Genomic DNA, 60948 nt, shown 5'->3' on the forward strand with positions numbered 1-60948 from the left:
GATTGCACCACCTTCAAAATCTCTACTGCGAGCATCCTCTTCTCTGGGTGGCTTAGGAACTCCTATTGGTCCATCTTTTGTCCACTAGTTTGCAGACTCTACCAGATCTTCATCCTCAGGGCCTCTAGTCTACCAGTGCTGTTCTGCTTCCTATCTGCTGCTCGTCTGCTCGTATCCTCACTCCCATTTTTACCCAGTGATTGGGAAATCATTGCTGTCACTTTTGCTACACACTGATATCCGTCTTGTCCCTCTCCCTGTGTTGTGTCTAACTTTCAAAGCCACAACACATCTAACATTGTCTAGACGTGCCCTTGCCCCATGTGGAGACCACACCTGAGCATTTGAATGGGGTGAGAGAAAAATACACACATTTCCCAACTGGTCGCATCATAAATTTATGAACACACACCTCAGGTGGGTCCTAGCACCGCTGGCAAAATCTATAACTTGTCTTATTTGTGTTGCCCTCCCATGCTTCAGGAGGACTATTTCCTAGTTCTTCTCCTGATTCAAACTTCTGTGACTCTCAGCTGTTCACACTGCTCATACTTCACTGAGGAAATAGAAACAATCAGAAGAGAACTGCCTTATCCTCTGGCCATTCAATCTATCCACTGACCTGTGTCTGAATCCATACATCAGGCTTTTCTCCCATGAAAATAAGAGAGCCATCCTCATCTATCTTAAGTCTCTTTACCTTGAACACTGACCCCATCCCCTTTCCTTTCCTTACTCAAGAGTGTTGCTGTTGCCATGATCCTTCGCTCTCTTTTGGACCATTAAAATTCCCCTTCCTATTGCGTTGTTCCAATGAACATATAAACATAATAGAGTAATTTTCTCTCATCTCTTTCATAACAAAACTCTTTGAAAAAATTATCTCTATGCACTCTCTCCAATTTTTCATTTTCCATTCTTCTGAATATCCTGTGGCAGACTTTGATCCTTATTTCACTGAAGTTATTCTTGTCAAGGGTAACAATACCTCCTGTTCCAAAATCCAGTGGTTCAACCTTGGTTCTCTTTTTGTCTTAACAGGGGTAGAAATTTCAGTCCTCTTTATACTTGATTTAAGTAGAAGTAGAAATTTCAGTCCTCTTTACACTTATCCAACTGGTGGATAAACTCTAAGGTGCCACCTCTCTTGATATGGTATTTGTGCTCTTATATATCCCCTCTTGAGTATGGGTCTGACCTGTGCTTGCTTCTGACCAATAGAATGTGGCAAAGGTGATGGGGTGTCACTTTCATGATTACATTACATCATATATGATTTTTATCTTACTAGCAGATTCTCTCTAGAGGGCTCATAGCCTAGCTGGCTTTGGGGAAGTGGCAACGTGAGAAGGCCAACATGGCTAGGTACTGAGGGCCAACAAGAAGCTGATGGCCAATGAGAGGTTGGGGCCTTCAGTCCTATAATAGCAAGTTAATTAAATGTGCCAACAACTTGAGTGAACTTGGAGGAAGACTCTTTGCCAGTTGTGTCTCCAGATGAGAACGCAGCCCAGCTAACACCTGCCTTCAGCCTTGTGATCCCTGTAAGCAGCTAAGTCATGCATGAACACTTGACCCACAGAAACCAGGAGACAATAAATTTATGTTACTTTAAGCCATTTTAAGCTTGTGGTAATTTGCTACACATCGATAGAAAACCAATGCAACTACTCGTCTTTTATATACAGTTGTTGCTGTATTTTTTTTTTCCACAATGGCATCTTATATTAGATTTTTTAAAAGTCTCAGATACAGTTTGTTTGCATGTTAAACAGGTGACATTCTGTGCCTTCATATGGCAAATGATAACCACAAAACCTTGGGTCTAAGTGAGGAGTTATAGGAGAACCTAGAGGTTCTCACACTTGCTACCAAGTGTAACCTTGAACAAATAAATTTGTCTCTCTGGGGCTGATTTCCCATGTGTTGAATGAATGGGTTGCAGCAGACCATCTCAAAGAAACTCTGAGACTCTGAGGTGTGATATATGATGATTCTGTGGCTGACCTAGGACCCGCTCAGTCATCATTGGAAGGAGGATGATAGCTGAAGCAGGATAAAGGACTCACAGAGCTGGAAGATTTAGGAGATGAAATTCCTTCCTCTATCCAATGAGAAGCTGAAGCCCAGACTGAAAAGGAATTGCTAGTCAATGCCAGAGCTGGCCTCGGCCTTTTCCTTTGGGCTGCTATGTCGGGGCTTGTTCAGTGGCAGCAGGAGGCCCTTCTCTCTTCTAAGGGCCTCCTAGGCCCTTTGTTAGCATTGTGAGGTAAACTCAAGGTCTGCCCGTCCTGCAGATGGGCTTGAGGGTTTGCTCCAGATCTCTTAAAGTGCCTGGGCCCAATCCTGGGAATATTCCTCATCCAACAGTGCTTTCTCCTGCCTTATTCCAGGGGGACTACCAGTTGGCCCTGTCTTGTGCCAAGGAAGCTATTGGCTGAATAAAAGGTTAGGGGAGTGTCTGTGGGTGAGGTGGAATCTGTAAGCAGGTAAGTGTTGGGGGGCTACAGCTTTGGAGAACCTGAGCCCAGTTAAGTTCTTGGAGGTTTATCCCAACACAATCTTTTTATTTATTTATTTTTTAAGATTTTATTTATTTATTTGACAGACAGAGATCACTAGTAGGTAGAGAGGCAGGCAGGGTGGGGAGGGAAGCAGGCTCCCTGCTGAGCAGAGAGCCTGATGTGGGGCTCTGTCCTGGGACCCTGGGATCATGACCTGAGCTGAAGGCAGAGGTTTTAACCCACTGAGCCACCCAGGTGCCCCCCAACACAATCTTTTTAAAAAAATTAATACTTAAAATAATGCCCAGGGTTAAACTATTATTTTTTTAACCAAAGGATTTATAATAAAAAAGTAGAGTCTCCTTATCTAACCTTCTCCATGCGAGTCCCTCTTTCTGGGGTTAAACTTCTTTAAATCAGTTTTTCTATTCCAGTTCTTTCATACAATAAACTTTAATGATATTTTTAAACTTATCAGTATGATGTTAGATGAAAATTTATACCTGTTTTAGTTATTACTTATCTTTGTAACTTAAAATCACATAACCATAAATATAAATTTATTGTAAATTATAAATATTTGTATCCGTTTCCTTTTGCTGTTACAACAAATTACCACAAACACCATGGATTAAAACAACACAAACTTATTCTCATACAGTTCTGGAGGTCAGAGGTCCTAAAATCAAGATGTTGGCAAGGTATTCTTTCTGGAGGCTATAGGAAGAAGAATCGGCTTCCTTGTTTTCCCAGCTTCTAGAAGCCTTTCGTGTTCCTTGCATGGAATTCCTTCCTCTGTCTCCAAAGGCAGTAGAATAGCATCTTCTCTAGTCTCTGATCCCCCTACCTCCCTCCTTTAAGAACGCTTGTAATTACATTAGATCCACCCAGACAATCCAGGATAATCTCCTCACCTCCACATCCTTAATTTAATCCCATCTGCAAAGTCCTTTTTTGCTATCCAAGGCAATATATCCTCAGGTTGTGGAGATTAGGATGTGGACATGTCTGGGGACCATTATTCTGCCTCCTCCACTATACATCCCAGATTCCCTGGAACAGTCCCACTAAATGCCTACTGTCCTGATGCAAATATTAATAATAATAAAAGCCTCTTTCATTCTCAAAAGTGTCTCCATTTCACATGATATGAACACCCTACTTAACCAGGGTTTCTCAACCTTTTTTATATTATAACACACGTAGAAAATGATAGCATTTTATAGATCCTCAGGATAAAAGAACAAGCCTGCTTATGGCTAGAGGAAACTCTCAGGAGCTCCAGCAGCCTTAAGATCTGCCTGGCTGCTTCGAGGGGCACGAGGATCCATATCTCAGCACCCCTATATCCAATTTATGGTACTCATTGGCCAGTGCACACCATTGGGAAAGTCTTCCTTACACTAAACAGTATGTTTAAAGTTTGTTCTTGTGATGCCCTCCTGTTGAGCAGCATTTGGTTCCAATGAGTATAGTTGGGTCTCATGCACATGACTGATGCTCCCGCTGATTAATTCAGGTTGTCAGACTGATGTGCTCCTTGCCATCTTTTCACGAATGCCTCCCAGTTCTGTGCCTGCAGAATCTGCTGTCCCTCACATGCTCTCCCGTGCATCAGAGTGCTGGCATTGGTGGCAAAGCAGTCTTCCTGGGGTCACAGGAGAGGCTTTTGAAGAGCTCACACAAATCTTCTCTGGGACTCCAGAGTGTGTAAGACTCTTAGCTTTGTGACATATTTTTCTTCTTTAAACATACTTTGTTACCATAAACATATTAGGGGTAAACATCTTATCATCATTACTGCCTTTCAGATCATTGAAAACACACTTACACACACACACACACACACACACACACACCAGCTTGGCCAAGAGGCACATTACAGTGTGTCAATCAGACACCAGCACTTTTCATATGTACTTGAGCTGATACTTGTTTTCTTAGCAGGGTCCTTGTTTTAATTGCTGCTTTTTATTTCCACTCTGTTCCTCATTTACTGTACAGTATGCACTCTCCATAGTCCTCAGCATGTCATGTCATGATGGTGTTTGGCCTTTATTATAGGAATTTTGTCTCTTCCAACATCCATACCAAATTAAGGATTTAAAAATTAATTTTCAGCATTTGTGCCACTTAACATATCCTTGAATTTTACTAGCTTCAGAATATTTTAAATTATACTGATGATGAGTGGTTATACCACAGCTAATAATTACCCACATCACCCACAGAGGTTCCTTGTGACCTGTGGCATTTCTCTGGATTCTCACAGAAGTGGGTGGGGACTTCTGTGTCCCAACCAAAGTGGCCACTGTGTGGCAGTAATAGTGTAACACAATTCACAGCTTCCTTGGGAGTATCAGTCTGGCTATTATGAGATACTTTGTGAAATGTTAGATTTGAGTGGGATTCTACTGTTATAAATTCTGGGTACAAAGTGGAACTTTACTATTATTTTTATATACAGCCATCTTAAATTCATGTCATTCAGATATGTATACAGACTGTGTTGTGTATATGCACCCTGTTTTATTTTTTCTTAACAAAATGTGATCATTTTCTGTTATGTTGTTACTCTTGTGTGAGGTGGGGGCCCAGGGCTTGGAGGCTGGAGTGAAGAGACCCATGATGTGTGTGTGACTCTGGGTGCACCTTTCCTCCTCTCTGGGGCTCAGTTTCTCCAGCAAAGGACCCCTAGCGGCCTGTCCTTGCCACTGTCTTCCTGGTCTAGGAGAAGGCAGCTCCATTCTTCCTGTGGCTCAGGCCAAAGTATTTGTCTCCCCTCTCTCATACTTCATTTCCTATCCATCAACACTGGACATTTCTAATCTGCCATAAAAATATATTCAGAAACTGACCACTTCTCACCACCTTCACTGTGGTTATTCTTGTCCAATCATCGCACTCTTATTCTAGATTACAGCAACTGCCTCCTGACTGGTCTACCCTTTTTGCCCTTGCCCATATCAACCCAATAGACGGGCATCCTTCTAAACCCAAGTCAGATCACAGCATTCCTCTGCTCATACTCCTCTAATATCTTACCATCTCACTCAGAGTAAAAGCACACAGAGTAAAAAACTCACAGAGGTCTACAATGTTTGCACCCAGTTGTTCTTGCTCTGACCTAATTTACTCCTTTTCCCGTAGCAGACTCTGCTATGGCCACACTGACCTCCTTGTATTTACTTAATTCCAGTATAGTTAATGTACACTGAATATAGTATTAATCTTGGGGGTATAGCATAGCAATTCAACACTTTCATACATGAGCCAGTGCTCATCATGGTAAGTGTATTCTTAATTCCCTTCACCTATTTCACACATCACCACACCTGCCATCCCTCTGGTAACTATCAGTTTGTTCTCTATAGTTAGGAATCTGTTTCCTGGTTTGTCTCTCTTTTTTTCTTTGTTCATTTGTTTTGTTTCTTAAATTGCACATATGAGTGAAATCATCATATGGTATCTTTCTCTGGCTTATTTCACTTAGCATTATATCCTCTAGATCCATCCATGTTGCCACAAATGGCAAGTTTTCATTCCTTTTCATGGTTGACTAATATTACTATATATATATTAATATTATATATATATATATACACACACACATATATATATCTCACACCTTCTTTATCCATTTATCTATATCAATGGACACTTGGGCTGCTACCACAGTTTGGCTATTGAAAATTATGTTGTAACAAACATAGGGCTGCACATGTCTTTTCAAATTAGTGTTTTTGTATTCTTTGTGTAAATACCCAGTAGTGGAATGACTAGATCATACAGTAATTCTTTTTTTTAAATTGTATTTATTTATTTGACAGACAGAGATCACAAGTAGGCAGAGAGGCAGGCAGAGAGAGAGAGGCGGGTAAGCAGCTTCCTCACCAAGCAGAGAGCCCAATGTGGGGCTCAATCCCAGGACCCCAGGACCATGACCTGAGCCAAAGGTAGAGGCTTAACCCACTGAGCCACTCAGGTACCCCATCATATGGTAATTCTATTTTTAATTTTTGAGAAGACTTTCCACAATAGATGCACCAGTTTGCAGTCCCACCAACAGCACATGGGAGTTCCACTTTCTCCACATCTTCACCAATAGTTGTTTCTTGTGTTTTTGGTTTTAGCCATTCTGACCAGTGTGAGGTGATATCTCATTTGTTGTTTTGACTTGTATTTCCCTGATGATGATTGATGTTGAGCATCTTTTCATGTGTCTGGGACTATCTGTATGTCTTCTTTGGAGATTTGTCTGTTCATGCTTTCTGCCCATTTTTAAATTGGATTTTTTAAAGAGGTATTGAGTTGATAAGTTCTTCAGATATTTCAGATACTAGCCCCTTAATGAACGTATCATTTGCAATTATCTTCCCCCATTCAATAGATTGTCTTTTAGGGTTTTTTTTTTTAAAGATTTTATTTATTTATTTGACAGACAGAGATCACAAGTAGGTAGAGAGGCAGGCAGAGAGAGAGGGGGAAGCAGGCTCCCTGCTGAGCAGAGAGCCCGATGCGGGGCTCGATCCCAGGACCCTGAGATCATGACCCAAGCCGAAGGCAGAGGCTTTAACCCACTGAACCACCCAGGTGCCCCGGTTGCCTTTTAGTTTTGATTGTTTCCTTTGTTGTGCAGAAATTTTTCCTTTGGATGTAGTCCCAACAGTGTATTTTTTGCTTTTTTTTTCTCTCACCTCAGTAGACATAACTAGAAAAATATTGCTACAGAGAATGTCAGAAAGTACTGCCTGTGTTCTCTTCTAGGATTTTTATGGTTTCAGGTCTCACATTTAGATCTTTAATCCAGTTTGCATTTATTTTTGTGTATGGTATAAGAAAGTGGTCTAGTTTCATTCTTTTGCTTGTAGCTGTCCAGTTTTCCCAGCACCATTTGTTGAAGACTCTCTTTTCCCCATTGGATATTCTTGCCTCCTTTGTCATAGATTAGTTGACCATATAATCTTGGGTTTATTTCTGGGCTCTTTATTCTGTCCCATCAGTCTATGCATCTAATTTTGTGCCAGTGCCAACTGTCTTGATTACTTGAAGACTGGGATTGTACTACCTCCAGTCTTGTTCTTCCTTTTTAAAATCATTCTGGCTATTTGAGGTCTTTGTGATTCCATACAAATTTTAAGATTTTAATATTTTTTGTTCTAGTTCTGTGAAAAATATTGCCGGTATTTTAATAGGAACAAATAACAGCATTTGTTCTTCCAATCCATGAGCATGGAATGGTTTTCTGTTTGTTTGTGTCATCTTTACTTTCTTTCACCAATGTTTTATAGTTTTCAGAGTACAGGTCTTGGTACCTGTAATAAACATAACCTCCTTAGTTATGTTTATTCCTAGGTATTTTATTCTTTTTCGTGCAATCGTAAATGGGATTATTTTCTTAATTTCTCTTTTTGCTACTTCATTATTAATGTGTAGAAATGCAACAGATCTCTGTATATTGATTTTGTGTCCTGTGACCTTACTGAATTCATTTATCAGTTCTAGTAGTTTTTCGGTGGAGTCTTTAGGGTTTTCTATATATACTATCATGCACACTGACCTCCTTTTAATTTTTCAAATAGGCTAGGCACAGTCCCTCCTGGGGCTTTAGCCCATGTTATTGCCTCTGCCTAGAATGCTTTTCTCAAATGCACAGGGCTGGTTCCTCACCTACTTTAGGACTTTGTTTAGATACTGCCTCTCAGTGGTATCTTCCCTAACTATTTAAAGAGACTGCAATCCCTTTTCTCTGCCTCCAGACTCCCTCTCCCACGTTCCTGATTTTTCTCCATAGCAGGTACACCTGCTGACACAATATGTATATTATTTGTTTGGGTTGTCTATTCCCCCTCACTAAAATGTAAGCTTCACAGGGGCAGAATTTTTGTCTGTTTTGTCCACTGTTCTATTTCCAGTGCCCAGCACATAGATAATAAGTATTTATCAATGAAAAAACACAAATTTCCTTATTCTTATCTTCTTTTTTTTTTAAGATTTTATTTATTTATTTGACAGAGAGAAATCACAAGTAGATGGAGAGGCAGGCAGAGAGAGAGAGAGAGGGAAGCAGACTCCCTGCTGAGCAGGGAGCCCGATGCGGGACTCGATCCCAGGACCCTGAGATCATGACCTGAGCCGAAGGCAGCGGCTTAACCCACTGAACCACCCAGGTGTCCCTCCTTATTCTTATCTTCTTACTCTTCCATATGATTCTTCATTTTTTATTACATTTTTAACTTCCAAGAGCTGCTTTTCCCCCTCAGAGTATTTTTTAAAAGCAATATTTTTGTTGCTGTTCTTATGTCATGATTGCAACATCTTATCTCTCTGAGGGTATTTGTTTGTGCACTTGTTTTTTGCACAGTCTCTTCCAAAATGCATCATGGGTTTGCACATTGGATTACTCTTTCATCTTAACAGTCTTGGATCTTGGATGTCTGATAATCTCATATACATTCTTTTAAAGATTTTATTTATTTGACAGACAGAGATCACAAGTAGGCAGAGAGGCAGGCAGAGAGAGGGGAGGGGAAGAAGCAGGTTCCCTGCTGAGCAGAGAGCATGATGCGGGGCTGGATCCCAGGATCTGGGGATCATGATCTGAGCCAAAAGCAGAGGCTTTAACCCACTGAGCCACCCAGGCACCCCCTCATTAACATTTAAAAATAAACCTTAAGGAGTTCAGTTTATCTACAATCAAGTTAACGTATCTAATTAGCCAGGTAATGGCTTTTGACAAATGTAAAAACCCACAGAACCAGCTTCTCAATCAATATATAGAACATTAGCATCATTCCAGAAAGTTTTCTCTGTCCCCTTGTAATCCCCAACCCACACATCCCAAGCAGTTATTGTTCAGCTTTCTGTCAATGGACTCAATTTTGCTCATTCTCTAAATATTTATAAATCAAGTCATATATTATGCAGTTTTTTGTGTCTGGTTTCTTCCATTTGCCATAATGAGATTCATCCACATTTTTGCATATATCAATGGTTCCTTTCTACTCTATATGACATGGTTTGTCTATCAATTCACCTATTGATAAGTATGTGGGTTGTTACTAGTCTAGCTTTATTGAACTGTCTGCTATGAAATTACAATTCTGTGTGGACAACAGCTTGAACAAAAGTGAGGCAAGCCAAGAAGCCTAGGTCACAAAATTTAGGAGGCACTCACGCTTGGGTTCAGGTAAGTTGCCAACCCTGTACCTGTAAAACCCTGAAAGTGAGTGTCTCCTTAAATTTCTCACTTGCACTTTGCTTGCCTCACCCTAGTCCAGAACTTGCTGTGGATAAACATTTTGATTTTTCTTGGGTAGATAACTAGGAGTGGAATTGCTGGATCACAGGAGAGTTGTCAGTTTAACTTCATTAAAAAGGTAACTGTCAAAACAGTTTTCCAAAGTGGTTGCATCATTATACACTCCCATCAACAACTGATGAGACTTGAGTTGCTCTACAGCCTAACCAACAAGTGTATTTCCAGTTTTCTGTTCTGTTGCCACAGACCAATGTGGCTCATCCTGTGACTCTTGTTGTCATACTCATCTTCTTGGCTTCCCTAATCCAACCCAGATTCAGAAGAGCTTTTGCTGAACTCTTTCTGTGCCCATGGTTGCAAACAAAAGAAATAACAGCTATACAGCTCTAAGTGAACTCTCTTCATCTTCAGGCAAAATGTTTTCACTGATGCATTTCTGAGATCTGCCCCCACTGGGGCCATTTATTTCTCTTTAAATTTCTTTTCCATTGTCCTTCATAGCTTCTATCTGATCTCAGCTGCTTTTGTTAGCCTTTACATGTATTTTGGTACCTGTGGATTCTATCTTCTACCTTTCCTGAAAATAGAGTTTTCAAAGTTTTTCCTTTTTGCTTTTGCATTGTTTTCTACAAGAGTCAAAGTACTTATAAATGTATCCATATTGAACAGGAAATCTTTATTTGTATTTCTGAAGAAACTGTGGAAGCAGAGGTGGATTTATATAGTCGGAAGGAGATATAATTTTGTTAATTTCTAATTAGGACTGCATAATGATAGGGTTGATAGAATCTTAACAGTATCTGAAAATGATGCGACCTATTTTTCAAGGGCATCTCTAGTGAGAGTGTGGTGGCCAGGTACAAGAAAGAATCCTTATTATGTCAATGCACCCCAAGAGCAAACTGGGGAAGGCAAATTCCCACTGCCATCAGTAATTCCAACAGGGAGTTCTGTGGTTCTCATGAGATCTGCTTTTCTTGACTAAGACATTAGAAAGAGCTGTAGAATCAATGAGATTTAAGGCCTGGAGGTGACATGGACTCAGAAGCATTCCAAGCACAGTTCCTGGCACTGAGCAATGAACTGGTGGGTTATTGCAGGGATGGAATGAACTCACTGCCCTTCCTATTTTAAACTGAGCATGAATCTGCATTCTTCTCTCTTTCCCTGGTGAAATGAACCAACGGGTACCATCGGTTATAGAACATATAAAGATTTTAAATGGACATATATAAAGTAATGTGTGCATATGAAGTAATTTAGACAGTATAGACAGTGAAGAGCAGAAGTCTTAAGCAAAACCGTAAGTACTGCTATTCACGATTCTATGTTTTAATACCACAAATCTCTGTATGTCTCTCTCTACAAATAATTCTATAAATATATAATACAGGATATGGAGAATAATACATGCTGGTAACTGTGTAATTCTTTGGAGAAGAGAGTGAATTTGGAAGAAGGGAATTTTTCACTGTTTATATATTTATATATTGTCTAACATTTCTAAGAATATACTCATGTATTATATAATTTTAACTGACTATCTTAACAGCTTCATGGAGGTATAACCGACATACAATAAATTGCACATATTTTAAAATTTTTTATTTCTTTTTAAACTGTACGTACTGAATGTGTATAATTTGATAATTTAAATCTATATTCACTTGTGAAACCATCACCACTATCAAGGTAGTGAAAATATTTGTCACCTGGCAAGTTTCCTTATGACCTTTCATAATCTCTCCTCTCCTGACCTCCCCACCTACTCCCAGGCAACCACTGATGTGTTTTCTGTCACTGACGATTATTTAACATCTTCTAAAATAGGAAATAAATGGAATATGTTTTCTGACTTCTTTTACTCAGCACAATTGTTTTAAGACTTATCCATTTTGTAGCCGTATCAGTAGTTTATTCTTTTTTGTGTGTGAATAATTACATAATTTTTATTTTATTTATTTATTTTTTAGTTACATAATTTTTAAAGGGAGAATTCAGGGCAAAGGAGGCAAGAGAAAGCTAGATAACACATACGCCTCAAACATCCTGAAATGTTGCCATCCATTTAAAAATGTTACTTAAGTGTTTAAATATACTGAAAAGATAACGTTGTCTTACCTCACACAGTCCCATTTCCATGAGCAACCACAAATGGGTTTGTGTAAGCTTCGAAAAACCTGACTAGGTGATTTTTTTTTTAAAGATGTCTTTTTTTGTATTATAAAAGCGACACATGCTCCCCGCGACGTGGTAAGGAAAACGCCGCGTGTGTAGACAGGAGCCCAGGGCTCAGGGGACAGAGCTCAAGGGACTCGCCGGCCTCGCTCCGAGCTCAGCGCCCCGCCCCGCCCCGTTGTCCCAGGCCCCAGGCCCCCCGAGCACCGCCCTGCCTGCAATGACAACAACTGGTCGCCAGGTGGTGCTGCGGCGCCGGGTTCCGGAGCTTCGTGACAGAAGGGGAGCTACAGCCAGCGGGGACACGTGACCCGGGGCTCCGGCTGGGGCTCCGGCGTCACGTGACGCGGCCCGGAAGCCGCGAGCCCCGGCAGCTAAGGGGGATGGCAGGGGCTCCGCGCTGAGGCCAGGACAGGTGGGCTGCACCGAAGCGGGAGCCGGAGCCGGAGCTCGAGCGGTGAGTCTTCTCGCTGACCGGCCGGGGCTGCCGGCGAGTCACTGTCTCAGGCGGGACCCACGTCGCCTTCCTCGGGGGCGCAGCGGATGCTCGGGGTCAGGCACTGACCGACTTGGGGTGCGGGTCCGAGTCTCCCCGGCTTCCCACCCTCAGCCATGATAAGATGCGGGCACCCCTCCCGGGATGAGGCGAGCACTGTCTGGCGGCACTGTCTCCCTTGACCTCCCCTTGCCGTTTGACAGGTGGGGAAACTGAGGTAGCGAGCTGGGAAGGGTCAGCCAGACGACGAGCCAGGGCTTCTTCCACGCTTCCCAAAGGGGCCCCGTCGCCTCGGGCAGGTCACGCGCCCTCTGTGAGAACCCTGCTTGGGGGACTTGCGATGGTGGGTCTTCGGGTCATAGAGCTCCAGACCTGGGACCCCCTCCCCCCCGCCGGTGCAGCCCCCTTCTAGGACAGTTGGGGAAATCGAGGCTCGGGGCTTGCCTAAGGTCACACAGTGAGTGAGTGGCAGCCCTGCGACTAGAATCCAAGTCTCCCCAGGTTCCAGCTGCGGCTTGCTTTTCAGCACACCGCCTCCTGCAGACAGCTTGACGTGTGAACGGCACCCTCTCCCGTCCTCTCCTCTTCTGGCGCTCCCTTTTTTTTTAGCTCTGCATTCTCCATCCCCGGATTGGCTTGGTTCTGGGTGTGGTTCCCTGTTTCAGTGTTCACGATTTTTTCTGCAGCCTCATCATTCTGTAGGTTTTGCTTCCAACGTCCTGCTATTTTGTGTAAATGGTGCCGAAATACGAAATAGGAATTGGAGTAAGCTCCTGGGTGGGTAGGTGGCTCCCAGCAGGGGTTGTGGAGAGCCCTGGGGTTAACCTGAAGAATGTAAAGCCCCGGCTTTAGTTTTTCTGTAGCTTGCTTGTCTCCTTTGGAGAATGTTGGCTATTTGGATGCAACCATTGGAGGTTTGCTGAAATGAGATAGTGTCGTGGTGTGATGGAAAGAACCAAGACTGGGGAATTGGGAGATACTGTTCTAACTCTGACACTTGCTTTGCAACCTTGGGTGACTCCCATCCTGGAATACAGTGATGGAGTTGAATCCCTAAGGACCTCTTCTGCTCTGACATTCTGTACCTTTAGCTCTGTTTGTCTTCTAATCCGAGCGGGTTTTCCCCTGGGTACATTACTGTCGCCTTGTGACAAGGGTTAATCCAGTTGTCCAGGAAGCAGTCTCCCTACTCCACTCATTTCTAGGTTACCATGAGATCCCCCTCTTTCTTTATCTCTGTATTAAGTCCAATCTAAATGTTGGCAGCTGAGAATGATTTCGACTGTCTTTAATCACTTTAAACATGATCAAGGCCTTCTTTGACTCTTGTCGAGAGCCTTGTCCACAGTAATTAACTTGTACGTTGAGAGTATGTTTTCTTTAAAGATGTGGAGGAAGTAAAGAGGACACAAAGCAATGGTCTTTTCCTCGGAGTTTGAGACGGTGGGGTAGAGGCTGTGTGAAGAAGAGGCTGCTGTGATGCCGCTATTAAGCCTCTCTTCCTTTGCTTTCTGAGTGTGTCATTTATAATGGCCTGCTATTGAGTCCTTATTTTCCCTTTAAACCATATAGCTTTTCATTCAGCCTCATCTCTCTGCAGCTGGAGTGCTCAGAGCTGGCTTTGTCTATTTTAAAGGCAGATTCCATTTCTTCTGCAATATTCCAGAGACTACAATGAAGACCAATGCATGCAAGTGCCAAAAGGGAAGTGGCTTTGGGTGAACTTAAGAACTTTCAAAGAATAAGAGCTCTTTCATGTTTCAGCACAGAGCATGGAGGTCCCTGTCACTGAAGATAATTGTCACTGGGCAATTACTTTTGGGAATGCTATAGATTATGTTATTGTGTTGGGTAGAGCTTTGGACTAGGTAAAATTTGAGGTTTTCTTCTAACTCAGGGGTACTGTGAAACTCTGGGAGGGTTTCTTTTTTTAATTTATATATTTAACAGACAGACATCACAAGTAGGCAGAAAGAGAGGAAGGGAAGCAGGCTCCCTGCCGAGCAGAGAGTCCGATGTGGGGCTCCATCCCAGGACCCTGAGAACATGACCTGAGCTGAAGGCAGAGGCTTCAACCCACTGAGCCACCCAGGCGCCGCCTGGGAGGGACTTTTTAGCATGAAGAATGTGAAGTAGAGTGGGTGTCCACTTCTATGACTGCCTTACTTTTCCCCTTGCCTCAGACAATTACTTTCTCTTGCGTTAAGTACTCTTGTTTTTTAATTTAATTTTATTTTTTAAATTTCTCTTCCCCCAGGGAGTGTCTGAATTCTTTAAATGCTTGCTATCTCTTCCAAGGTCAGATGCTGAAGAGTCCTTATGCTATGAATGATACATTTCTTCTTTCCACCCTAACCTGAAAGCAGGGTTCTAGAACTAGGCTGAGTGAATGGACTTTGGTTTCTGCTTTGGCTGGCCTAGCTCTGATAACCCCTTCCAGAAGTGTGTGACTGACTGACCACCAACACCTAGGCTAGCTTTTCTCTTTGCCCACAGAGGAAACTCACGCTGAGTCCTTTTACCTCAACCCAAGCCTTGCAGAAATCCTGAGCCTCTCTCCTTAAGCAAGGCCTTACTGGATCTAAGCAAACAAAGCTAGCTCTGTTTTATAGGTGTGGGGTCTCATGGATGAGACATTCTTAATGTGCCAGAATAGGAACCACATGATGTTGCATTTGGTCCCATCTTTTCTTTGATCTCCCAAACATTTCTCTTAGAAGCCTCGACACCCAGGACCAGCTCTCAATAGTAGGAAATATTCTCTAGTAGGAAATATTCCTTTGTGCTTCCCTATTCCGTGAAGTCAGGAATCTGTCTGTGTTACTGCGATGCTCATGGCACATAGATCACCATTTCCAAGACGAGCTGGCTCTGCTCTCCAGAGTGATGAAAAGGAGAACTGCAGAACTGCAAGTTTGCACAGTGAACTTTCTGACTTCCTGCTCTTAAAATTCTGTATAGTGATAATTGCATCTAGCTCTGAACTCATGTACTTTTTATTATGCAGAATTCCCCCTGCATGCCTAATCTTGCCCCTGTTTTGTTCCAAAGGAGATTGCAAGGAGGATAGATAATTTATGGTGTGATAGAAAAATGGACTGAATGTGGTATGTTGTATTCTAATCCCATGTCTTTAACTGGCTGGGGCCTTGCTTTTCTCACCTTTGAATGAGAAGCTGGGGCGTTAGGTCTTCTGTAAGTCATGCCTAGTCCTGACATTTAGTGGTTTTTATGTTTGTGTGTAAAAAGTGAGTGTGTTTGTCTCATCAGCCCCTCCTGGGCAGAGCCTGCTGAAGTCAGCAGCTGCTTTGCGGCTGCCCTCTCACCAGAATCTTTTAGGCAGGAATCAAATTATGAAATGTACTTCTGTGGTAGGTGAAATGGAGTTTCATCTGATTCCCTTTAAAAACAAATCACATGGAAGTTAGAAATTTTCATTTTCCTCCGTGTAGACCCCACATAGCAACACAGTCTGTTTCCTTGTTTATGATTTTGAAATTCCAGCAGTATAGAAGAGAAAAATGCATCTAAAGAATTTGCTGATTCTTAGGGTTCCAAAGTCTAACCCAGTGTAATTGTTTCAGAAAAATGGGTAGCACTTGTAGTCTGCAAATATCACCAATCCGTGAACTCTGTTAGGAAATGAGGCCTGGGGTGTGCCTATCATAAGATCATATATATTTTTCTAGTGCCTAGTATAAATCCACCTGTAATCAAGATCATTTAGGAAGATGGTTAAAAATAAAAATGCTCAGGTTGAATCAGATTGGGCCGAGAAATCTGTTTGGTTTTTTTAAAGCCATTTTATTGACATATAATTCACATGGCATGGCATACAGTTCAACCATTTAAAGTGTACAATTCAGAGGCTTTTAGTATATTCACAGAATTGTGCAGCTGTCACCACAATCAATTCTGGAGCCTTCCCACCTCCCCAAAAGAAACTGTTCCTTAGGTGTCCCCTGCTAATTCCTCTTAACTCCATACCCCAAGCCTTAGGCAACTACTACTCTGTTTTCTGCTCTAGACTTTCATATGAACAAAAGTATATCGTATATGGTGCTCTATGACTGACTTTTTTCAATTAAAATAATGTTTTCCAGGTTCACCCATGTAGTCACATGTATCAGTATTTAATTTTTTTTAATTTATTTTTTATTTATTTTCAGCATAACAGTATTCATTATTTTTGCACCACACCCAGTGCTCCATGCAATCCGTGCCCTCTATAATACCCACCACCTGGTACCCCGACCTCCCACCCCCTGCCCCTTCAAACCCCTCAGATTGTTTTTCAGAGTCCAGAGTCTCTCATGGTTCACCTCCCCTTCCAATTTCCCCCAACTCCCTTTTCCTCTCTAACTCCCCATGTCCTCCATGCTATTTGTTATGCTCCACAAATAACTGAAACCATATGATAATTGACTTTCTCTGCTTGACTTATTTCACTCAGCATAATCTTTTCCAGTCCCGTCCATGTTGCTATAAAAGTTGGGTATTCATCCTTTCTGATGGAGGCATAATACTCCATAGTGTATATGGACCACATCTTCCTTATCCATTCGTCCGTTGAAGGGCATCTTGGTTCTTTACACAGTTTGGCGACCGTGGCCATTGCTGCTATAAACACTGGGGTACAGATGGCCCTTCTTTTCACTACATCTGTATCTTTGGGGTAAATATCCAGTAGTGCAATGGCAGGGTCATAGGGAAGTTCTATTTTTAATTTCTTGAGGAATCTCCACACTGTTCTCCAAAGAGGCTGCACCAACTTGCAGTCCCACCAACAGTGTAAGAGGGTTCCCCTTTCTCCACATCCCCTCCAACACATGTTGTTTCCTGTCTTGCTAATTTTGGCCATTCTAACTGGTGTAAGGTATACCTCAATGTGGTTTTAATTTGAATCTCCCTGAGGGCTAGTGATGATGAACATTTTTTCATGTGTCTGACAGCCATTTGTATGTCTTCATTGGAGAAGTGTCTGTTCATATCTTCTGCCCATTTTTTATTGATAAATAATATTATATCAATATACCACGTTTCATTTATCCATTCATCAGGTTTATTTCCACATTTTGGCGCTTAGGGATAATGCTGCTGTGAACATTTGTGTACCAGGTTTTTGTGAGGACATACATTTTCATTTTAGGACATACCTAGGAGTAGAATTGCTGGGTCATATGGTAACTGTGTTTTGAGTAATTGCAAGACTGTTGTCCAAAGTGGCTGTACCATTTTACATTCCCACCAACTGTCTTAGAGGGCTCTCATTTCTCCACAGCTTCACCAAAATTTTTTATTATCTATCTTTGATTTTAGCCATCTTGGTGGGTATGAAGTGGTCTTTGGTTCACATTTTCCTGATGGCCAGTGATATTGAATATCTTTTCATGTGGTTATTGGCCATTTTCACATCTTTGGCAATATGACTCTCCAGGTGCTTTGCCTATTTTTTAATTGGATTGACTTTTTATTATTGAGTTATAATAGTCCTTTGTATTTTCTAGATATAAGTCTCTTATCAGAAATATGATTTGCAGAAATTTTCTCCCATTATTTGTGTTTCTTTTCACTTCCTTGGTGTTGTTTGAGACACAAACATTTTTAATTTCAATAATGTCTAATTTACCTGGGTTCCCCCCTGGTTTTTTTTTTTGGCTTGTGCTTTTGTTGTCATATCTAATTATCTAATCTGAGGTCATGAAGATTTATGCTTATGTTTTCTTCTAAGACTTCTATGGTTTAACTCCTGTGTTTAGGTCTTTGATCTGTTATGAGTTAATTTTTGCCTATGGTTTGAGATAGAGTTCTAACTTCATTCTTTGAATGTGAATATCCAGTAGTCCCAGCATGATTTGTTGAAAAGATGGTTCTTTTCCCATTGAATTATCTTGGCACTCTTGTCAAAAATCAGTTGACCAGAGATGTGAGTGTTTATTTTTGGACTCTCAATTCTATTCCATTTATCTATATATCTATCTTTATGCCAGTACCTTATTATCTTGATTACTGTAGCTTTGTGCTAAGTTTTGAAATTGGGAAGTCCTCCAACTTTGTTCTTCTTTTTTAAAATTATTTTGGCTAATCTGAGCCTCTTGAATTTCCACGCGAATTTTAGAATCTGACAGTTTCTTGCCAGTTTCTGAAAAGGCAACTGGGATTTTGTTAGGCATTCAGCTGAAACTATAGGTCAGTTTGGAGAATGTTGCCATCTTAACAACATTCAGTCTTCTAATCCTTGAACATTGGGGTGTTTTTTCAACTTTTTAGGCTCTTAATTTCTTTCAACAATATATTGTAGTTTTCATGTACAAGCCTTCCACATTCTTGGCTTAAATTTATTCCTAAGAATTTTATTCTTTTTTGATGGTATTGTAAAGAGACAGTTTCTCAATTTAATTTTCAGATTGTTCATTGGAAATTCATAGAAACACAACTGGTTTTTGTATTTTGACTTTGTATCTTACAACTCTGCCGAATTTACTAATTCTCCTAGCTTTAGTAGATAACTTTTTATGTGTTTACAAGTCACCCTTTAAAGTATTGTTTAGTTTTTGGTGATGAAGCTAAGTAATACTTCAGTACTGCCTCTCCCTCCCTCTATTCCTTTGTCCTCCCCTGACCTTCCCATATGCCCCCAAAGATAGATGATAGATAGATAGATAGATAGATAGATATGGATTCTCTTTCCTTTGTTGGAATGGAAACCAATCAGTAAGCTCTTAGATGGTAATTTGTTGAGAATGTTTTATGTATTTTCAAAAGTGAGTAAATATGAGGCTGATAGGTGGATGAAAGATGCTCAGTTTTTATTTTGCTGAAAATTAAAGAAATGTAAAATTAAACAAGTACAAGGAGCCACCGTCTGTTTAAAAGAACAAAAATTAAAATGAGAAAAACCAACATTGGCAGAGTTATGAAGAGACAGTCATGTCCATATATTGTTAGTGACACTATAGGTTAGTTCAGCCATTTGTATGTTAAGAACCATAAAAATGAACTTATTAACCTAGTTCTATGCCAAAGATATGTCTCAAAAATTAAAAATTGTATGAATTCTTATTAGCTGTGCTATAATAGATTTTAAAAAAGAAAGCATAAACCTCAAATCCAACGATTAGGAACTAGTGAAGCAAATTATTATATCAACATAATGATGGACCATTATGTTGCAACTAAACATTATTAGTGTGTGTACTGTACAGATTCAAGGAAGAGTAGATATGAAATAAGTGGGAAAACCCTTAAAATAATGAGAATATTGATAACAAAAAATGGGTTATGTAAGAAATTTTTTAAAATGTTAAGTTTATACAAATAGCTGATATTTCAGTACAATTATGGTTGAATGTATACTTGAAGAAAAAAATATTTTTCCACTGAACAAAAAGTTTCTTACTTTGTAGTGGTTCACCCTTATAGGTCTAAATTCATTAGGAAAATTTTAACTTTGTGTTGATGGACCACACATAATATATAAACTTTTTTTCTTTGTCCTTAAGAACCTGAAGGACAAGCTTGTCCTGAATTTTCACATATCATGCCCCTCATGTTAACAGTTAGCAGGTGCTATTAAAATCTCCCACAGGGCAGGAATCACAATTGCACAAGAGATTTGGAAACCAGGTTTCATCAAAGGGAGCCCAGGGCAAGGTAGCGTGGCCTTGGAGGCCAACACTCAGTGGGGACAGCTAGAGAGCAAGGGAAGGCACCCTTGGTTGCAGAAAGAGCCCCAGAAGGAACTCCAGGAGGGACTACACCCACCCTCTATCGTGCTTAGATCCCTACTTCACAGCTCTGAGAAAGGCCTTCTGCTTGCGGTTTCCTAGGGATGGGGAACACGTTGTCTCCCAGAGCCGTCTGTTCCATTAGGTAACTCCTTTTGATAAAGATTTTTCCTTATGTCTAGCCAAAGACCTGCCTCCCTCTGCTTTCCACCTACTGATCCTATTTCTGACTCATCTTTGCCATCTCACAGGACAAGTCTTATCCATAGGACAGCTTTTTTTTTTTTTTTAAATTTCTTTTCAGTGTTTCAGAATTCATTGTTTATGCACCACACCCAGTGCTCCATGAAATATGTGCCCTCCTTAATACCCACCACCAGGCTCACCCAACCCCCCCACCCCCTCCCCTCCAAAACCCTCAGTTTGTTTTTCAGAGTCCACAGTATCTCATGGTTCGTCTCCCCCTCCAGTTTCCCCCAACTATCCTCTCCATCTCCCCATGTCCTCCGTGTTATTCCTTATGCTCCACAAGTAAGTGAAACCATGTGATAATTGACTTTCTCTGCTTGATTTATTTCACTCAGCATAATCTCTTCCAGTCCCATCCATGTTGATACAAAAGTTGGGTATTCATGCTTTCTGATGGAGGCATAATACTCCATAGTATATATGAATCCTTGTCTTCTTTACCCATTTGTCTGTTGAGGGGCATCTTGATTCTTTCCGCAGTTTGGCGACTGTGGCCATTGCTGCTATGAACATTGAGGTACAGATGGCCTTTCTTTTCACTATATCTGTATCTTTGGGGTAAATACCCAGTAGTGCAATTGCGCGGTCATAGGGAAGCTCTATTTTTAATTTATTAAGGAATCTCCACACTGTTTTCCAAAGTGGCTGCACTAACTTGCATTCACACCAACAGTGCATAGGACAGCTTTTATTTTATTTTATTTTTTAAAGATTTTATTTATTATTTGACAGAGAGAGATCACAAGTAGGCAGAGAAGCACGCAGAGAGAGAGAGAGGGAAGTAGGCTCCCCACTAAGCAGAGAGCCCGCTGCAGGGCTTGATCCCAGGACCCTGAGATCATGACCTGAGCTCAAGGCAGAGGCTTAACCCACTCAGCCATCGAGGCGGCCCATAGGAAAGCTTTTAAAAGCATTTTTTATACCTGCCAAGTTGCCAGCTCTCCAGGTTGGATGCTTCTCGTCATCCCTCCTCAGGCTGGTGCTGAGCCCTGGCTATGCCACAGTTTATTATTCCCTTAATAGTATGCTGCCTGGAACAGAATATAATGCACAGCAAAACAATGGTGCTGTCATTTACCTTCCCTTCTCATCCTTGTGCAACCTAGACTTAGCTGACTTGGCATCTGTTATTAAATTATTGACTTCTGTCGAGCTTATCATCAGCTAAAACTCATAAGTGCGTTATTTTCTTCTTTTTAACATCCATACAGTTGCCAAGCCACATCTGCCACATCCTGCAATTGTTTCTCATACTTTGGATCTACAGATTTTAGCTTCTATTTGAGCAGTTTCTTAGCAATATTCTGCTGGGGGCAACTTTAGTTTTTATATACAACATAAATAAGCTTCTTTACAGTATTTGGAATAAACTGAGCATCTGGGCCAAGTAAGCGATGGAGTTGTTTCTTGGTTGTTGGGGAGGGGTGGGGAAATTTGTCAGTCCCTGTGTCCTGTCCCTTCTCCCTCAGTAATATGCAGGATTCACCTGGAAGGCTATATTCCTCAGACACTTTGGTGTGTTAGAAAAGACTAGAAATTGGCTGTTGTTTGCATAGATGATTACATTGGTTGATTCCTGGAATATTAGCACTAGAGAGATGCTGAGGGGTCTTTCAGTTCATTGCCCTGTACCCCCTTGCTGCACATTTGGGGTAAATAAAGAGAATTGTTCCATGCTACTAAGAGAACTGGTGATGCAGTCAGCCTCAGAACCCAGGCCTTCTGACATACATACATAGATACTGACATATTAGCTTTGCTTGGATAACGGCTTTCAACTCCTCCTATTAAGATACGTTATAGATACCCCCACACACACACCGAGCCCTCTTATGAGTTTAACTGCCCCAGAGCTAGTTGACTTCTTCGAGTCCTTCCAGAATGCAAGTAAATGATGCCCTGTTAGATATTTAGCAAAGTCACTTTGAGCTGCTTGCAGTTATGGCTTATTGCAAGGTAAGAATCCTGGGGTCAGGGGAGGAGGGTTACTGGTGACCTCCTAAGAATACAGGATGGGCCAGAGGTCATGGTGGAGAGAGAGAGGAAGTCATCTGTGGCTCCAGAACCTGGTGGGGAATCTGAGCAGAATTGGATCATTTGGAGGGGATTTTTTTTGAATGCAACAAGGTTCTTTTTCTAATGCATGCAGGAGAAAAATAAGATGCAGTCAGGACTATTCAGGTTCTCATCCTCTGAGAGCTTGACTCCTGGGGAAGGTGAACCTGGATACAATATATCTGTTGTTCAGTGTTCAAAGAAATCAGCTGGAAGGAGGGGATAGTTACTCCCAACCAAAGGAAACAGGGAAGGCTTCCTGGAAGCACCTGTCTGCATCTTCCCCCACCCAATCCATGCAATGCCTCACCTTTGCTCTGTCCAGGTGTGTGGTGGCAAATTTAGAAATTTATGAGTGGGGCACTGAGAAGGTTGGGAGACAGAAGCCAAGTGTGAGCTCAGCCCGCCCATGTGTACTTTGCACTTTTCCCATTTCCCTTGGTATCAGGCACTGTCACTGAACTTAATTCATAGTGCAGCTATCACTGAGCTGCTGTGACAATGGCTGCTTCTGCCCCAGAGCCCACCGCAGGCTTGGAGCTAAAGGCCCCAGCTGCTGGAGGTCTTAGCAGTGACCCTGTCCCCTCAGCTACCATGTCCACGCAGAGACTTCGGAATGAGGACTACCATGACTACAGCTCCACGGACGTGAGCCCAGAGGAGAGCCCATCCGAAGGCCTAAACAATTTCTCTTCCCAGGGCTCCTACCAGCGATTTGGGGAAAGCAACAGCACAACGTAAGTAGCTGTTTCTTCTTCTGTCCTGGGTGTGATTCATGTTTTTACATTCTGTGTTGGTAACATAGTCTCCCTTAGAGGTATTCTTGCTCCCCCATTTTATCAATTCCCCATTTTACAGGAAGGAAGATATAAAGAGATTGGGTGAGTAACAGCTCTAAGATTTGAGTTCCTTGCTCACCAGTCTTTCCATCTGCATCTGTTTTACATTCTTTGCTCCTTTCAGCTGTGTTGGTCCCAGAAGGCTGGTGCTGAACTTAAGAGAAACTTCTAGAGAGACCATTCTCTTAATTCAGAACCATGGGTCATCTGTGCTAGAACCTCAAATACTCTAGGCTCAATTGGAAGCTTCATTTGCAGAGTCTCGCCCAAACTTCTGCCCCATCACCAGTCAGTCAGTTCATTTGACTGAAGAAATGATAGGAGGGAGGAAGGAATAATTTCTCCTGCCCTTAAAAACTTTGAGTTTGAAGAGTGCTTGGGTGGCTCAGTCAATTAAGCCTCGAGCTCTTGATTTTGGTTCCAGGTCAGGATCTCAGTGTTGTGAGATCGAGTCTCACGTTGGGCTCCACACTGGTCGTGGAGCCTGCTTATGATTCTCTCTTTTCCTCTCCCTCTCCCCTCACCACTCTCTCTCTTTCCTCCCTATCTCTTAAAAAAAAAAAAAAAATCAAGGGGTTGAGAAAAAGAGGTCTGCCTAGCATTGTTTAGGCATGTTAGCTCTGGCGAATCTTTCTTATCTCTAGAAACTGAATTCCATCTATGACTCATCTGGGTGGAGTTTGGCCCTCTCTGGGCCTTAGTTTCCCCAAATGTAAGAGAAAATTGAGGACCCCACTGTGAAGCTGTGCTGACTGCTATTCACCCACTTGAATTAGAAGATTCAGAGGAGGGTTTTCTACCCCACTGAGTTCTCTAACTCAATCCTGAATCAACAGACCCCTGATATTTTCTCTAGAGCCCAACATTCTACCTTTTTTTGGCTCTTCTGTTTATTCCTCAAGCTTAGCTATTACCCTTTCTGTGTTCCTTTGTGGGATGGATGTGACTTATCAAGGGAATCCTTTATGTACTAGACTTAAAACGCGTGACTGCCCAAGCAAACTATCAAAGATTCTCTTGGAGGTCATTACTGGGGAAGCTCCCTCTGGCTACAGTGTCTCTTGGAGAAGGACATTTTCTCTTGTAAACAGGGATAGAATGACAGGATGTGGTCTGTCCACATAAGCACTAGCTGATTTTTGCTCCTAAAGATACAGTCTCTATAGCCTATTTCTCATGTGGCATGCATTTGTGGATTCCCCCATTTGCTTGCAGTGTTGGCTGATGGGAAAGGTTGCATAGAAGACAACTGGAAGCAGTGAGGACCATCTTTCCCCTGTTTTCCTAACCTGTCCACTCAGTTGGCTTCCTCCAAGCAGGAGGAGCTCCAGATGCAGCCAGTGGCATGTGAGAGCTTCCCTTCAAAAGTCACACTCATTGTGAAATGCTTCTTCCGAGCTTCTCTCTCTATAGTTTTCCTTCCAGTTTTTGCTCCTTCTTGTTCTCACCCATCAGCTTGTCTGTGCAATGCTTGCCATATGGTTTCTAGATTTTCATTTTTAAAGGGACCTCTCTAAAGTTCAAAACCAACCACTAGCAACTTCAGGATGGTAGTTCACAGGTTTTGTGTGTATTGAAAGTAATGTGTGCCTGTTAACTATCCTGATTACCTTTTTTTCACATTGGGTTATGACTAATGGTCAACCTAAAATTATTTCTCCTTGCTTGTTAGAAATTGAGAAAATCAGGAGATACCTTCCTTGGGCTTTTATTGGCATGTTTTCCAGGATATGATTTGTTGTGAGGGCCCATCCTGCCCTGATACTGTGATAGATGGAAAGGAAAGCCCATCTGTAAATGATGTTAGGTATCACAAGTGACCTAGGGAAAGTACTCCCTTGGACATGGAGAGTTGGCTGAGTGCTTGCCTGGGGCCCAGATCCACATAAGCGTTTATGTGTAGGAAATGTGCCAGGTATGCTTAAGGTGTAAGCTGATTCAGGTGACGTGTTAGCTCTTGCAAATCTCTGATATGGCAGAGTGTTAGAGACAAGTTTTTGAGCTGGATTCCTTGTCTCCTATGCCTTGCCCCACCCTGTTATCTAGTTTGCCAAGGAGCAGAGAACGCAGAACAAAGTACAAGGAACAAAATACAAGGAATAAAGTACATGCATGCATCTAACTAGCTCTTCTAAAGGTTAGGGGTTCAGTGGAAATCCCTAACCAGGGGTGCAGATAGGAAGCCCAGACACTTCCATACCTGTGTGTTTGTGAGGTTATTTCCTAACACTTGATGTTGTCAAGCTTCCGACTGTTTTGACAACAGCCTCATTTTATTCTATTGGGAAGTTCTTCTTGTTGCCATATCAGTCACATTATAGCAGCTGTTGGTTGAGCTTTGGTTCTTTTTCCCCAGGCTGGCAGGCTGAGAAACCAGTTGACCAAAACTGCTTCCTCTAGATTATCTACGGCAGCCATTTGCAAAGTGCGGTCTACAGACCCTTTGGGGGCCCATTTCAAGAAGTCTGTGAAATTGAAACTGTTTTCACAATAACACTAAGATGTTATTTATCTTTTCACTGTGTTGACATTTACATGGATGGTTCAGCAGCAGTGGTGGGTAAAATTGCTGATACATTAGCATAAACCAGGACCGTGCCACCAACTTATGCTAGTCATTGTATTTTCTTGCTGCCACACACATACAAAGAATAAGCCATTGTCACTTACGCAGGTCCTTGATGAAGTGGTCAAATTACTCATTTTATTATTTAACCCTTCAGTACAGGGTTTTAAATAATCGGCCTGGCCAAATAGGAAGTAGACATGAAATACTTTTACTGTGTACCAAATATGATGCTAGTCTCAACAACAAAACCTTGAGTGATTATTGGAATTGTAAACTGAACTAGCTGCTTTTTGTTTTGTTTCTTTTCTTTCATAGAACACTGTTTTTGCTAGGAAGAACTAATGAACTGTTGGTTATTCAGACCTGAGTATTTGACAGTACTGAATACTTCATTTCTTGAAAATGAAAGGAATGAGACCATCACCTCAAAAAAATAACCAGTGGTATTTGTTGCCCACAATAAAATTTGAGCTTTCAAGCAAAACTAGAAAAAAAGAACAACAAATATCCAACACTGAACTTGACAGCTTCCCTCTACTTAGAGACTTCTGATAAGATCGGTGATATTAATAAATGTGATTTTTTCAGATATTGTATAATGAAATGTGCCAGCATTTGAAAGATTGATATCTTCCAAATGGCCAGTGATACTAGAAAATTGTGCATGACTTTAAGATCCATTTGAAGGGCAAGATCACCAGTAGTGGTTTTTTTTTTTAACTTTATTTTATTTTTTCAGTGTTCCAAGATCCATTGTTTATGCATCACACCCAGTGCTCCATGCAATACGTGCCCTCCTTAATACCCACCACCAGGCTCACCCAACCCCCCAACCCCCTCCCCTCCAAAACCCTCAGTTTGTTTCTCAGAGTCCACAGTTTCTCGTGGTTCATCTCCTCCTCTGATTTCCCCCAACTCCCTTCTCTCCTTCTCCCAGTATCCTCCGTGTTATTCCTTATGCTCCACAAGTACGTGAAACCATATGATAATTGACTCTCTCTGATTGACTTATTTCACTCACTAGTAGGTTTTAATGTGATAGGATATCAAAAAGTTCAGACTCCTCATTATAACTAACTTCCTAAGAAATAACCATGTGTCGAATTTGGGGGTAGTATCAAAGGAAAATTACCATAATTGTCTAAAGAGACTATTAAAGCACATTCCAACTGCATGTCTGTATGAGGACAGATTTTCTTTATGTACTTCAACCAAAACAACATATCACAACAGCTTGAATGGAGAAGTAGATAATCCAACTGTCAAGCAAGACATTAAAGAGGTTTGCAGAAAAAGTAAACTAGTGCCATTTTTTATTTTGGAAAATAGAATTACTTTTTCATTAAAAATTTGTTATTCTGAAAAATAATAACGGTTTAAGGGGTCCCTGGGTGGCTCAGTCAGTTAAGTGTCTGCCTTTGGCTTGGTTTGTGATGGCAGGGTCCTGGAATCAAGCTTTGCATCGGACTGCCTGCTCAGCCTTGAGCCTGCTTCTTCCTCTCCCTCTGACTCTGCCCCTACCTACCTTGTGCTCTTTTGCTTGCTCTCTCTCACTCTTACAAATAAATGGATAAAAATCTTCCAAAAAAAAATGATAACAGTTTAGAAAAATCTGTTATTTATATTTATGTGGTTTTTAAAATTTTAATTAATAAGTTTTTGATTTCTCAACTTTTACTTGTAGTTTATATCACCAGACATAATTCATAAAAGGAAAAGCTGTTTGATATCCTCAATAATTTATAAGTGTATAAGGGGTTCGTGAGGAAAAAAATGTGTAAAAACTACTGATTTAGAACTTAAAGAGAACTATAGAGATTTTCATGGTTCACTCCCTATATCACCCGTAGTTAAGACTTTGCAGTCCTTGGAGTTAATTTTGTGATACTCTGTGGTTTGGGGTGATCCAAGCTTGGGGCCACTGATGGAAAAGAATAATGTTGGCCAGTTGCCTAGAATCCTGGTGTTTTTGAGCTGAAGAAACATTGGCAAGTATGCTGTCCTATCCATTCCCCCTCACTCTACAGCTTAGACAAAGTTCCAGCCGAGGGAAGGGAATTGTCATATGGAGTTAACTGTCAGAGCCAGGACTAAAAGGGGACCTGATCCCCTACAAAACCCGGCTCAGAGACATTTTAGGGAGGCCTCTGGTAAGCAGGTGAATTTTGCTACAATGCTTACCTTTGCCTGGAGTGGATTAAACATTTGCTAAGATAGACATTTGTGTGGCTCATCATTCTGCCTGTAATCTCTTGGTCACTGGCTGCTGATAATGAAGGAGTCACCTCACCCTTCTCCCCTTGCTGTCCTTAAGCTGTTTCCTCAGGAGAGTCCAGGAGAGCGCTCAGCCTGTTCTCATTTAGATTCAAAGGCATTTTCTTGATCTTTGAAAAACTTTGGGACAGTAGGAAGGTCAAGAAGTTTTCTTCCTGGAGGTAGGAGAAAGATTACTGAAAGTAAGATTCCATTTCAGAGAATATAGATAGGTCATATTTATTATGGTCTTTATGAGTTAACACATGTTATTTGCTTTCAGTTTCTACTGAATTGCAGATGTGAAGAAATACATGGAAACATCATTTAGGAGGGATTTAGGGTGTTTGTGCAAAAAAATTTCCAGACAGTGCCAGCGACCAAATCTTGAGTGAATCTGTGATTGAGGGCAAAGTAATGGTGTATTGACCTGTTTTTTATCCTGGAAGCATCAGGATAGAAAGTCCAGCACAGGGGGACACTTCTCTGGGGTCAGTCCTTTGAGGAGTTCCCATTCTCTACAGATTGCTCACATCACCTCACCCAGGTGGCCACAAAACAACATACTCCTTTGCATTGGTGCCCTGAGTCTCTCTCTGGGCTTGTATTCCCAGACCTTTCTTTTTTATGGGCACACTGGCAAGCTCTGCCTGTCCTGCTGGGCTCGGCTCAGGTCTCCCCTCTGTGAACCCTCAACTGCCTCCCCCTCCGTGAGCACTGTTCCTGGACACTTCTTAAGAAGATAACTTACCGTCTGGGTGGTTATTAATGTATCTGCCCTATTTTCATTGGGACATTATTGATTTCTAGAGACCAAGGTCCATATCTGATTCTTACTTACTTCTACCACTATATTAACACGGTGTTTTACATATAACAAGTAGTATTTGCTGAGTGAAAAAATTAATGATTACAAAAAAATTATAATTACAGCTTGAGGTAGACAGTCTGTATAACAGGTGAGGGGAAAATCTGTCCTCAAGGCAGAAGGATAAGTGAGGTGGCATTTGAAGAAGGCTTCTCCAGTCCTAGGACTGTGGCCTTTGGCTTTTTTTAAATACAAAGTACACCAGGGACTGGCCAGTTATGGTATCATATTCCTTTTGATCTGTTTACTTTGCATAACATTTTCTGTGATGGGTTCTGGGCTCCTATTTTTTATTTCCCTCATCCTTCTCTCACATCAGTGTCTGTCCTTCACACTTATGCTTGTCATCCTCGGTTGCAATGTTGAATCGGAGTCTTTACAATGGACAGCTCTGGTGAAATGTAGGCCAGGGCTGCTAGGAAAGGATACGGTGCCTACAGAGAGCCCTGGTGTCCCTCTGGTCTAATCTCCAAGAGAGCTGGGGTGCTTGGAGATGCCACAGGGAACAGAGCTTATACAGCACAGAGGCCAGGAGAGGACTCAGGGGTCAGACTGCCTGGGTTTGAATCCTGGCTAAACTCTTCACTAGGTGTGTGGCCTTGAGCAAGTATCTTCCTCATCCATAAAATAAAGTTAATACAGATCTCATAGGGTTGTTGTGGAAATTGAATGAGAAAATGCATGAAAGCACTTAGCACATGCTACATGATTAATAAGTGTTAGCTATCATTAATATTAACGTGCCCTCATCTACTTTCTTCCCACTTCAGATGGTTCCAGACTTTGATCCACCTGTTAAAAGGCAACATCGGCACAGGACTCCTGGGACTGCCTCTGGCCGTAAAAAATGCTGGCATCTTGGTAAGGGTCTGCATTGGCGAAGGGAAGCATCGTGACAAATTTTAGGAGATGGTGTGTGTTTTTTTAAATCTTTTATTTAAAACATTTTAAAATGGAAACCTTTTTAATTCAGCTGAAGAGAGCAAAATTCAGGTGTTCATTCACTTAAACATATTTATTGAATATGCTTCTGTGTGTTAGATGTTGTTCTAGGCTCTGAATATTATTGGTGAATAAAAAAGAGAAAGGTTCTCACCCTCATGGAGCTTACTCTGTGGTGAGAAGGATGTACTTAAAATGTCTCAGAGAGTTTCTATCAATAATATTAACTAATGAATTAGTAATAGAAGTTCATTAGTTTTCTACATATTCCTTCCAAACCCCACCCCAGGAGGCTAACTCTGAGAATTTTACTTTTTCTTTTATGATTCATCCCCTATAGACTATAATCTAGAGCCATTTGGTTTCTCTTAGAGCTAGAGGTAGCTCAGAGATGTGGAAGCATTTCTCTAATGAGAAATTGCCTCTTACCTCCATCCCTCACCTCTTCTCCCCAGACCACAGGAGCCTTCTGTTTGGCTGATTTATAGCTGTCTTGGAACAACCTTATCTTGTGCCATTCTTCTCCATGAGGTTAGCTCTTTCACAGGCAGGCTAAGGTTCCGATGGTGCCCTTCTCACCAAGCTAATCTCCATGATCACATTTCTCTCTCTAATGTGGTGCCAGAAGTTCTGTCACTGTAGAGTACCTTAGTAGTGTTTTGATCATTCCAAATCCAGCCTCCCCTGGGCTCACTCCTAATTCTACCTGCTTGTCTCTCTCTTTCTTGTCCTCAACACTGGTCTCCAGATGGGTCCCCTCAGCCTGCTGGTGATAGGCCTTGTAGCTGTGCACTGCATGGGTATCCTGGTGAAATGTGCTCATCATTTCTGCCGCAGGTGAGACCCCCCTGAGTTGCCCAGTTGCCCTTTTGGGTTCTGTTACCATCACTAAAAGAGAGGACTAATCCAGACCACTCTAAATTATTTTGTGCTAGCCGAAGGTGGCTGCTAGTTATGGCAGCATTCCCTTTCCCTGGTTATTTTTGTGTTCTTTTTCAGTTTGTTGTCATCTGTCGTATTTACTTATGTCCAGTGGACAGAGACCACATTCTCCTTCCATGCACTGTGTAATATTTACCTCACTGAAATGATTCTACCAGATGGTCGTTAATGATAAGATACTAACTGGCCTATTGACTTCACATTTTCTGGTCCTTGAAAGCATTAGATATAGGACTCATTGGTTCTCCAGGGTGACATGTGGGGTACTGGCCCAGGTCTCGATGATCTACCTTTTTTCTGTCGCTTATTGTCAAACCTACACATTCTGCCCTTTCTCTCCCCAACCCCAGACTGAACAAGCCTTTTGTGGACTATGGGGATACAGTGATGTACGGACTGGAATCCAGCCCCAGCTCCTGGCTCCGGAACCATGCACACTGGGGGAGGTAACCAGTTTTCTCTTTTGTTGCTGCTGTGAACTCTCAGAGCGGAGGCCTTCAGACAGGGAAGTGAGATGTGGCAGATAGTGTGAGCAGTGGAAAGAGTATTGGGCCTATGGGTTTAGCTTCTAGCTCAGATCTGCCAGCAGTCATCTGGTGACCTTGGGTTTGTGACCCCTATCTTCTCTGATCTCAGTTTCCTCATTGGTAAACTGGCCATTCCAGCTTGGCAGTCCATGTCCAGTGATTATTTTATAATTTACTCATTTGTTCAGTAAAGATATTTAAGCACTGTCTTATAAGTGTTGCAGAACAATTCTAGATATTGGGCAAATTATGTGGTCCTGGCCCTCTAGGGTCTTGTAGTCTCTTTAAGGAGAAGGATATGTGGGAAGCTTGAGGACAAGAGATCAGGAATAGTCTAGAGCAGTGGAGGGAGTATCATGAGCTCGAAGTGTATCCTAGGAGCTCAGACAGGGAGGAGATTTAAGGACTGTTGCCTGTCCCAGATGAGAAGTACACAGGATGGGTGCTTTAAGGACAGGACACTGGGCAGAAGAAGGCAGGCTTCAGGGAAGAGATGAGCTGAGCTAGAACCAATGATTTATTGAAGAAAGACATATTTCAAGAGGTGGGGGTGGGTTGGAAATTTCTCCTTATGGCAACTTTTCGTATGCCTAGAGGGAAATATTCTAATTTTTGTTTCCTGTTTGAAGAAATGATATGTGTATAGATAGAGAATTGGATATCATCAGGGGCCAAATTCTTTTCTTTTAAAATGTATTTATTTATTTGAGAGAGAGGTAGAACGAGAGTGCACTTGTGTGCATGAGGGTGGGCAGAGGGAAAGGATCTCAAGGAGACTCCCTGCTGAGCACAGAGCCCATTGCAGGGCTCCATCTTACAACCCTAAATCATGACCTGAGCCGAAATCAAGAGTCAGATGCTAACCGACTGAGCCACCAGGTACCCCTCTATTCTTTTTAAATTGAACTACATGAAAGCTCTGTTCTCCAGGAAAACTCCTTCTTGCGGTCATTGGGAGGCTTTTATAGTTCACACTATCAACCTGTGATGCAGATTTACTTTGCAATTCTTTTAGCAGGATCATTCCCTGGGACTGGGAGAAGCCATAGGGCCAAGTGGCCACCATTGGTTGGCTGGTTGGTTGTTGACTGATTGTTTCTTCCATCCCTCCCTCCTTTCCATCATTTTTCTCTTTTCTCTTATCTTCCCCTCTGTTTTTCTCTCTTTCTCCCCAACTCTCACCTCTCTTTCCCCCTCATTCTTCCTTCCTCCCTTAGTCCCTTACTTCCTTTCTTTAATGAAGTTAATTTGTGTTCATGGTAAAAAAAATTTTTTTGAGTAAGATAGGCATTCATAAAGTGAAAAATGAAAGTATAGGCTGGTCCTCGTTAAATGGGTATACTTCTGGAATTTTCTGTATGTATACAAACATACACATGTTCTTAATGTCTTTTTACACAAATTTTTGCATACTGTTTGGAAATTTTTTTCTATTAAAGGCCCTAGACATATCTGTATCAGCACATATAGGTTTAATGTATTCTTTTTCCCTGCTGTGTACTACTCCATTTAAGAAGGGTCTGTCATTTAATCGTTTTCCTTTTGATGACCCTTCAGGTTGTCACCACCTATTGTTGTAACAGTGCTTCCACCAGTGGTCTGTTCTGGTACATCTCTTCCTGTGTACTTATGTGACAGTAGGTTGGTTCTTGGATCCAAGTTATAAAAAGAGATCACGAAGGGGTCTACTTCCTAGGCTTTATGCTGAGGGCTCCTGTAGCTTTAGAACAAACGGTGTGAAGTGACATAGGCCTGCCGTGGGGAGAGAGAAGTCAAGTGACTGGTCTGTGGTCCTGGTGTATGTGCTCTACTCTGGCCATTCTGATCTCGGGATTGCCTGGCCTCATGCAGCATTCTATACAACACACAGGAAAGGGACCTCAGTCACCACACAGATAGGACCTTCTTCACCTTCCTGCACAGCTCCAGACTGGTGGCAGCTAGCACAATTTCTCCTTTTATCAGGGCGCACTCATCCTTCTCACCTGGTGGGAAGTGTCTGTGACGACCTGGGAAAAAGCAGTGTTCAAACACCTATCTCTCTGGGGATCTTTCTTTTAATCCTCCTGATCTTTGTATTCTTCCCTTCCCCATCTGCAGGCACATTGTGGACTTCTTCCTGATCGTCACGCAGCTGGGATTCTGCTGTGTCTACTTTGTCTTTCTGGCTGACAACTTTAAACAGGTAGGGCTCTGATTTAAAAAAAAAAAAAAAAGTGACAAGAGATGAGTGGCGTTTTAGTTTAGGATTCATTGTAAGCCAGTTTTGGTCAACAAAAGAATTAAGATTTTAACATTTTACATGGAATAGTGTCTTTTGTTTAATTTCACTTAAAGACCTAGGGCACTGAGTAACTTCAGGATACCTTGTCTGTCCTCCTGTCTTTAGGTAAGATATGATCAGACCAGCTGAGACAGTTGGGTTGCTGATGACAACTGTGAAGATCTTGGAAGATGGTTCTGTAGGGCCTTGTTCACATACGGAGCCTTCAATTAGGAGCCCCTTTGGGTGGGAGGTCCACTGGCCTTTGCCATTTGAGAGGCCTTTTCTGATGCATTTCTCTCCCTCAATTTAGGTGATAGAAGCAGCCAATGGGACCACCAACAACTGCCATAACAATGAGACAGTAATTTTGACGCCCACCATGGATTCGCGACTCTACATGCTCACCTTCTTGCCCTTCTTGGTGCTGCTGGTTTTTGTCAGGAACCTCCGAGCCCTGTCCATCTTCTCTCTGTTGGCCAACATCACCATGCTGGTTAGCCTGGTTATGCTCTACCAGTTCATTGTCCAGGTAAGAGACCCAAGGCTCTCCCTCTGCCTATTATATTATCAAAGAAGCAAACAAAACAAGTAAATGGAACATAAATAAGGATATGTTACTTATGTATGGTATATTTACATTAGGGATTCTCAACTTTGGCACTAGCGACATTTTGGGTGAGATAATTTTTTGTCACAGAGGGGGCTCTGCTGTGCAACACGGGGTGTTTAGCAGCATTCCTGGTTTCTACCTACTAGGTGCCAGTAGCCGCTGTGCCCCAACTTATGACAAACAAAAATGTCCCCAGACACTGAAAAATGTGCTGGGGGGTGGGGACAGTGGTACGTGTGTGTGTGTGTATGTGTGCAAAATCATCCCCATTAAGATCACTGGCTTAGACTTTTTTCCAAATGGGTAGTTAATACATGAATCATTGTATAATGGGAAAATAGAAAAATACTAAGGTGAAAGCAAAAATCGACTTTTCTAATAAAGATTTTATTTATTTATTTGACAGACAGAGATCACAAGTAGGCAGAGAGACAGGCAGAGAGAGAGAGGGAAACAGGCTTCCTGCTGAGCAGAGAGCCTGATGTGGGACTCGATCCCAGGACCCTGAGATCATGACCTGAGCCGAAGGCAGAGGCTTAACCCACTGAGCCACTCAGGCACCCCTAAATAAGTAAAATCTTAAAAAAAAAAAAAAAAAGAACTCATCAGTACATATTCATTAAAATACAGGCGATACAAGTGTTGAAAACCACATATCTACCCTGGAGTCTTTTTCTCTCAGGGACTCACTCTGTGTGATTGGTCTGTCTCTGTCTAGGTCTTATGGATGTATCTATACACTATATTAGTGTGTAAAGAAATATATAAAACAAAAGTATGTCTTGTTTTGTTTTTAACCTAGTTTTAAAAATTATTAGATGTAGTATTCATCTACCTTGCCTTTTTTGTTTCCTTGACAGAGCTTTCCATACTAATACACGTAGTTTTACCTCATTCTTTTTCATTGCTACATGATATTTCAGAGAATAGATGTACCACAGTTTACTGAACTGGTCCCCAGTCACTGGACTGTCGGGTCATTTATAATTTTTAGTGTTATTTTAGTATTATGACAGTGAGCATTCTTAGGCCTTCCTTTTTGTAGACATGTATAAATACTTCTCCAAGGTATTTGTTCAGAGGTTTAACTGCTACAGAATGTGCCCTTTTGAATTTTTATATTGCTGTGTTGCTTTTTCCAAAAGCTACTTACCAATTTCATATAGACTTCCTTCAGTAGTGCATAAGTAGCCAACCCTAGATGTATCAATCTTTTTAATTTCGGTCAGTCTGACAGGTGAATATTGACTCATTTTCACACGGTCTGCTTAACAGTGACCCGATCACTCACTGACACGGTTTCTAGGAAAACAGTGCGTTGTAAAACAGCACTTCCTGCACTGAGGATATGACATAATGAATTTAGATTAACACTGTACTCAGTGTGCATTTACTGGTTTTCCCTGTATTAGGAAGTCAGATAGGTGGCAGATAACGGACTCTTCTGCGGAACTGGTTTTTAAAAACAAAATAAACTGCTGTCTATGACCTGTTTTTTTTAATGGGAATAGAAGGAGGGCCCATGAACGCATGACTGACCATTTCCAGAGGGTTTTCTTCTCTACCTCTGGCAAATTAAGTAAACAAGAAACGGTAGATAAATGCATGATTTAACTTTGTAATTAGAGATCGCAGTCAGTGCCTGGGACACACCGCAGTGTACATTAAAGTGAGCGAGCCCGGCTCACACAGACGCACACACGTGCTGTGTTTAGTTTGAAAGCACTGCAGGTCGTTGGACCATGGTGGTTGCTGTGAGCAGAGCGCTGGGATAGGAATGTGGGTTCCAACAGTGTCTCAGTCCCAGGGGAAGGCAGTGTCTGTTCAGAGCATTGTCTGGGTGTCGTGCAACCGGCACGAGCAGATGAGGCAGCTCAGCTGATTTCTTGAGATCCATTATAAGCCGGCCTCTGGGCTCAGCCAGGAGCTGTGTGTGAGATCACATGGTGCTCTCTGCTCTGGGGGCACCTGGGGAAGATGGTAGTTTGGCTGTGCATTGAGCAGCTTCTTTTTGATGTGCTGTGTAGGTGTGCAGGTGTGTAGTTATGTAAGATGCTCCCTTTGGGTCACTTTTGGTGCTGATGCTGTTGTTACTGCTGTCTTGTCTTGGCATCTTTTCCCACTGTCCGGTGTTTCTGAATTTTTTCCCAGTTCTGAGCATGTGTGTGACCGGTGCTCTTGCTCTTGCTTACGTCAGCCCAGGAAGCTGACTGAGGCCTCCCACCTGTGCACTTATCCTCATCACTGGGACTGACAGGTGGCATCCAGAGGGGGCTCCCAATAAATGTATTTATCACTGCATCTCCTTAATTCTGAGATGCAGTTTTTTCATAGTTATAATGTTTCCAAAATAGAAGTGTATCTTGCAACCCTTATGCACATTAACAGCATTTTCTCAAAAAGCTATTATCACTGAAACTGATAGTATCATAGAACTGATGGAACAATATGTTGATAGCAAGCTGATTTTAATGTGTTTCTTCGCACATTAAACTTTTTTCACTTAATGGGTTGGGCTTTAAGTCAGTAGCATTCATTAAGTACGTAGAATTGTAAATTCCTTCTGCTGGCCTCAGTCACACCAGTACCCCTAGACATGGATTCTGAAATTCCCTCTCTGATACCTCAGCTAGATCTGATGTATGAATATCCACTAACCAACAGATTGCTCGTGTTTCCAAGAACTTAAGTTGTCCTGTGATTCAGGAATAATTACAGGGCAATTGCACTCTTTGTCTCATTGTAGAGCAAAACTGTTTCTTAGTCTGTCTTCATTCCAGATATTGAAATACTTCTTATAAAGAGATCTTTATTAGCAGGGGCTCGGGGGTGCGGAAAGGATTTTTAAAATTATTTATATTTTAGGGAGACTATAGTATACTTGCTTTGAAAACTTTCAAGGAGAAGCCTATTACAGAGATTATTATTAGATCTTTTGTTCACTGATATCATTCTGTTATACTGTTAGAGCATGCCCCATGTTTATCTAAATGCCTCTATAGTTAAGTCAGTTTTAAAATGTTGTAAAGGCAGTTTTCAAATCAATTCTTATTTTAGCATGAGCAGTGTATGCACATGGTTGAAAAAACCACTTTCTGAAAAGACAGAAGCTTCTGTCCCGTGCTGAATCCTGTTCCTTTGATGCTACTCATTACTGAGGGCTGTTGTTCAGTGCGAACCAGGGAGGATTCCGTGTGTGCACCTTTTTGCTTGTGAATCTTTACATTGTACCTGCAGTTAACAATTGTCTGTTTTTATTTGCCTCTATTTTTAAATGCTTTTTTATTTTTTGCTATTTTGTCCTTAAATGTTCCAGTACTCCTGTTATGTGTTTGTTAATAAATTTTTTCAAGTGTCCAAACTCATTCACAAGAATTAAGAGAAAGAAGGAAGGAAGGAAAGAAGGAAAGAAAGCAGAGAAAAAAAAGGAAAAGAGCCCTTTTAAAAATCTTCCACCTTTCCTTCCAACTTTATCTGTGCAGAGTGTTTATGTAGTTGTATTATAATACATATGTACATTTAAAAAGCTAATGTTCTAGTATTTCATAAGCAGCCTTTCATTTGATTCTTAGTTATCTCAATTTTTACTTTTAAAATAGTGCATAATATTCTGTGATATGGTTGCTGTGCAGTAAGCTAACTTATTTCACTTGTTTGGGAATATTTAGGTTGTTTTTATATACTATTAAATAACTTGGCTCTAATTTTTTTCTACTTTAATTTTTTTTCTTACTCAGATTAAATTTCTGGGAATTGAATTACCTAATGAAAGAATGTAACTTACTTTGTGCGAGCTGAAGCATTTGAGATTTTTAATAGTACACTGGGCTATATAGTCTTTCCCCAAAGTGGGTAGGGTTTTCTCAACCTAAAGGGAAAAAAGTGCAAAAGCTAAATGTCCCCCAAATCATCTCTCAGATGTCAGACTTTCTCCTTTCACAGGATCTTGGATTTAGGAAAAGGTGTGACCTCTCTGATGTTAGAGTTCAAATCTCGAATCTGTGTATAATCTTCACTTTGTTTTCTCTTTCAGAATATCCCAGACCCCAGCCGCCTTCCCTTGGTGGCACCCTGGAAGACCTACCCTCTGTTCTTTGGCACAGCCATTTTTGCATTTGAGGGCATTGGGATGGTAAGAGTTGCACTGTGATGACCTGTTGCTCTTGGTGTCCTTGAGGTCTGCTTGACAGAAGGCTGAGGAAATGTTATTAGAAATTATCTTCTGAAACTTACTGGCCAGTTAATGACCAGCAGTTCAGGGATTCCACAGGAATTTCCTAGCTGTAACTTTTGAGAAAATAAATTGTATGTGATTTAAGAACTTTCACATTCAAACCCCCTGTGTTGCATAGCCATCCCTGTGTATATAATAAGCAGTAATACATGGTAATTGGGAGTGCAGGGTCTAGAGTCAGACTGAGTTGGGGTGAGTCCTGGCTCTGCCAAGGAGTAGCTGTGTGACCTTTATAAGAATGTAACTTCTCTGAGTCTTCATTGTTTGCTTCTGAAAAGTGAACTTAATGATTAGTAGTTGTTAGGATTAAATAAGATACGCATGAAGTGCTTCATGTAGTCCCTGACATGTAGTGAGCATTCAGTGATTTTTATTTCTATTAGTAATACTGTTGATTTGGGGGCACCTGGGTGACTCAGTGGGTTAAAGCCTCTGCCTTTGGCTCAGGTCATGATCCCAGGGTCCTGGGATCGAGCCCTGCGTTGGGCTCTCTGCTCAACAGGGAGCCTGCTTCCATCTCTCTCTCTTTGACTGCCTCTCTGCCTACTTGTGATCTCTGCCTATCAAATAAATAAATAAAATCTTTAAAAAAATACTATTGATTTTTTTATTAAATCAGTAAACGCACAAATTATCTCTCTGTCCTGGAACATTGATGTACCGTATTTTTTTGCGTGTAGATAAATAACTTTAGCCTTTACTCCTGGCTTAGCTTCCCCCATCATTGCTGTGATTTCACCCAATTCTTCTCCTTAAGGAGAGGAATCTGCCACTCATTTGTACCTAATTTGATTTTCATTTATATTTTTCATAGTAAAGGTCCAGAAGTCTTCTTTGAAGAAAATCATTGATTCTGCTGGCCAAGAGCTTAGGAAAAGGGAAGATAATTTTCCTTTCATAGAATCTTTTTATCCTCTTTCAATTTTTCTATCACTTTGTATACTTTTAAGAAAACCTAGAAGCTGAACACATTTTTTTTTTTTTTTTTTTTGTCAAAATACTAAGAAATTGCCCTGGTGGTATTGATGGAATGGGTTAAGTCTCTAACATCATAGGGGAAGCTTTCTGAGTGATGAGTGTGTAAGTTGTCCTGAGTTTTAACACATTTCCCTTTGCCCTTTCTTGGGAGTTTTTAGTGCCCAGGAAGAATGTCTCCCCTTGATTCACAAACACAAATGTTTCCCTGCTGCGGGTGTTGAGGCCTGAAATGGCCCATCCTGCAGCAGTCAAAAAGAGGCCCCACGTAGGTGGGACTAGAAAGAAGAGATTGAGTCAAGATTGGGAAGCTGCCCGGAGACCCTGGGTTCTTAAGAAGAATTGTACTGATGAGGTCGTTTTCCCCTAACAGTGCAGCGCAGAAGTTCTTTGCATCATTTCATCAGCCAAGGCTTAGAAATGGAGTCACTCTATAACCATCATTACCTGTTACTTCAAGGTTTCTCTCTGTTTTCTATTTTTATAAGGGAGAAAACACTGCTGTTCTGACTCTTAGTTTGGACTTGAGGGCTGTTGTGTGTTTCCAGTGAAGGGCTCCTTCTTGCTGTTTGTTTATTGTGCTCTCTCTGTGTTTGTGCCACTGGCCCAGGCCTGGCAGATGTGGAGATGGGCTGCCTTTCCTCTGGCTCTCTAGACTCTCCATAAAAGGTAATGGAAGGAAAGTTTCTAACTGGATGTGGTTCAACCGTAGCTTGAGACTCCTGAGTTGGGGAGGGGGTGCGGTGCTGAGGCCCGGTTGGAAGTGCAGAGCCGTGGCCTGGAGCTCCAGCACCGGCCCTATAGCCGGCCCGCAGCATTTGCCGGGGTGCGTCTGGCACAGACCCACTCTGCCTCATGGCCGCAGGTGTGCGAGGAAAAGGAGTGTCACGACAAGATCAAAAATGTTTTGTGAGGCAGCTAGACATTGCTCTGCATGGCTTTTCCTTGTCAGCCATGCCAGATGCGGTTGATAGCAGGTTGTAAAGCTTGTCAGTCACGCCTTCTGTGTTCCCTGTTCCTAAAGGAATGAGTCTTCAAAGGGTCCTTTGCTTTGCTTTGGAATGTCCTCTGCTGTGAGGGAGAGGGCAGCAAGGTCAGTGGTTTGGAATAGAAATCTGGAAAGTGGATTTTCTTGTACATTTTGTGAGCCTAAGTCTCTACATCCTCTAACTTGTGACACCCTCAGTGCCCCCATTTCTCTGACTCAGAGGTTTAACATGTCACTGCTGGCATCTGTCCTTTTGGAGGTATGGAAACAGTCTCTGGGCATTAGAGTGGCAGTTTCCCCTGACCTCCGTTTTGCATTCTTTGGACTGGTTGGCAGAGCTGTGATCTCAGACAAGGTCTGTTCTCCATTGTGCTGGGTGGGCAAGACGCAGCTGCTGTGTGGCTGTGCCAAGAGGCAGAGAGCACCCCCAGTCCATGGGGACCCTGGAGGAGGAGTTTAGAGCACCAGCCTGAGTAGGAGTCCTGGGGCCCAGTCCTGCCTGCCCTCGCCCTCAGGACTTCCCTCTTTCACACGGGAAGCAGCGAATATCCTCCAGCTCTGAGGAAATAACTTGCCTTTATTTATGTCTTGTAAAGATAGATGTGCTTTTGGGGAATCCTGAGGATAAAGCATTCTTTTTCTGAGGAGATTATAATTTATTTTGGCCATTAATGTTACTTTTTCCTGTGTTTTCTCTTCTCTCACTTCTCTCATAGGTTCTTCCCCTTGAAAACAAAATGAAGGATCCCCAGAAATTTCCACTCATCCTGTACGTGGGAATGGCCATCATCACTGCCCTCTACATCAGTCTGGGCTGTCTGGGGTATCTGCAATTTGGAGCTAATATCCAAGGGAGCATAACCCTCAACCTACCCAATTGCTGGTATGTGGGGGAGGATGGAAGCCTGGGAACACTGGGTGTTTTTGCTTTTTTTAGTGGGTCAGAATGTGGATTTTCCTCTACTTATACCTTGAATCAGCTCACTGCACTTGAGCCCACTGCTGTCACCCCCCCCCCGCCAGGCCAGCATCATCCCTCCTTGGCTGCCCACTGAGCCTTTTGACCATCCACTATCTCAGTCTCGCTCCTCCAGACCTGTTCTCGCATTACCTGTATGAGCCATCTCAAACTCAAGTCAGCTGTGCATCCCTTTGTTGAGAGCCCCGAGGGACTTTCCTGTGCTCCTCTGATAGAGGCGAAACCTTTAAGATACCTATCAGTCCCATTCCGCCCCTAGCCCTACCTGCACCTCACTCCTACTTGGCCAGGAAGACTTAGTCTAGGAGTCTTTTTTTTTTTTTTTTTTTTTTGAGAAACTTTTTCTGCTGTCTTACCCACAAATTCCCATCTAGGTCAGATACCCCTTCTCTTCTTGTGGGATCCCATTCAGACCCTAGCCTAAATCTTATTCCGTAGTACTGTAATGGTCTGTTTACCTTGTCATCACCCTACACAGTAAGCTCTGGGAGGGCAGGGCTCCAATGCACCCCAGCATGTGGCACAGGGCCTGGCACATGACTATCACCCAGGGGATGTCTTCTGAATGAAAAGGAGGACTAAACATCTGAGCATCTTATGAACATGGAGATGCTCTCAGGAGGCAACTGGCGTTGAGAGGACAGAGGTGGTCTGCCATGTCCAGCTCTGTGGCCTTGGGCACGTCACAGCTGCTTACTGCCTCAGCTCCCACTTCTGGGAACAGGGAATAGTCATTTCTTCCTGCCGAGATTGTCACAAAGACCAAATGCTATGCATGAGAAAGCACTTTGTAATACTCTTCCAGTGCTCTCAGATGGAGAACGCTGCCCTAAGCTCCCTGAAAATCTGAGCCTGGAAGGGCCAAGTATCCCATCAGTTCACCTTAAACATTCCAAATACGGTGAGAGGAGAGCATATTGGCTAGGCTCCCAGCTCCTGTTGTGCCTCTCCCATGGCCGTCACTGGCTTGATTTGCAAGTGGAGGCCTGTCACCATGGATGAGGTCTTGTGGGGAGCTCTTCTGTATCTCCCTTTTCTTGGCTCTTGGTTACTGTGTTGCAGGGCAACGCTGAGACATACTGAAATGCTATCTAAAAAGGTAGCTGTCAGAGCATGTGGGTAGCTCAGCTGGGTGAACATCTGCCTTTAGCTCAGGTCATGATCTCAGCCTCCTGGGACTGAGCCCTGTGACAGGTGCCCTGCTCAGCAGGAAGTCTGCTTCTCCCTCTCCTTCTGCCCCTCACCACCACTCATGCATTCTCTCTCTCAAATAAATAAATCCTTTAAGAAAAATAAAAAGGTAGCTGTCACAGGGTGTGTCTGAAGCAACAGTTCTCTTGAAGATTAGAATTTCATTGTGGAGGGCCGCCGAGCAGACACGGAGAAGCTTGTTGAGTGCCCTGGGGATCAGAAGGACCTTTCAGGTTGGCCTGATTGACCTGCCTAGGCATGTTTTTAGAGCGCCAGTCAGACATTGTGCAAGGACAGGTGGAGAAAATTGAGAAAAACATTTATTCAGCAGTGCTGCTGGTGTTTAGCACAGGACACCCTAACCAGCAGGGGTCTGGGGACAAGATCTATGGGGTGGCCAGCCAAGTGGTAGCCTTGCAATGGGCTCTTGTTTTCAGAAAGCCTTTCTCTTTCACTCTGATGCCTGCTTTTAAATTTCCAAATGTTCCTGTCCTTTCAAGAGCCAGGTGGTAGCTTGGCATAACTGAAGATAAATGGATCAGCAGGAACAGAAGCAGCCCACATAATCCAAAGCCATAGATAAGCACCTGTCTTCTTTCCTCTGATACTCCGAACCCAGCTACTCTAATCTTTCCGCCTCCACTTGCGTGCAATTTATTTAGCCATCCCTGCAGGTGACTATCCTGCTTCCAGACTTCCTGGCACTCCAGAAGGCTTTGGTGTTGTACTGAGTTTAATTATAGAGCCACCAGCTGATTTTTCCAAAGCCTTTTTATTATCTATTCTGGGAGCAAGTAAGACCTTTTGTCAAACTCAGCCTCTCCCAGGGTGTTCTCCTGTTTATAGCATAAGAACATCTTCTAGGTATTAAGTTCAACCACAGACTATACACAATATAATTACCACTTTTAAATAGATTTCTGATGAGGTGGGGGGAGGCCCATGTTCTTTGCTGCCTAATGCATGAGGGTCCTGTTTGAAATGGAGCTTTGGTAAGGGGCAGAGTGACTTTCCCTTTTAATGATCGTGTCAGATCCATTAGTACTTATGGATCAGATTTTTAAAAAATATTTTATTTATTTATTTGGCAGAGACACAGCAAGAGAGGGAACAGAAGCAGGGGGACTGGGAGAGGGAGAAGCAGTCTTCCTGCTAAGCAGGGAGCCTGACATAAGGCTCGATCCCAGGACCCCAGGATCACAACCTAAGCGGAAGGCAGTTACTTAACGACTGAGCCACCCAGGTGCCCCCAGACTTGTTTTTCTACTCTGCACAGTCCTAGGCTTGAGATAAGATAGAGATATCGGATGATGACATCATGGTCTCCCCGAGAAGCCTCATGTGAAGCCGCGGTAGGGAGACAGCCACAGTGGAGTGGAAAGATGGGATATATTCCTGCTTCTTGGCTGTGTGGTCACTGTCTGATTCTAGGGAGCACTGAATTGGAGGGGAAGGATATAAAAAGCCCTGCTATATTTTAATTGTTTTAATTTTTGAAAATGTATTTGTCCCTGGTAAAGATTCCAAATGTGCAAAGTGTATGCAGAATATGTTTCTTCCATTGGCCTCCACGGAGTCCCTGGTGTTACAGTTCCCCATTTCTGAGGGAACCATATTACCAGTTTCTTGTATTACCTTTTGGAGATGTTTAGAGTATATAAGAATGTCATATGTCTGTGTGTGGGGGGGGTTCCCTTCTTTTTTCTTTTTTTGGGGGGACAATTTATAGCACACTGTAGACACTGTTTCCTCACACGTTTTTCACTTAATAGTATATCATGAGCTAGTTCCATATCAGCACCTATAGTTCTGCCTCCTACTTTTTAATGTCTAGGTGGGACACTAGGATTTATTGAACTAGTTCCCCACTGGTTAACAATTTAACTGTTTTCAGTCTTTCATACTTAAATAATGCTGCAGTGACATATTCTGAATGTCATTTTTTTGTGCACATGTGCAAATATATCTGCAGGATAAATCCCTAGACGTGAAATTGGTAGGTCCTAAGGACCACATGCATTTTGACTGGGAGAGATATGGCCACTTCACTGGAGACCGTTGTGCCCTCTCGCTGCTAGTGCACGTGGAAGCCGAGCAGGCTTTTGAATGTTTTGGCTCTCTTCCCAGGCTGTACCAGTCAGTCAAGCTGCTGTACTCCGTCGGCATCTTCTTTACCTACGCCCTCCAGTTCTACGTCCCAGCTGAGATCATCATCCCCTTCTTCGTGTCCCGCGTGCCAGAGCATTGGGAGCTGGTCGTAGACCTGTTCGTGCGCACTCTGCTGGTCTGCATGACATGTGAGTAGAAGACAAGACACTTTGTTTGTTTGCTTTCCCAAAGGGCACCCAGTGCCCAGGGCTTTCTTGAGCGAGAGCCTGTTGGAATGACACAGTTGTAGTGTGTGAGCAGGAAAGTTGGCCTGCTGTCTCAGGTGCAGAGTTGAGGCCCAGGAAGGTAGTGAAGTGAATTGATTATATATATGTGCTCTAAAGGATGTGGGAGTGAGAAGAGTAGTTTATTTGTAGATACAGCATAAAATACTACGGCGATGATCATAATTCATAGCAAAGTTATAAAATTACTATCCCATGTCCTTGCGAAAAAGTAAGGTAAAAGTCTAAAGAGAGCCATTTCACTCATATGCATATGAGTGTGGGTTATTTGATAGCAGGTGCATGTTTATTTGTGTTTTCAAATGATCATTTCCCAGTGTGACAGTCTGTTCCCTTAGATTTCATTTTGAGCCTCCATGATACTGCTCTAGACATTTACTTAGTGTGTTTCTTAGAAAATCTGTATGGATTAACCTAGGTATTTGATTTTTTTACATTGTGTTTTATTCCTCCTCCCGGACTACACACCCAGGAGTGTGAGTTAAGAAGCAAGATGTTACTCTATTTGCGTTGGTTGAAACCAGTATAAATTTTAAAACAAAAATAATTTTTTTGGTAGCTTCTGTGACTAGATAGAATAGAGAACCCCTGAATAAATTGGTCTGTAATATCTAATTTAAATTTCTAGGAGATTTGCAACTTCTTTCCAGATCAAAGTGCTGGAATCTAGATTTCACTTTCTCACTATGTTTGGCTTTCTATTTTATTTTTAAAAACTGTATCATTTTGTAAGAAGAAATATATTGGTTTATTATATTGAGACTTCCCTGGGAACTTCTTAAATTATCCAGTCCAAGCCTCTATATTTAGAATAAACATAGGTCTCTATGATTTTAAATTTAACCAGAATGGAGTGTTTTAGGGATAAATGATGTGAAGGTTGTCTATCATTTGATCATAGTCTGGAAAATCAGAAGTGACTTTATGGGTTGACTGCTAGAAAGAGGAGGGCGGTAGAGGTTGGACATGGGGAATAGACTAGTGCCTATTCCAGAATGGACCTCTTCAAGGAAACAGACGAGTGCCTATCCAAGAATGGACTTCTTCCAGGAAAAGGACTAATACCTGTCCCAGATGGGCTTCCTCAGGGAGACACACTAGTGCCTGTCCCAGGTGGACCTCCTTGAGGGGATAGCCTAGTGCCTATCCTAGAATGGATTTCTTCAAGGGACATCCTAGTGCCTATCTCAGAAACAACCTCCTCAGGGAATAGACTAGTGCCTATCCTAAAAAGACCTGCTTTAGTGCCTGTTCCGGAATGGACTTCCTCAAGGGAACAGCTTAGTGCCTGTCCCAGAATGAACCTCCTTAAGGGGACAAGCTAATGCCCATCAGAGAAGGGCCTGCTCAGGGGAAGCAATAGTGCCCATCCCAGAATGACTTCTCTGTAGAACTAATATTGCTTATCCCAGAATGGACTTCAAGAGAACAGACTAGTACCTAACATAGAATGGTCTTTCTCTGGAAAATAGCCTAGTGCCTATTCCAGGATGGACCTCGTCAGGGAATAGCCTAGTGCCTCTCTCAGAATAGACCTCTTCAAGGGGACAGTCTGGTGGCTATACCAGCTATAGGAACTGAATAGTGCCTATCCCAGAATGCATCTCCTCAAGGAACAGACTGGTACCCATCCCCAAATGAACTTCCTCAAGGGAACAGACTAATGCCTGTCCTGGAACAGATTTCTTCAAGCCACTGCAATTCTCTTTCTCATTGTACTTCAGGGATGTGGGTGAAGCTGGTGTCCTGGATCTTTGTATGCAAGGAACTTCCTAGAGCTAAGAAACCGAATGCCTTCCCAGGACCTTCTGATTTAATGTTGGGCAGCATTCTGTCTAAGGATTTGTTACAGGATGGGGCTGTGTAGGAGCCAGGCAGAGGGTGGACTGCTTGGATTTGCCAACTCCAGCAAGTTGATGACAGCCAAAAATCTCACTTGTCCTTGTATGTAACCTCTGTTTGGCAGACCTTCTGGCCCTGTCTAGTCTAACCTATAGAAAAAGCTTACTCAGCAGCTAATCCAATGCCCAGAATTACCCATAGAGCACTGTTGCCCCTGAGCAACTGAAAAGGAAAGAATGTGATATACCTTGCTTTTCCAGTAATTTGCCTCAATGTGTGCTAAGGTACTCTGGACTTTGCTCCTGTCTTCTGCCTGCGGCTCATGATACTTTGACTCTGTGAATGAGTCGCCTCTAAATGTTGAAGAAACAGCTTTCCTATGTACACAGTGTTCGTGATGACAATCTTTGGTTCTCCTGTTCTGGACTTCAAAGAGTGCTGGAAGAAAGGATGGAGGTAGTTCAGATAATTGGCTTTTTTCAAAGTGGTTCCTCTAGAGAAGGTAGGTCTGTTTAGGTAAAATGTGCTCTAACTGCCTAGATGCCAACTTCTCCCTGCCCGAATTGCTGGGGCAGTGACACTGGGCCTGATTCCTCTCCTGGCCCCATTTTTTTCTCAAGCCTGGCTTAGCCTCCAGTAACATATGTCTTGCTTCCTGCCAGGTTTCTTTCCACTGTGCCCCATAGGAGCCAGCAGTCTCTGATTCACAGATCTCATGCTTTCCTTAGATGTCTCTTGGTTTTTGCTTTGCTTTTCCTGACTCTGTCTGGGGATTTCATCTCCCCTAGAGAGTGTGATGCTCAAAGGATACAAGCTGGTTTTGATCTTCAAGCTCACCCAGTTATTTTCTCCTTCTGTGATCTGTTGTGACTTAGCATTGCACGGTCAGCCTATTAAATGATGCAGCCTCTTCATCTGTGAGCACTTGGGCTTCTTTTACCTTCCCTGGAGACTTTGAAGTGATTGTGGGATTGAGGAGAGGCATTTCACTATGACTCCAATTTAAATGTATTTATGTGAGTTTGTTTTTGTTTTTGTTTTTTTCTGTGCTTTCATATCTTTTCTGCATAAGGTTAATTGGTATATGATTTTATTTTAGGACTTTGCTAGAACTGATTGTTTTCAGTTTTACCTGTAAATTTTAATAGCAGGTTGTTTTATTGCTATTTATGGTGTTTTCTTGTCCTTTTCCCCAACTTTTCCTCCTCTTCCTCACCCTCCATCTGCCATGGGGAGCTGGGGAATTTGGTCCAGACCCTTTATTTTTTATTTGTAACTCACCTTTCTCTCTACTCTCCACCATTCCCCAAAGACTGCTGTGTCTGCTTTTGGGTGCTTAATTTTAGACTGTTGGAGAGGAGGGCAAGGGGGAATATGTGTGTCAGGAAACGTGCTCATTTTGTTGTAACTGCATGTGAACGGTATTTATTTCCGGCCCATATGTTTGCATTGCACTTAGCAGATCACCTGTGTGCAGAGTTTGTGTAGGAGGAGAGGCTGGAAGAGGCTGGCTCCAGGGGGAGTTCAGAGGTATAGGAAGAGTAGTTTCTTCTGGTTCCATGAGGCATTAACCTGTCCTTTAGGGCTTTGTGCTAATTCTCTGTGGCATTTGCCACGTGAAACATCTTACTTCAGTGAAGTACAAACATTTCAAAAACCTATTGTTGAAGATGTAATAACATAAAACCATATCAATTAAAAAGCTTGTTTGGACTGGAATGCATAGCTGTAGAACATTCCAAACAGCCAGACCCTATCAAGTATGAAGCTTCCAGGTCCACACAGAATAGCTTCTCAGCACTTTTGGCTTCTCACACTTCTCCATCCTGCAGCTGCAGAGACAAAGGGCAGCAGCGTTAATGAAGTGTGCACTGTGGGCACCCCATGAACCCTCCCGAGTGAGGCCTCAGGTTCCTCAGCTGTAAGACATGCAGGCTATCTGATTGCTAAGTCTTCTCTCAAGTCTAAACCGTGATTCTGCACAACTGCTTCGAGCCTGATTTTCAATTTCTACCAAAATATTGCTCAAAAAAGAAAATTAATATAAAAACATTTCAAGAACATCTAGATCTGGGGTTATTGAGAAAGAAATTCTGAATATCCCACTGACTTAACAAAATGATTTTTTTTTTGTATTTTATCTTCTGTGTTACTTCTCATGGGTGCATGTTGCAATCATAGTATACACAGAACTTTGTCTTTTGTTTTTTTATTTTATATTATATCATGAATATGTGTATCCTTCATGAGCATTTTCATGACCACATGATATTCTATTCTATTGGTGCATTGTATTCACTAAGCTACTCTTTTAGTGTTGGACATGGAGGTGGGTTTTTTTTGCTTTTGTACTTTTTAATTTATATTCCCACTAAGTGAGATTATATATTGTGTTCAATACTGGTGTTAATTTTTAAGGTAGATTTCTAGACATTTTAGAATAACACAGGTAGGCTTCAGCAGCATCAGTCACAATGAAACAGCAGAAAGAGCTTCCGGGCACAGGGCTGTAGGTGTCCAGCGTATTTCTGTAAGTGTATGTTTGTTCTCTTAAGTGCTTTGTCTTCTCTAGTGCATAAGTCAGCTTTTCCTTTGCTGGTCTAAAACCACAGGCTCCAGAATCCCAATGAGTTCCTTCTCTGAACGTGGTCATTTGCCTTGTGTTACCTCAGCAGTTAAAAGATCGTATTTTTAGTGTCTCTTAACCCAAAGGGAAGATGTTTTGTAATACCATTGGGGCCCTCTTGACTAATCACATGCGCTGTCTGAGTTGTCCTCAGTCCCCCGTTGCTGTACATGCCACAGCCAGGCTGCTGAAGAGGGTGGTAACTTGCCACGTGGGAGTGTGCTATCTTCCTCTTTGTGTGGGGTGTTCTTGTGAGGGAACAGGGAGAAAACAGGGGCAGATATTCCTGGTTGGCTGCTTCCTCAGGTCTCCTACTTTCTTTCTCTTTCTAGAGGGCTTTAACTCAGAGTAAAGACATTTAATGCTACAAGAGGTTTTGGTTGCTCCCACATCTTTCCTAAGTACCTGATTCCTGTCTCTGGAATTAGCTAAAACTCATTTGCCACAATTTGAATGGGGGCAAAACAGGTACCCTTGCTATTTGAACCCTTGGGGCTACTTGTGCTAATTTGGTTGGCTCTTCTTGTCTACCTCTTCTGCCAGCATGTTAGTGGGAGCCTCCCAATTCTTGCTTCTCCCCAGCCCTCCCCCATTATCTTTCTCCAGGGTCAGACTTTATTTGGGGTTCAGTTGTGTTTTCTGGTCCAGCTAGGATGGGAAGTCGGCTTTCCCTTTGTATCCTGTGATCCTGGCTTTAAGAGAAGAGAAACGTTTAGCCGCTTTTAAAAGATATTTTTGTTAAGCAAGCTTATCTTGTATGTCCTTTGTAGCAAAAACAAGGACAAGTTTTTAGATTGCTTCTAAAATGTCATGATAAAGTGGAACATCTCTAATCTGAGAAAAGATTCTGATCACACAAGCCTCTGTTGCTGTTTCCACTTAATTCTTATCATAGAGTTGAGCACATCTGACCTCATTAAGTCATATCATGAAGTACCATCTGTCCTTCAGGTTAATGTGAGGGAGGGGGATGGCAGACTCAGAGCCAGGAGGGCCTGGGCGGGTCATCCAACTTTTCTCCTCCTTCAGCTCATTGTTTCTGATAAAGGTCTCCCTTCTCTTTCTGATAGGCTAGAGCATTCATGAAGATGAGGGGCTGGCACTGGAAGAATAATTCACTTCAGTGGCACAAAACCAGGCAGGCTGGAAGCTGTGTTTTTGGCACAACCGTGTGTCCTAGGAGAGGAATCCCTTTGTTCTGCTCTGCCACCATTGAGCGGTACATGGTGCTTCCCAGTTGACAGTGAGTTAAGGGACATATCCCAGAATACATTCCTAGGTGACTAAACCAGCATTGTGCAGTTCCTTAACATTTCAGAGCTGGGTGAGACTTCAGTGACCATCCAGTGTTAGTAGAGTCACCTGACCTCATGGGTGACCGAGCTGAGGCTCTGAATCATGAGCTCACTCATTCTAGGACTGGTGGTTGCATTAGCTCACATATACGAAGCATTCGTTGTGCACTTAGTACTCTAAGTTCTTTATGTGAGTGATCTCATGTGACCACCCCTATTCCGCAGTAGGTTAAGTAACTGGCAGGTTAGTGGTAGAGCTGAGACTGGAGCCCAGGTTCTGAGTCCAAAGCCTACGCTCTTAACTACCTTCCTGTACCAGCCTCTCCTAGGGCTCGGTGCTGATTGCTGCCTTGGTGCTATTGCCACCCCACTACTCACTTGAATTGGTACCATGGGAGCCATCACTGTGAAGCTGACATTAGGCAGACGCAGACCCAGATCCCAGAGAGGGCAGGTGTCCTTTTCCAGGTCACACAGCAGACCAACTCTTGAGCATTTGGTTGTCCATGATGAGAAAGCCATTTTGTCATCAGCTTTTCTGTATTCTTAACTTTCCTCCAAATTCAACCCTGAAGATCTAAGGGATATCACCAACTCTATTTAGAAAGGGCTAAGGGCTGAAGCAGACTATGTTTAACTTGGAGGGCAAGTTAAAAGCCTCTACTTTTTGTGGACTTTCTGAAGGCTTCAGAACAGTGAAGATGTTAATGGATACTTGCCATTATGGTCAGAAGTTAGAATAAGCATTGCCCCCAGGCTATAAAACTGTGGCAGAGGCAGATCTGAGACTCAGCATCCTTGTATTCCCTTTTGTCGTCAGACTTCAAAACCCTTGTCTTACTTCCTTTACAAAGCAGAAAGAGGTCAGGGCTGATTGTATACCAATTCCCTGCTGAATGATTACCATTAATACTCTATGAGTGTTAACGGTTAATATTCTGTGTTAACAGTTAATACTCTGTGAGTATTAACGCAGCATTTGACTCCTCCCATTCTTCTGCTCATCAGGCAGCTTCCCTCTCTTCCCTCCTGCGGGTATCATTTTGCATTTTCTTAATCATCAGCTCTGTGACGTGACTGTACCAGGGACTTGACGTCGTGGATTCTAGTCTCAGGTCTGTCACTTTCTGTCATTTAACCTCTCTGGGGACAATCATAATGTTGTAAAGTTATGTACCCATGGATCTGAGGCAGATTCAGCCAACGAGTGGCTGCTTCACAGAGCTGTCTACCAGACACTAGATGTTCTGCCGTGATGGAAGTGTCCTGGGTCTTTGCTGCCCAGGACTGTAGCCATTAGGCACAGGTGACTGTTAAGTCCTTGCAAGGTGGCCAGTGTGAGTGAGGAACTGAATTCATTTAAGTTGGCATAGCTTCAGAGTAAACGTGAGACAGGATATGAATCTATCCCTCCCTTGGTAAATCTTGGATCCACATGCCTCTCCTCTTACTGTGGGGAGTCCATTTCCAGTTTAAAAGCAATCGCTTCTCATCAAACCTGGCTTCTAAATGCAACCCTGTCCTTTTGTCTGTAGCTTAGCCAAAGAAACAGTGATCAGTGCAGGAATAAAATTGACCTGAGGGTAAGACTGGCTGCCTTTGACTGAGGTGTTCTGGAAGTCTCACCACTGTGGTGCCTTCCTCAGAATGACTTGGCTACATTTGCTTTATGAAATGGAGTTGAAATGGAAGCCCCCACATAAGATGTACCTAATGGGGGACGCCTGGGTGGCTCAGTTGGTTGGACGACTGCCTTCGGCTCAGGTCATGATCCTGGAGTCCCGGGATCGAGTCCCGCATCGGGCTCCCAGCTCCATGGGGAGTCTGCTTCTCTCTCTGACCTTCTCCTCGTTCATTCTCTCTCTCACTGTCTCTCTCTCAAGTAAATAAATAAAATCTTTAAAAAAAAAAAAAAAAAAGATGTACCTAATGGGAATCATTGAGGTCGGGGGTATCCTCCGGATCCCAGTCTCAATGCTAAGGACCTCCAGTTGAAGCCTGCAGGGAAGACAGTTCATCAAAATATATTTGATTACTAGTGAGCTAATGATGCACTTTTCATGGGCAACAATATGTATACTAGCAATGATTATATGAACTATATTCGGAGCCTGTTGTATGCCAGGTCTGTATGAAGTGCCTGTGTCAAGTCATTTCATCATCTTGATATCTCTGTGACACAGGTACCATTTGTATCCTCATTTTGCCAACAAGAAAACTAGGGAATAAATAGGGGGTGTAACCCCCCCCCCATTGTCACTCAGGCAGAGCCAGAATTCAAACACAGAACCTAATTCCAGAGCCCATAATCCTCCATAAACCTGTGAAACATTGGCCTTCAGTTCTTTTCCCCACCCCCTCCAGTTGGAAGCTGAGTCAGATGGGAACGGTGGGATCAGTGGGCACTGGAATAAGTGCAGTCAGGGAAGCCTCCTCCCCATCGTGGGATGGCGGGCAGTCGTGCTGGGGTGTGGAAACTGATGGGATTTCCTAGTGCAGCCACCCTTCTTCATCACTGCCACCTCCCTCACAGACCTGCCTGCCTAGGTTTCAGGTGTGGGAGCCACTAGCTTCTCCTGGAACAGGCTTGGAGTCATTGTGGGGGGCCTGGCTCCTCAGGTCAGCCTGCACACTGAAGTGCTTCTACTTGCCCTGCAGGAGAATGCTCTGTGAAATGGGATTTATCGTGATATCATTCCAGAAGGATGGCCACCCCCATTCTGTTCCATATCAGTTAAATGGAGATGTTTGTGTTGGAGGTACTGTCAGTGTTAGGAAAATGACCAATCACTCCGAAATAGGCCACCTCCCTTTATGCTCCAGCCTCTTTCCTCTGGTAGGGACCACACAGCCCTGGAATGTAATTTTGTTCCTTTGCTTCAGGAAGATGGAAGTCATGTCCTGTAGCAGGAAAAGCTGGAAGCCAGGAGATCTGGGTTCCAGTCCCCGCTCTGCCACCTTACAGGGAGAACCAGGTTGTTCCATACCTGTAGGCATTTGTTTTCTCATCTGTAGAATGAGAGATTGGACTGGATAATGTGTGAGTTTCTGCACATTTTTCCCATTAGTTTTCCATTAGAGAAGAAGGACACTTGCTAAATTTGCTCAACAGTGAGGAGGTCTCCAGCTCTGGGCAGTCTTGAACCGGCATGTCCTCTCTCCTACAGGCATCTTGGCCATCCTCATCCCCCGCCTGGACCTGGTCATCTCTCTGGTGGGGTCCGTGAGCAGCAGTGCGCTGGCCCTCATCATTCCGCCCCTCCTGGAGATCACCACCTACTACTCGGAGGGCATGAGCCCCTTCACCATCGCCAAGGACGCCCTGATCAGCATCCTGGGCTTCGTGGGCTTTGTGGTGGGGACATATGAGGCCCTCTACGAGCTGATCCAGCCCAGCAATGCTCCCATCGTCATCAACTCTACCGGTGCCTTTGTATAGCAATTTGGGTGCATTCCCTGCAGCTGCCCACCTCACTCACCCTGTGTGTTCCCCAGCACCTGGCCCTAGAGCCTCGGGTAGGGGCCAGGCTCTGGGGAAAGGCACGGTTGCTGTCGGGGAGCCCCTCCACCTGATACCTCAGTATCTGGGCCAGGCGGGGCCGAGGGCAGGAGAGAGAGTGGGTAGTGGATATGCAGAGGTCACTCTTAGTGGCCGGGCCATCCCTGTTCATTTGTACTTAATTTAACCCAGAACTTTTCAACTTTTTTCCCTCTTGATGTCTCCTCCCTTACCTGTCCCCCCTTCTGACCCACCTTACCCAAATTATTCCTGTTGCACAGCTCACTTTATTTAAAAATCTTAGCACCTCCCACCTCATGTTTTCTCCTTCCCAGGCCCAGGCCTGGATTAAATGAGTGGGAACCCCTACTCCTTATAAGGCTGGGCCTATCTCTTTCTCAGACCTCTCCCAAATATTTTACCTCAGTATCCTCCTACCTATTCAAGTCTCCAGGAGGTGTCTGGAACTACCTAGTACTTTAAACCAGGCCCCAAAGCTGGAGCTTTTAATCTTTACTCTCTCTGGCTTGTGACCATCGGCAACACCGTATGCGATTTCCTCACTTGGGTCACAGTGTTATATTCTTAGTTGCTTTAGCTTCTGAAAGATATCAAATGCTGCCTAAATTGAAAATATTTATATTTTATTTAAAATTAGCTTTTGTTTGTAGACTCTGTCTCTAGATCTGGGGTTATTTCTCAGTAAACTTTTGCTAGGCTTCTCCTGCTGAAAAGAAACTTGCTCCAGGAAACGTGTGCTTAGGTCCTCAGCACTCTTGGCTGAGTACCCCAAAGGTTTTAATCAGGATCATCTAAATGTGTACCTCTGTGGGGAGACATGCACTCTGCCTCCCACTGACCAGCCTGATTTCATACTGAGAAGATATGAAGGACTCAGGATCTGTTTGCCAACGCACAAGGCCAAGGAAAGGATGGCCGAGTGGGATGTGCTTCTGTCCATAGGAGGCTTCTAAAGTGGTCACTTTGTGCATTCAGGCCTATTTTTCAGCCTCAGTTCCTGACAGGCACAGGGCATGGTAGCATTCAGTTGCCAGCATGTCAGGAAGACACTCACACTTTACCGTGTTTGAGGAGATGAGGCCAGTGTGCACAGAGAGCATGAAATTAAGTTCAGAGAATTAAGAAGCAGCTGGTCTGACACTATGTGTGGTGCTTGGTTGTTTACAATCAACGGGGGCCGGGCAGAAGCAGTGCCCCGTCCCGAGCTGCCTCCATGACCTAGACTTCTAAAGGGAACCACTTGGTAGGGACTTCGGTCCCCTGTGTTCTAAACACTAATTGTGACCCCGTCCCTCCCCTGCATGCCTCAGGGTTGGCTCACCTCAAGGTCAGCCTTCAGATTTGGGAACAAACTGTAGAGCAAGCAGAGAAAGGTGCATTGCCTTGCTTTTGGCTGCCTCTTCTCCCCTCTTGGTGTGAGAACTATTTCAGGAGGGCATTCATTAGCTCTCTATCCCCTGAGCTCTGTGTGTGTGTGTGTGTGTGTGTGTGTGTGTGTTCATACACGGAATAGAGATGCACTCTCCTCCACCCCATCCCCAAGCTCTTGCCTCCTTAGAGATGCATTCATCCTGCAAGTTAGAGAGCAGCACAACTTCATCAGGGGTCTTTATTTCCTGTGTTTTCGCCAAAGCTTGTAAGGGCTGTGACCCCCAACCCTAGCCCTAGCTTTTTCTTTCTCTTCTTTTCCAAAGCCACATTGTCATTGCAGTGATTCCCAACCTACTAATAATTTATTAACTTAGGGAAACGTGATCAGTTGTGACTTGATCTCCCTTAGGAGAATGATACTTTTCACCTACCCTTTCTGTGGTCACCAGCAAGTGTTTATATGACCAAGGCTCTACCTGGAGGTGGCAGCTAACCTGCCCTATGAAGCCTCAGGCCTAGAAGTTACTGAAGTGGGTTCAAGGATTGTCCCCTTCTGTGTGCAAGCCCCTGGCTCCCGCCATCTTTCCACAGCAGTCCTGAGAGTTGTTTGCAGTGAGGAGGCGTGTGCCAGGAGAAGGATCAGATGTGTATCCTGCCCGCAACATCTGTGGTGGAGGCTTCTGTGACTCAGGGAGCTGCTAGAGGCCATCCTTTCCACAGGGTAGTAAGACTAGACCTGAGGACTGGGCAGTACAAAACTGTGGTCCCCTGGCCCCAGGTCTTTGCAAAATGCAAATTATTGCTTCAGAGTCCCTGGCCTGGGAAATGTAATGAGCAGGAGAGATGGCACTAGCTTTGGGGCTTCTGGAAGCTAATTTGGCAAGGCCTTCTTCCAGTTTGTTCTTTTTCCTGAGCTCCTGCTGCTTCAGAAGACTGAGGCAGGGTGGATCCTGTAAGTGGGCCTTTCTGATTGTGCACTTAGGTGTCAAGTAAAGGGTCTACTAGAAGGTGAAAGTGAGAGGAAGCCCTTTTGCTTCTCAGACCTCTGGGCCAGCTCAGGGAAGCTTACTCTTCTGCCCACGAGGCTTCTTCAGTCAGGGAGCCTGCCCTGGTTTCTTCCCACTGCTCATTAGGAACCAACTGTCCAGCTTCTGCTTGTGCCCTACTCTGATGCCTTATGAAAAGGTCCCAGCATAAACAGAAGTCTCATCAAGGAACAACAGAGCAAGGTTCTCTGGAGTGTGAGGCTGCATCTGTGGGACCTAAGGCAAAACGTGGGATTTTTTTGGCCCTGTATTGTTAGGCCTGTGTCCCTCCCCCGGGCTCCCCAGTACAGCCTCAGATTTCCATTAGCCCTGAGGTAGCTTCTCCAGGCCCCCTGTTCCTTCCTATAAATGCTGCTGTAAGGAGGTTTCCAACTCTCTGTTGGCAACATATCTCCCCTTCCATGTAGGCATTTGCTGGGAAGAGCATGATCTGGCATCTTCTGTTTACTTTTCCTAGAAGTTGTCACCATTTACAAATGTCATTATTTATATTGTGCTGCTGTCCAACCGCTAGGAGCCCTTCAGCTGCACAGACCCTGGCCAGACATATGTGAATGTGTGGTGGGTCTTAGCTCAGTACCTGCAGCTCCCGCCCTCCTGCTCTGCCACTCACCTCTCCGGCCAAGTTCATTGGCTGGTGCTCACTACGTACTCTACCCCCATGAAAGGTACAATTTGCCATTTTTTCAGTTGTCTTAAAGTGATGATCCAGAAAGGAACATTAGGAAATCTGTCCCCCTTACCTGTTCTCCTGGCTTTGTTTTCCTTCTCAAATGTCTCCCTTCCTAAATTGTAGAATATCATCTCTGTTTGACACTACATAGACACCTCATGATTTTTGGAAGTGCAAAATCTCACTTTATGTCTGTTTACAGCTCTCTCTATTCACTCATTACTCACAGCCAAGGGGTTCTTATCCGTGGTTTTATTGCATAGCTGATCAGATATTAAGGCAGGCCCCAGCATCGGCCCTGATCAGAACACGAAGCTACTTCCTGACAGCAAAGACACAAAGTGCCAGTGGCACAATGTGATTAGGGAGTCGGCTCCAAGTCTGCCTTAGAATTCAATTTTCCAGAGTACATTACAAATCTCCAAGACCATTAGGGGAAAAGGAGAGGGTGTGGTTTGTCTTTGAAATCATGGTCAATACTTTTAGACAATTTAATTAATCCTGCTGTTTGCAAGGCTGTTTTCTCTGACAGCATCAGCTTGTGATATTTCTTCCCTGTTCTTGTACCACTGGGCCATTCTCAGGCCAAGGGATGTAAGTGGTGCTGATTGATATGTGGTTATCAGAGTGGGGAGTGGGGGACGTGGGCAGAGGGTACCTGTTTTAAGCCATGTTCTTTTGTTTAAATCAAAGTGATGGTGGGGAAGCTGTTTTGTTTTAGTGAACAATAAAACTATGTAACTCTCTTGTAAACCATGACAATGAATGTGGTAATAAGAGGGATACCATCCCCAGGTCTTGGTAACCAGACAGTACTGCATATATTATCCTGTGTATATGCCTTCATGAGCGTCTGTTTCTCGCATGGTATGTGTGTAGAAATGTAGACAATGCAGGAGCTCACAGAAGAATTTGTTTTGGGTTCTGCACGTGGATCATGTGTTAAACTTTTCTTTTATCAATAAATGAATTTTATTTTTTATTTTTGAGAGGCTGCGGTCTGCATCTTTGTTTTTGCCCTTTTTTTCTTTTTAAATATCACTTAGATCTCTTTACTAGATCTTAGTAGGTCAAAATGTTTGTAGTTTTGTGTCACAGAGTTCATCTGGGGAAGTAGTGCAAACAACAGAACCACTTATGAAATTGAGAGTTCCCTAGAAAGGGGCCAGGTAGTTGTTTTTCTGTTAGACAATCCTGCTTTTCTTGAAAACTTGAGTAGGAACTCTCAGCCCTATCTGTGTGTATCAGATGACCGCACGTGACAGAGATGATGGTTAGTTTCACATGTTAACATGGCTGGGCTCTAATGTTGAACATTAGTCAAACATTTAGTCAAACACTAATCTAAGTGTTGCTCTGAAGTTATTTTGTGGATGTGTGGCTGATGTCTCCAATCAGTTGCCTTTAAATAAAAATCTATCCTCAGAGTGTGGGTGGGCCACATCCAATCAGTTGAAGGGCCTTAAGAGGAAAATACGGTTCAGTGAGGAAGAAGAAATTCTGCCTCAAAACTGCAGTATCAGCTCCTGTACAAGAATTGCCAGGCTGTTAGCCTGCCCTATAAATCTTGGACTTGCCAGCCCTGACCATCACATCAGCCAATTCTTGAGATCCCACTCCCTCCATGCATGTGTATATATTTGAAGTACAGAGATTGATTTCAGGACAGTGGAAGAGATGACTTCTGTCACTCCTGTCCTGTTGTCACATTAAGAGGGAAAACAAGACCACCTGAGCCACCCCTTAGGTGATCTGAAAGCCAATCATGGGTGGCTACTGAATTAGACTCATAGAAAAGCAGAGGCCTTGAGGCACACTACTGAAGTACAGCACTCTACAGAGAGAGGAAGGCAGGGAATGTATTATGACTACTTCTGACTATCACTCTTATTTCCGCAACTGGGGGAGGGGGTGTCACAGGGATTCAGTAACTGCTCCAAGTTATCAACCGGCAAGTGGCAGAACTAGGATTCACACTGTAGCAAGCCCTGTGATTCCCGAACCCAAGTGCTTCCTGAAAGCACGGACTGACTCCGCCTCTTTGATATAGTCTCAGGAGGGAAGTCTGCCTTTAGGGATTATTGTGAGGGTTTTAGAGAATGTTCTAAATTTCCTGGCATGAAAGCTTATGAAGTATTTTCTGAAATATTAGACAAATTGAAGAAAACCAAGACCCAGAAGCAGTTTTACTTGTTTTGTGGTTTTACATCCATTCATTATAGTCCTATCTCGCTCGCTTCCTTTGTGGAGAGCATTCACAATTTTTCAGATTGTTCACCTCTTCACATGTTTGTTCCTGCTTATGTTTACACTTAAAGACTATAGCCCTTCCTTTCAGGTAACAAGGGCCCTCAAGGTAAGCCCACTGCACTACTAGAGGCCTAAGTTGAGTGACAGTGGACTGAGTTTGGACTCTAAACTTAGGGCTCTTTGCTAAAGAGGCTTGCTTCCTCAGACTCTGCCCGTTGCAGACATATGCAAGAAACTGTGTATCTTTAACTGGTGCACTTTACTAGACCCTTGGCCATCGGTCTCCCCCACCATTTTGGGAGAAAAAGTTGGAGTATAATCTACTTGTAATAAAATGTACCTGTTTCTTAAGGGTACAGTTTGATGAGTTTTGACAAATGCATGTGACTACCATTTCCATCAAGATATGGAATGTTTGGGGCACCTGGGTTGCTCAGTGGTTAAAGCCTCTGCCTTTGGCTCAGGTCATGATTTCAGGATCCTGGGATCGAGTCCCACATCGGGCTCTCTGCTCAGCGGGGAGCCTGCCTCCTCCTCCTCTCTCTCTGCCTGCCTCTCTGCCTCTTGTGATCTGTCAAAAAAAAAAAAAAAAAGAAAAGAAAAAGAAAAAGATATGGAATGTTTGTTTTACCCAGAAAGTTCCCTTGTGCTCCTTTGTAGTCAAGTCCATCCCCATACCCACTTGGCCCTTGGCAACAATGGATCTGATTTTTCTGTCTCTTGTTTTGCCTTTTCTAGAATGTCATATAAATGTGATCGCTAAGTATGGAGTCCTTTCTGTCTGGCTTTTTTGACTTAGCATAATGCTTTCTATATTCACTTGTATTGTGCCTTGTATCATTAGGTTTATTTCTTTTTATTGCCAAATAATATTCCATTGTATGTTTGAACCATAATTTGTTTATTCATTCACCAATTGTTGGACGTTTGGGTTGCTTCCAGTTTTCGGCTATGATGAATAAAACTGCTATAAATATTCATGTACAGACCTTTGTGGAAACATAATGTTTTCATTTCTCTAGGGTAAAATACCTAGGAAAGGAATCGTGGGTTTGTATGGTAAGTGTTTACTAACTTTATAAGAAATTGGGAAATTGTTTTTCCAGAGTAACTCTGCTATTTTGGATTCCTGCCAACAATTTTAAAAAGCTCCGGTTGTTCCATATGCTCACCAATACTTCATATTATGGTCTTTTACATTTTAGCCATCTTAGTGGGTATATCATAATATGTCTTTGTGGTTTTAATTTGCATTTGCCTAATGACTAGTGATGTCCTG

General features: G+C 42.9%; 1 protein-coding gene across 2 annotated transcripts; it reads left to right on the forward strand.

Moving 5' to 3' along the window:
- Positions 1–12265: 12265 nt before the first annotated feature.
- On the forward strand, positions 12266–58408 carry SLC36A1 (solute carrier family 36 member 1). 2 transcript variants are annotated; one of them, XM_004737784.3, is made up of 11 exons: positions 12266–12400; positions 23060–23207; positions 29770–29860; positions 30690–30778; positions 31234–31329; positions 33511–33595; positions 33987–34205; positions 38320–38418; positions 41200–41366; positions 44781–44950; positions 53977–58408. In XM_004737784.3, the coding sequence occupies exons 2-11, from the start codon at positions 23065–23067 to the stop codon at positions 54246–54248; spliced, it is 1431 nt and encodes a 476-aa protein (XP_004737841.3). In that variant the 5' UTR covers positions 12266–12400; positions 23060–23064; the 3' UTR covers positions 54249–58408. The 2 variants fall into 2 exon arrangements, with proteins under 2 accessions (XP_004737841.3, XP_012904790.2); XM_013049336.2 differs by lacking the exon at positions 23060–23207.
- Positions 58409–60948: the final 2540 nt, after the last annotated feature.

Source organism: Mustela putorius, unplaced genomic scaffold, assembly GCF_011764305.1.
Source record: "Mustela putorius furo isolate JIRA1106 unplaced genomic scaffold, ASM1176430v1.1 tig00000407_pilon_pilon_pilon, whole genome shotgun sequence".
NCBI classification, from domain to species: domain Eukaryota; kingdom Metazoa; phylum Chordata; class Mammalia; order Carnivora; family Mustelidae; genus Mustela; species Mustela putorius.

Bases quoted from the DNA above. Each gene is read 5' to 3' on its own strand.
- SLC36A1 (XM_004737784.3), top strand. From the start codon at position 23,065: ATGTCCACGCAGAGACTTCGGAATGAGGACTACCATGACTACAGCTCC. The intron at 33,596-33,986 runs GTAGGGCTCTGA...CCCTCAATTTAG, and splicing joins TGGCTGACAACTTTAAACAG to GTGATAGAAGCAGCCAATGG. The intron at 41,367-44,780 runs GTATGTGGGGGA...CTCTCTTCCCAG, and splicing joins CTCAACCTACCCAATTGCTG to GCTGTACCAGTCAGTCAAGC.